A 72,089-nucleotide genomic window follows, 5' to 3' on the forward strand; every position below is an offset into this window, starting at 1 on the left:
AGAAGTCCCTAGAGTCGAGCTGAGCTTACCCCACATCAACTAAAGGAGTCTATCTGGGTCCTGAAGATCCCAGGTCATCCACATATCCCCATGAATGTAAATGGAAGGTGGTGGGCCTGCTCAGAGAATCATCAGGGCTCTTTACTGTGGCCTGGAGCCAGCTGCCAATGAATGCCTAGGAATGCACTTAGTAAGAGTGTTGCCGTTGGGGCAGATCAGACTTGTACCCTGCAGAGAAATCCCCTAGATGTGTGTGCAATTGCTTATGTGGATGTTGTAAACTTGATGTTGTGAAAGCTATAGACTTACATCATCCAGTCTCTTCTGGCCACACAGGTAGGTTCAGTCATTCCTGAATTTTCCTTAGTTCACATAGATTTATATCCTAAAAGTGGGCATTCGTGGGTGTGTCAAGTTATCATCTTAAAAACATAGAAACATGAACAAGATATATCACTCCAGACTACAATGTCTATATGCAGCATATCCACAAAAGAACCAAACTTCAACAGAGGAACCACACTTCTTTAAATGAAAATGCCTAGCAATCATTTAATATTTTACCATTTACAAAGAGTTTAACTACAACAATATTGATCTTGAGTTAGTTTCCCCTGAATAACATTTTCATTTCTTAAAATTTGCTGGATGGAAAACCAGAAAGTAGAGTCAAGCAAGTACTGTGTGTGTGAGTAGTCATTGCATGTACACAGCTTGAGCAGGATGACCACCTCCTGCACGGGGCTGTATTCTCATCATCTTTAGCTGCATAAGAACTACACTCCAAATTAGTGGCTTAAAGTAAAAACGTACTATTGTACATGATGATCCTGTTGTTCCAGGATTTGGAAAGGGCATGGCAGGAGGTCTCACCTCTGCTTCACAATGTCTGTGATTTAGCTGGGAAGACCCAAAACGCTGGAAACGCTGATGGGTGCTGATTCTCTCCAGCCTCTCCAGGTAGGTAGCTTGGGGTTTCTTACCGCATGGCAGCCTCAGTGCAGTCAGACATTTGCTTGGCAGCACAGAGCGCCCACGGTGAATGTTCCTAGAAACAGGTCGTAGAACCTGTCAGAGTTGGAAGCCTGAGTCCAGTACATGGTTCAGCCTTACTTCTGCCATATTCTGTCAGTCAAAGGAGAATCTATCCAAGGATCACTCATGTTCATGAGGAGGAGACATAGGCCCTCACCTCTCCCTGGGAGGAGGATCAGAGTTTGTATGTTTAACTCACAGAAGGCAGACACCTTTCCATTGTTATAAACCACTCCCCTCACTCCATCTGCCTGTGCTAATGGTTTGCTTACAAGAATTTGTTCAGCACTGTGTAGAACTGGGATTAATTTGTGCTTATTTTACAGTTAAAAGGGAGAGGCACTGAGTTGAAGATTTTTAAAAAGTGTAAGTTTGAGAGCCGAAAACCTGGAGTGAACTTTCCTGTCAGCCATTTATCAACTGTATGACCACGCCAGTTAGAACAAAATGCAAACCCCAATTTCCTCATCTACACAAATAAAAAAATTAATACCGATCTGGTTGAATTGTTAAGATTAAAAATATGTGACAAGTGCTAAACCAGATACATCTTATGTGCTCCATTGATGTTACTTACTCCCTCTTTTTTTGCAGGGTATAAAGGAATCTGAACATGGACTTTCTTTAGTTTTTGGATCCAGATATATATTGGGTAAAGCCTACTTCATAGGTTTTCAAAGGAAGAGTCTTCTGAGCAGATCTGAAGATTCTCTAAACTCCATTGCTATGTTACTACTTGTCTTTATATGAATTTAAATTCTAGAAGTGAGGTAAAACTGTGGTAAAGCTACATAATACTTCTGATACATTTTCAAGAGTAGACAAACTTCAATTAATTTGTAAGACACAGAAATGCAATTTTTCCAATTAAAATGTACCTCTTGGCTTCAGGAGTGTTAATAACCATTCACACCTATAGTTCAAATAATGTAACCTTGTGAAACATATAGAAGGGTTTTCAAAATTTATATAGAGTTAGAGGTCTCTTTTTATAAAGAAACAAGTAAATTATTTTCCTCAATCCCATGATCTGTTTTTGTAAAGTAGGAATTTAAGGCAATGGTTTTGCTTTCAAGTGGAAACCTGAAAAGTATACCAACTTTTAAATGTCTGTAGGCACAAACTCAAGCCAGGTCTCACACAGCCTCTCACTTAATGATCTGTTCATGTTTACTTCTTTTTTTCTTCTTTTGAAACAGAGTCTCACTTTGTTGCCCAGGCTGGAATGCAGTAGTGCCTCAGTCTCCCAAAGTGCTAGGCGTCAGCCACCGCACCCGACCCATTAATGTTTAATTCCCTAGAGGGTAATTAAAAAAAAAACAACAAATTGTAGCTTCTTCTCAGAGCTTTTCTAAACTACAACAGATAACTTAAAAGCTGACATGCCAAGATACAGCCAAGCCTTGTGTTAGTTTTCTATCACTGCCATAACAAATTAGCACAAACTTAGTGGTGAAAAAGCAAACACATTCATTATTTCATAGGTCTCACCAGGTGGACAGACACCTTACCTGGCTAAAAGCAAGGAATGGGCAGGGCTGCATGTCTTCTGGAGGTTCCAGGACAGAGTCCATTCTCTTCCCTGACCCAGCTTCTAGAGGCCACCTGCATACCTTGGTTCATGGCCTGTCCTCTGTTTTTAAAGCCAGCAATGTTGCTTCTCTGAACACTCTTCTTCCAGCACAGCCTCTCCGAGCACAGCTGGGAGACCTCTGTTGATTATAAAGATGCCTGTGATTACCTCGGACCCACCAGGATAAGCTTGGTCACTCTCCACCTCCAGGTCCTTAACATCAATCACATCTATGAAGTCCTTTTGTTACATAAGATCACATAGCCACAGATTTTCAGGATTAAGAACTGGACATCTTTGGAGACTAGAAAGAAAATTCTGCCTACCACAGCCTTTGATAATATAATTAGCACATTGATTTTCATAAGGTTTCTCTAAATTGAATTTTATTTTGCCTCAAAGGTGCAGATGGTCAATCTTTGAGTGCCAAGTTTCGATGCTCATCTTACTTTCCATTTCTGACCAAGATTGACGATTACTTGAATATGCTGGGTACCCAAGTAATTTTATTTACTTTTATTAAATAGGATAATTGTATTTCAATTAATGGATTCTCCTTAACAACAATAAAAAATTACAAATGTTAGCTGAGAGTGACAGATATGAAATAAATTTTGAAAGTCTAATCAATCCCTGGTGGAATAATTTAAGAAGCAAAATAATTAGAAACAATTTTCACTGAAAGGCATGCAGTATGTTAATTTCTTCCACTTAGGCTTCAACAAAGCTAAGGATGTTGGAATGAAAACAAGCTTATTGTCTTCTAATGATGGCCATGACTTGGAACACTATTCCCTTCAGAGATTTGTCCCTGGTTTGTGGAATCACAGTAAAATATTATCAAAATAATTGTGAATAAACAGAGAAGCCAGGCATGAAAAGGAGAGAGATCTTGGAGCACATATCTATTTGCATGATAGTCTTAATAGCAGTAAATATACCTGAACAAGAAATGTGGGAATAGAGGAATAATTTTTCCAAGTGCATTTTTTAAATCAAATCAACCCTTACTTGAAAAATTAGTGTAAAATTAAGAAGGCAGCAGTTATCGGTATGTTTCAGCATATATATATAAGTAGAAGTAGGCAAGGCGTCTACAATTTCTACAGGTTGGAGAGAGTTATCATCTCATTTAGAAAGTTAAATGCTGTACCTAGGGTTCAATCACATTAGTGCTAGGCAGAACACTGAATTTGAAGTAGCTGGAGGGCAGAATTTTCCTTACGTTCTCTTATTATCATCCACTCTTTCTTAACCACCTAGGTGTGTACCTTTATTTCCTGGATGCATTTTTTTCCTCTTCAACTTACAAATTTTTCCTGTATAAAAACTAATTCTGCTCTGTCATATTTTATTAGGGCCTTATTTTCTAGTAGTGACAATGAGTGTAAAAGAAACTCACATTATCCAGTCCTATTTCTTTCAAGTATTCATTGAATCCACAAATATGTGAGGGCCACAAGTAATGTACCAACGGTGAAAACTTTAAACGTTTCTGACACATAGATGAAGGGGATATATATTTTATGAAGTAGTGAGCTTATTATAGGGGACTGAGTTTGATACTTTCTCTGCCTTCTCATCATTGTCAGAGTTTACAGATTTTACAAACTCAAGGTTATAAATTACTTTCCAGTTATGGTTTCCCTATTCAGAAATAATCAAAGTAGATTCAAATGGTCTTTTTGGTAGCATTCCTTCTTTCTGTCATAGCACTAATAAAAGACCTAAATTTGTTAAGAAGGAAAAAAATGGAGTATCAAGCTGAATGTTGTGATGTGCAGAGTATTTTTCTGGCAATTGTCTAATTGACTTTCACACATTTCTAAACATTCCCAAGTGGTATTTAATCTTCTGACAGTTGTGTTTTCTCAGTCTCTATTGAATGCAAATGTCTTGCTTCATTCCATATTGACAGCTATTTTTAGTTTTTTATTTCTTGAATGATTTCTTATTGGCTTTTACGATAAATTCCAGCTACTGGATTTTTACTTGGTTAATCTTCCTAACCATAATTTGATCTATTTTTTTTTTTTTTTTTTTTTTTTTTTTTTTTTTTCCACAGGCTTGACATGTTTCTTTACTGGAATCATCTTGCTAATTTGGAATTAATTTTTTGCAAGAAGAGACTAGAGTTATATTCTTGTTATATGTCCAATCAGAATAAACCTATCAAGATTTTTTTTTTTTTTTTTTTTTTTGAGACGGAGTTTCGCTCTTGTTACCCAGGCTGGAGTGTAATGGCGCGATCTCAGCTCACTGCAACCTCCTCCTCCTGGGTTCAAGCAATTCTCCTGCCTCAGCCTCCTGAGTAGCTGGGATTACAGGCACGCACCACCATGCCCAGCTAATTTTTGTATTTTTAGTAGAGACGGGGTTTCACCATGTTGACCAGGATGATCTCGATCTCTTGACCTTGTGATCCAGCTGCCTCAGCCTCCCAAAGTGCTGGGATTACAGGCGTGAGCCACCGCGCCCAGCCAACCTATCAAGATTAAAAATAATTGCTTAAGGATTCACAAACATAATTTCTAATATATAGCAGGTATGTTTGTTACATGTTAAGCAGATTGTCCTCATGTAAAATGGTAGGATTTTCCAGTTTTGGGGAAACTGAAATCTCTTTGTGGAGCCATGCTGGTGACTTGTCTCGGTTTTCTATTTTTTTTATCCCAATGGCTAACAATTTTAAAATGCCTTTGATACCATCCCTTTTTATCATACTCATTTTTAAGTCAACTAACAAAATACCAAACAGCACATTCGTTAATAGTATCTACTATTTATTACATATTTATACATTATAGAAGCTAGATTGGTAAAAGCAAAATTATTTTAGAAATTCTACATATATAAATAAAACAGCTCATCAATGTACACTCGACCAAAATATTCTATATTTATTTATTTATTTATTTTAAATTATTTTGAGACAGAGTCTCACTCCGTTGCCCAGGCTGGAGTGCAGTGGTGCACTCTAGGCTCACTGCAACCTCTGCCTCCCAGGTTCAAGTGATTCTCCTGACTCAGCCTCCTAAGTAGCTGAGACTACAGAGATACACCACCACATCTGGCTAATTTTTTTGAATTCTTAGTAGGGATGGGGTTTCATCATGTTGGCCAGGCTGGTTTCCAGCTTCTGACCTCAGGTGATCTGCCTGCCTTGACCTCCCAAAGTGCTGGGATTATAGGTGTGGGTCACTGCACCCAGCCATTCAAATTTTAAAATACTGTTTGATAATTGAGTTAAAGAAATTATACAGGGGATAATATTGATCAAACCAAATGTGTGGCAAATGCACTTTATATTGATGAAATTAAGGATATAGGAATGGAATACATGGTATAGAATTTGAGCTAAGAACCAGTTCTAGGATAAATAACATATTAGCACAGATTTGATAGGAAATTTACCTAGATGACACCAAGGGACGTCTAGGAAATGTTCATATAGAATAAATCAATGGGCTCAGTATTTCAAATAAGTTTTTGTCACTTCCTTGAAAATAAGAAAGGGAGTACTATTTGTCTAGAAGGTGGGTTTTATTACATGATAAGACTTTCAAAAATGTTTCATTGTAAGTGCATCCAACTATATTGTAAACAAAAATAAAAGATTTTACTCGATTGATAAGAGAAACAGTAAGACATTAGAACCCATTCAAGGGCATATTTAAAATCATAAGTATGTGAAACTGATCTATTCACAGAGATAATCAATAGCATTTTCACTGGACACAAAAACTGCATTTTTCTGGAAGAAAGTCAATTGCATTCATATCATATTTCAAAAATTTTACAAAGTAGCAAAATAGCTCAAAGATGATGAAAGGCAGAGAAATATTGGAAGACTCTGCTAGTCAGGTGATTTAGTAATCTTTACAGCTCATTTCACAGTCTTTCACAACTTCTCCCTGCATTCACTTTCACACCCCATTCTCTTTCCACATCAAAATCTAAGGAAAATTTAACTTTATCTAAGAGCTCATAAAATACTAATATAACTTAACAGGCCCTTGAAAAATTGGCTTGTGGTCAGCATAGGAGGAAAGGCCCTTTGATAGAGAACAGGAAACTTCCCAGTACTCTCACAGGGAAGGGACAAACGAACCATTTTATCATGAGGTTTGGAGCTTTAGGAAGGCGATGCGTGTGTTATGTATCTATGGTATGGGCAATCCATTCCATGGGGAATAAAGAATGAGGCACCACAGTTGATTTTTTTCTTGCCGTCTTGATATTTTTGTCTTACTGTAATTAAATGACTCAAAGTATAGTCCGATCCAGAGAGAGAGAAGCCATCCTTCATTTGGGCTTAATTTCAAAACACAGATGTGTATATTTCAAGTAACAGAGGATATGTGAGTCTCTGAGGGAGTTTTGTTTTAACCATAAACCTGTGAAAAATTAATTAAAATGGACAAGTCCTGCAATTGCTATACAATCGTTAAACCAACGTGTATGTTAAAAGATGTGATAGAGTTAATATGTATTATATATCCATTTAAATACTGCTGCAGCGAAGCAGAGAGAAGAAGGAAGAGAGAAGATAACAAGAAAAGAAGGATGGAGAGAAGGTGGGAGGACACCTGTTTGTAAGTGGCACAAAGGCATTTACAGAGATAATTATGTCCTTGGATCCCTTACCCTTCCTCAGCCCTATGCAGAGCATGTATCTTCATTTTTAACTTTTAACCACTAGAAAGCTAAATCCTAATCTTGAAATGTATGAAAGCAACTTCTCTGGATTTTTAAAAATATTAAATTATACTTCATGTTGAACTTTTTTCTAGCTCAAATATCCTTAATTTGTCTATAACATAGTAACCATTTTAGAACTTTTTTTAAAAAAAGTATCCATTGTCTTCTTTGTATTTTCTCATTTGGTAGATTTTCTTGAATTTTGTTTTTTATAAACATTACTAGGAAAGTTTGTTAAATTTTCAGATTTCCAGGCCCCATATCATCAGTAAATCTGGATTGCCCTCAAACTACCCATCTTTTTCAAGCATCTTGGGTGACAATTCTCTCTCTCTCTCTTTAAAACTACAGGCTATTAAGAGAGTAATATGTGAAAAATAAGCCTGTCCATACACAACAATAACATGTAAATTTCACACAGCCTACCTGTGTGTGTGTAGGTGTTTTAAATATAAAACACTTAAAACTGTTTGCCAGATTATTTTCCACTGTTTGACCATCTAGTACTCAAGCTCTACCAGACTATAATATCTGATGCTGTCTGCCTTTCTTTTGCCTCTTAGGATAATAATTTATTTATGTATTCACTTAGGTAATAGGATTTTTCCCCTAATGTTTTTATTTTCTATATGTTAGGCTTTATGAGTATAAGTGAAATACAATTTTTTAGCTTTTTAGAATAGTATAAACATTAAGTTACAATCAATTGCAAATAATTTTTAATTGTTCTGAAAAACAATTTTTAACCACATGATTTAATTTTGACTTTCATGTTTTATCTGAGACTATTTAAATCGGTCATTTACAGTATTCCTAAAGCCCTTTAGTTTGTCACACAAAAAAATTATAGCCAAGCAGCCAGAAAATGGAAGTCACTCAGTGAAATTATATTTATAGGCATAGCAACAGAACTATTACAGAGTAATTCCACAGTGATTTTTAGTCATACTGATGAGCTTTAATCTGTCTATAAAGTAGTAGAGGCTATAGTTTATTGGTGTGAAGCAAAGTTAAATTTAGATGTGTTCTGTAAGAGGTTATTTCTACTCATTTTCAATCTAGAGTTCCAATCAGAGCTGCCTAATCTTTGTACTACAGGAAAGCTACTTAAAGAAGTTCTACTATCTCTATAAGGAAGCTAAATTATTCAACTTCCCTGTCAAACTTTCCTTTGGAACAAGGAATTAGTCAAGAATACACTGTACGTATGATCATGTGTGGTTTCACGTTGGAAAGTTCCTGGCCAGAGAGTTCAAGTTAGCCTGTACAATTCTACAACAGATGGTCTAATTTAAGCTATGTATATATTTTATTTATCTTTGTTGAATATTTCTATGGCATCCTATTTATTGGGTTATAAAATTTTCTATAGCTTTGTTTATTATATTTAATGAAATTATTTTATTTATACTGAATGAATCTTTGATATGTTGAGAATAATCCCAATTGTACTATGATACCCCACAAGTCCTTCAATAAATATCTAAACGATATAACTGCAGGCATCGCATAGGAAGACAAATTGTTCTGGTTTGCTAAACATCTTTCAAAAGATTTTACTCAAAACATGGTTTATTGCTAGAAGCTGTGTATGTGTGTGTGTGTGTGTGTGTGTGTGTGTGTGGTGTGTGCGGTGTGTGTGTGGTGCATGTATGTGTGTGTGGTGTGTGTGTATGGTGTGTGTTTGTGTGTGTGTGTATTTTAAGAGCATGGTCATTTGTAATGCACGGATGTTGTTTTACTAATGGCACTATTCTGCTTCTTCAAGATTCTCTCAAGGCGAAGGACAATAGAATAATCAATAAATGGCAATGTTGTATCAACTTGAATTTTAAAATGAAATTAGATAATGCTACAAATTCATAATCAATTATTTTACAGTTAAATAAATCCGTTTAAGGGTTTGGGGATTGACTGACTAAAGCCAGCAATCATGTATATCTGAAACAAAATCTGACATGCATACATTTACAATGATATGAAGCAAATTAGCTGCAAGGAAATACTCCAGAATGGAAGAAGTTAACGCTGCAGTTACTCTTTTCAAGTTGGAATTGGGAATTGGGAAAGAGGGGAATTTGGAGAAAAGCCAGAGTCAAAATTTTGGTGAGAAATAAAGAATAGTTGAAGGAGTGTTTTTCACAAGTGTCCTTACGGCTTTGAAAATGTCACTCCTCTTCTGGAAATCTCATGACTTTTAAAAAGTAAAAGATGAACTTTATGATAAATCTGAAATTAAGCAGAAGATTGTATTTCCCTTTTCGAACCCTCACCTCATTTTTTTCTAGACATTCCAAGGTGATTCTAAATGGCAATTTGCACTGTCATTTTAAAAGAATTTCTCGGCTATTTGCTGGGCACTTTATGGAAGGAGACGCTGAGGTAAAGACGTTAAGCTGCATACTTATAGTGAGATAAGAAAGCAGAAGTTAAGTCAACCTTAGAAACCAGATCTCCAGACTCCTGGGCCTTCATTCTTAAGCCACACTCTCATTTAAAATATCCACTGTGGCTTTTACCATGACAAAAAAATGTAATTGGAGCCATGAATGTAGAGCTTTGGAGGGCACTATCAGCATTACACATTATCTTTCATCTTGAAATCTCACAAAGCTTTATTAAACTGTTCAAAAAGGAAGTGTTATTGTTCCCATGTACCTCTCTCTCCCCAAAAGATAGCTCAAGTGGATTTATCAGGTGGCTAAATGGGAATACGAAAGCGGTTAAATTTAATTCAGGGGCGGATATTTCCCTATGAACACAGAAGCTTTTGTAGTGTTGGTGCTAAAATGGTCCCCTTGTCAGAGGAGTTAGGTCCTATGAGATCCTCTAAGCAAATTTAGAAAAGGAGAGGGGCTTGACCACAGAAACTTGTTTGGTACATTTGAGCACCAAAGTAAGTTTTGTGGGAAGGTAAAAATATCTCAGATTGATCAGTTACTAAATTATATTAATCAAAGTCTGCATTTATGAAGGCAAAGTAAAAAAATTAGTTTAGAAATAATCTGGGTGATTTAGGGTGAAGAATATTACATTATGAATCTTTAAGACAATTTGAAATTCAATTATTTTTCACTTAAAAAATTTAATATGTAAATACTCTCAATTATATTTAATACAGAAAGTAAGATGTTGGTAGAGTCTTTATTGGAATATCTATTTACAGAATTTAGGAGAAAAATGTGTAAAGGCTTCAATTATTTGCATTTATTTTGTATGTTTTTCATAAAGAAAAACTAAGCACTTCATACTAAATTTTTATAAATGGACACATATATACACCCACATTATTAAATGGTTATGATAGGGAAGAGGACTATTAAATTAACTCTAAATAATATTTATTGGAGGGTCTCATTCTCATACTAATTTACTAAAATCTTATGTCAATAGTTCTCCACATTCACATATATTTTTCTGGCTCTTTCAGAGACATTTTTACTCACCATTTGGAAAAACCAACAAGAGAAGAAAAAAGAAATTCTTATCTGAAACGTGAACTTATCAAAAGTCACTTGTCTAGAAATTAGCCTGGGAATATCCAGGCACTGGAATTTCTCACTTTGTTTTCTTCTCCCTCCCAACTTCAGTACTGAGAGGAGAAAGTCATTTCCAAATGTCTATGTCTTGAATTTTTACATAGACTAAATTTAGAGTTATGTAAAGATACAATAATTAGGTCTCTTATCAATTTTCACACAGAGGTATTTTTATAGAAAATGAAAAAAAAGTGTTTTCTTTATAAAACATTCACTTGTACCAAAAAACAAGAGTCTTACAAAAATTACATATGAGGTACTACAAAAAGGGAGATCCAAAGGCCTAATTCTCCCTCTAGATGATTTATGATGTGGGTGTAAAAAATGAAGTGTGTATTTTAAAAAATAATAAAAAGAATCCTTCCTTTAACTCATTCTGAATCTGATGAATGGCTATAAATAGGGTATGAAATTTTTGGCCAGCCACAGTTCAAATTATTCCAAATTCCCTTTTACCTAAGACATATTATTGAGTTAGTACCTGGTAGCCCTCAAAATGTTTGTCTCAGCAGCATTCCAGTCCCTGCCTCAGTTTCTCCAGGCTTCCCTTGATTGGTGTCAAGCACAGTTCCATCACCCCCTGCAGAGCTTTCCATGTTCTCAACCCACCACCCACCCGGGTTCCTGTCAGCACCCATGAGCATTTTAATAGCCCTCTGCTCCTTACAGTTATCTTTGTTCATTGTTCTGAGGAATCCTTAGCAACATTCTGATGAAATTTGTTAGTACCCACAAGTTAGCAGAAGAATAACATCACCCTTTTCTTACTGTCTCCTGTCTGCTTCCTCCAATTCTCCCTCTAACCTGGTATCTTACATCTTTCCAATCAGGCGCATTTTGTTATGTTAGAAGCTGAGACCTCCAACAGACAGAATTTAAAACCATACTGCTACCAGACCTGGGATCTGGAAGGACAGTCTTCGCCCCTATTATTCCCAAACTCACTCAGGCTCTTCAAGCCTGTGACACCCTACTTTTGGTGCCGTCTATCAAATAGAATTTTTACACTTTCAAAATTATATTTCCTCCAGTGCAGATTCAGTAGTCATTTACTTCTTTGTTACATACCTAAAATATATTGGTTATAAAAATAATTCTCCTCAAGTGCCAGCCATATAAAAATGAACTGAATGTAAAAATTATAAACTCAGTAGTCATGCTTTCTCATGCTTGTAATCCCACACTTTGGAAAGCCAAAGTGGGAGATTGCTTGAGCCCAGGAGTTCAAGACCAACCAGAGAAATATGGACCCCATCTCTGCAAAGAATTAAAAAATTAGCCAGGCATGTTGGTGTATGCCTGTAGTCCTAGCTACTTGGGAAGCTGAGGAGGGAGGATCCCTGAAACCCAGAAGGGAGCGTGCAGGAAGCCGAGATCACACCATTGCAATCCAGCCTGGGTGACAGAGACAGTCCGAAGTTCCTGTCTGAAACAAACAAACAAACACACAAGCAAACAAACAAAATTTTAAAACCTCATAAACTAAAACATTTACAAAATTTATTTATAATAGAAAAAGATGATTTGTGAGATAGGCATCTAGCAGGTATCTACCAGGGCAATTTCAATTCCTAAAAATAGTCACATAGTTTTAAAAATAATAGAATATCATGAGAGTCATTTCTAAAAGGCATGATTTTGTGTCTTGAACATTAATCTTTTGCTTGTAAAATTTCATTAAAAACTTATTTAACTTGTTATGTTTAAGACTTTGCCTCAAACCAAAATAGAATCTATCATTTAAAATATTTTTCAAAAGCTTTCTACTGTGCAGTATTATTTAACAGTCTGGAATGACAATTATGATATGTATTTGGTTTCTCGTTCGTTTCTGAGCATCCAGTGAGGCAATTATTTTAAGCCAGAGCAACCCATAAGAAATTTTAAGCTGAGCTTTCTTGGAACAACATCTAACAATACAGCTGCACTTTAATGTAAAGAGATTTTTTTTTACACAAATGTATCTTATACAGATGCATTTATCCAAAAAAACTTTCCTTCACTTTCACCAGGAAGATCATAGTGTGTTTCTTTAATTAGAGAATTTCTGCAGTTGTGCGGTGTACTGGTCTGTACAGAAACTTCCCTTAGGACACATTCAATAACCAGTTGGTACTGAGGAGTGCTGAAACCTGGGCTAATTTTCCAACTAGACGGAGTAGATGCATACTCACCCATTTGCACTTTTACAAACTAGGACAATAGCAGCTTTTCTTGGGGGCTCATATAAAATCCAAACGAGAAAGAACGTTGTTTTCTGTTCAATGGAATTTCAGTGGTCGAAATTTTCACTTGGTTTTGGTTTGCTGGCATCTGTATTATGGTTCTCCAGAGGGAAAGAACCAATAGGATAGATACAAATGATGGACTGAATGCACCTTTTGGGGCACAGGGATTAAAGGAATACAGGAAAAGGGAATCTCAAGTTGCCTACCTTTAGAGACTAGACCCTTCGCTACACTTTCCATAAAGAGTAGTGTGAAAGATATTTTAAACCGATTAATTTATCTTGCTTTATTTCTGAGCAACTTGACTCCAACTATATTCCAGTTAAAAATTAATTTTTAAAAATGGCAGAAACTCTGATTTTTCCTATGCTCCTGCTGCTAAACCCCAAGAGTCTGTGCTCCTTGACAATACGACTTTGCTTTTCTATTCCGTTACACCAACAACCATGCCTGGCAAAAAGCAGATGCTCACACATTTGTTGGCTCAAAAAATGGGTGATCTTCAATTGTTAGTCAAACTCACCCACTGTGTCTACTCATCTGTGTTGCTTCTTGTCTTACAGACTGATTACCTCATCAATTTACTTACTTGGTGACTCATCCATTCATTCAGCAACTACTTACTGGACACTAACCTATACTTAGGTTTGGTTCAAAGTTCTCAGAATTCAGTGTTGCACAGGACCACGGAGGGACTATCATCGCTATACATTTCTCCTCACCTTTTAGAACACTGCCCCCATCTTGCCTTTCTAAGTTGCTTCCCAAAACAAGTACATAGCTTTGTTTCTGTTGGTATTATTTCTTCATTTTTTCCCCAGTGGTTTTTTTGCTAATCACAATAAAAACAAAATAGGAAAGACCAAAAGAGCAATAAACATTACAGAAGTGTAAGAATGCTACAAGGTCCTATCAGTATTGTCTGTAATCTATAATTCCTGACACCTTTATTGAAATTCTTTAGGCCTCTGTATTAGCTTTTTAGGGCTGACATAATACACTCTTGTAAACTGAGTGGCTTAAACTAGTTTCAGGCAATTTATTGTCTCACAGTGCTGGAGGGTCGAAGTCTGAAATTAACACACCAGCAGCCTGGTTCCCACTAGAGGAAGAATCTGCTCCATGCTTCTCTCTGACCTCCTGGTGGTGGCTGGCAAGGCACCACCTTCCTTGGCTTGCAGGCACGTCACTCAGAGACATAAAGCTCTGCCTCTGTCTTCACATGTCCACCATTCCCTGTGGCTCTGCTCCTCTCTACTAGAGTAGTAGGGCCTACTCTACTCTAGTATTACCTCATCTTAATTAAGCACATCTGCAGTTTCCAAATAAGGGCACATTCTGGGGTTCTGGAAATGGACATGGCTTTTGAAAGGATACCATTTAAATCAATACAGACTACTTTCATGAATTTTAAGAAACTCATAGAAAGAGTTTACCTCGGCCGGGCACGGTGGCTCAAGCCTGTAATCCCAGCACTTTGGGAGGCCGAGGCGGGTGGATCACGAGGTCAAGAGATCGAGACCATCCTGGTCAAAATGGTGAAACCCTGTCTCTACTAAAGATACAAAAAAATTAGCTGGGCATGGTGGCGCGTGCCTGTAATCCCAGCTACTCAGGAGGCTGAGGCAGGAGAATTGCCTGAACCCAGGAGGCGGAGGTTGTGGTGAGCCGAGATCGTGCCATTGCACTCCAGCCTGGGTAACAACAGCGAAACTCTGTCTCAAAAAAAAAAAAAAGAAAGAGTTTACCTCGTCCTCTTTTTCTCTGTTGTCTTCTTTAGCAGAAACCTTTATAAACTCCTATAAGTACCCCTGAAAATAAAGTAGGCCAGAATAATAGGTCATTATGACAAAATATTTTATAACACATAGTATTTATCATTTCAGTACATAAAAATTATGAGCAAGTCACATTTTATAAATTGAAATAGTAAGTTTAGAATTGCCTGTCATTAAAATTTCTTTTTCTTCTAAATAAAAATCAATGATTTTAGTTTTTTGGAGGCAATTTTTTAAATCAGTATTTGAATAATGGCACATGTGGTAGTGAAATGAGCTATGTGAGCTAGCAGGTATAACATTTTACCTTTTCTGGCTTGACAATTACATGTAGTTTTACATGTGATTGTGGTTCCTAAGAGTCATTAAGGAAGGAGAGGAATTTCAACGGTCGAAATTTTCACTTGGTTTTGGTTTGCTGGCATCTGTATTATGGTTCTCCAGAGAGACAGAACCAATAGGATAGATACAAATGATGGATGGAGAGAGAGAGAGAGAGAGAGAGAGAGAGAAAGAGAGAGAGAGAGAGAGAGAGAGAGAGAGAGAGAGAGAGAGAGAGAGAGAGAGAGAGAGAAAGAGACATAAAGAGAGCCTTTGTTATAAGAATTGGCTCATGTGATTATAGAGCCTGAAAAGCCTCCGGACAAGCCATCTGCCAGCTGGAGATCCTGGCATGGGGTAATGTGACCCTGGAAGCCAACGGTGTAAATCTCAGACCAACATCCAAGGAGTAACTACTCGGCTGTGGGAAGCAAGGTGCTGGTACTAAGTCCTAGAGTCCAAAAAGTGGAGTTCTGTTGTTCAAGAGCAAGGAACGAAGAGTAAGTTCCAGCCTAAGAATGACAGACACACACATTCTTTCCTCTATCTTATTGTTCCATCTGGGCTATCAGCTGATGAGATGACACCTTCCCATGGTGAAGAGGGATCTTCTCAGTCCACTGACACAGATGCCAAAGTCCTCTGGAAACATCCTCACAGAAACACCAAAAATCGTGCTTTACCAGTTCTCTAGGTATTTCCTTAATCCAGTCCAGTTGATGTCTAAAATTATCACAGCATCTAAACCAGCTACCTCTTTGAACAAGATCTCTACATGTTAATGTAACGATGTAGATCTCCATTTCGAACACTACTCTTCTTAGTACGGAATTACTTGGAAACCTTTCTTTACAGGATGTAAAGGTGCATATTAATAGAGCCATTGTGTTTTTTCATTTTGCTTTATAATAGCAATAATCATGGGCACAATTTATTCAAAACCCATGTCAGGACCTGTGAAAATAGTTGAAATAAAGTATTTTTCATTTATTACCCCCGAGTCTATGGTGAACATGCCATTATCATCCCACTTCAAAGAAGATTTGGAGTCTTAGCTTGGTTCTGTTCCTTGTTCACAGTACTATAGGTGAGTGGAGGAGCTAGAATTTGAATTCAAAGCCCTAGAACTCCAGGAACCTTGGTCTAAAGCAAAACACATACTGTTTATCCCACTCTCTGAAGTGGCTATTTCATATATGTTTTTATTCACTAAAACTCTAATCCTCCTGTCCAAACCCTTAAATCTCAGCAGACATCCTTTCCTTCAAGATCAAAGCAAAAATAAAAGCCATAAAAAAGCAGACTCCCTTAATATCCCACCCTTAGCATCCAGCATTCAGCCCCATCTGCTCTTCTCTCTCCCATGAGGAAAACTCATCTCTCTACAAAACCTCTGGATCTCATCCTTTTCTGTGGTAGTGGAAACAAACTATTGATTCAAATTTTCTCTCTCCATTGTATCCTTCTCATCAGTATTTAAATGTGTTGTAGGCTCTAACATCTTAATAACAAGAATCCTTTACCCTTAGGCCAGCAATCTCCTTCCCCTCCCCTCCTCTCCCCTCCCCTCTGCTCTTTTCTTCTCTCTTCCTTTAAAAGACGAACCCTTAATACTTTCTATAACTGGTGTATTAGTCTTTTCTCACACTGCTAATAAAGACATATCTGAGACTGGGTAATTTATAAAGGAAAGGTACTTAATTGACTCATATTTCCACATAGCTGGAAAGGCCTTACAATCATGGCAGAAGATAAAGAAAGAGCCAACGGACTTCTTATATGTCAACGGACAAGAGAAAGAGCTTGTGCAGCAGGAAAATTCCCCTTTATAAAACCTTCAGATCTCATGAGACTATTCACTATCATGAGACCAGCCCCCATGACTCAATTGCCTCCCACTGGGTCCCTCCCATGATAGGTGGTAATTGTGGAAGCTACAATTCCAGGTAAGATTTGGGTAGGGACACAGCAGACCATATTACTTGCAACTTCTATTTAATTATTTCTCATTAGATCAATTTTCCTTTGTCTTGTGATTTATTTAACGAATTCTTTTTCATTAATCCATTTTGTTAGTTTTGAATCGAGTGACTTTTTTAATTCTCGTTTTTATTTTAACTTCTAAACAGCATAAGGAAGGACTGTGTGGTTCCTACTCTTAGCTTCTGTGGGAGCTCTCATTCCTTGTTCCCTATCACTTTGCTTTTTTTCTCAGTCTCTTTTGCCAGCTTCTCAGCTTTGACCTTCGTGTAAGTCTTTAAGAGTTCAATATGAAATTGTGAACTTGGAGATAGAAACTTATTTTTATCAAATTTACAGAGGTATAATTGGCATAAACTATACATATTTAAAATGTATAACTGGATAAGTTTTTACATGTGAATATATCCTAAAAAACATTACCACAGTAATATTTACCACAAACCTATCATTCTCTGAAGTTTCTTATGCTTCTTTTAATGTCTCCTCCTCCTTTTCCTTATCTCCCCCTTTCCCTCCTCTTTCCTCTCCCCAGTTCTCGAATAAGTAATTTCTTTCATTCCGTATTAGTCTGCATTTACTGGAGTAAGGTATAAACAGAACGGCACAGTGTTTGCTCTATTTTGCTTGCATTCTTTCACTCAATATAATTGTTTTTAGGCTCATCTGTGTTAAGTCACGTTTCATTGCATCACAGTTCCTTTATCCATTCCTCTGTTGATGGGCATTAAAGTTGTTTCCAGGTTTCAGTGGCTGTAAGTAAAGATGTGATAATTTGCGTAGAAGTCTTATAATGAACATATGTTTTTATTTCCATGGGTAAATACCTAGATCATTTGAATACATCCAATAGCAGTTGGATAGATTATCCTGTATTTAAGGAATCTGTGTCATTGCTTTTCAAAGTAATTGTACCATTCTGCATTCCTACCAGCAGGATATGAGTGTTCCAGTTTCTCCATATTCTCACCAACATTTGATATGGTCAGCATACTTAGCTCTAGACATTTAAAAAAGTGTGCAGTGCTCTCTTGTTATGCTTTCATTTGCATTTTCATAATGACAAATAATACTGAGCATCTTTTCATATGCATGTTCTCTACCAGTAGTTTTTTACAGTAGTCAGCTAAAGTTTTTGCTCATTTATTTATTATTTCTTATTTATTAATTAATTTATTTATTCTTATTGAGTATTGAGGTTTCTTTATACTTTCTGGATACAAATCTTCCATTACCTATATCACTTGTAAATAGTTTCTTGTAGGCCATGGAGAACTGTCTTTCAATTCTCTTAACAATGACCTTTAAAGAGGAGATGTTCTTTTTCATCTCTTATTTTTTGTTGCTGTGATTGTTTAATTTTAAAGTCCGATTTATCCAATTTATTCTTGCATGGATCATGTTTCTTTTCTGTTGTATCTAAGACATCTTTCTAAATGCGAACCCATTAAGGGTCTCATATGTTTTCTTCCATGAGTTTTATAGTTTAAGATTTAAGGTCTCTAATCCAACTTGAGTTAACTTTTAAACATAGATAAAAGATGAACTGTTTTGTAATGAGCACCTAATTGTCCCAACATCATTTGTTGAAAATATGACATTACTATGCTCCCAAAAAGTTTCTTTTGCCTTTTGCCAATTTGTCCATATATGTATAGGTCTATTTTTTTTTACTTTCTATTTCATCCTATTAATTTATTTGTCTATCTTAATGCTAATACCCATCTTAAAATTATACTTATTCAAAGTTTTGTTCTTTTAGAAAAGTGCTACAGCTATAATAAGTCCTTTGCATTTCCTTAGGATTTTAAAATTCAACTTGTCAACTTCTACAGTGTAGCTTGCTGGGATTACATGGAAAATATAGATGGATTTGGGGACAACTGACATCTTAAGAATACTGTCTTCTGACCCATTAAAAATGTATCTTTCTTCATTTATTTAGGTAATCATTAATTTTTAATTTTTTCTTAGTGTTTTTCTATTTTTAACTGTATGGAACTCTCCCATATTTTGTCAGATTTATCTGGAAGTATTTTGTATTTTTTTTTTTTGCTCTTATAAGTACCATTTTTAAAAATTCAATTTCATATTGTTCTTTACTCTTGTATAAAATAATTTTAATATTATATATTAAATTTGAATTCTGAAAAACCTCACTAAAATCATGTATTAGTTCTAATAGCTTTTTGTATGTTTCATAGTTCTTTGTATAGCTCGTGATACTGTCTACGGATAAAAACAGTTTATTTCTTACTATCCAATTTGGATGCCTTTTATTTATTCCTGCCTTACTACTATGAACGAAAACTGCAATATCAAAGAAATATTGAGAGTAGACAATCTTGTCTTTTACCTGAATACAGGTTATCTAGGGCAATCGTTGGGCTCAATGTATTTGCTCATTTTTCTCTCCTTGGTTGCCTGATATTTTTGTTTTAAAAACCATTGTTTCAAATGTTCTGTGTTTGTTGTTTGTTTGTTTTCTCTTATGGCAAGGTTAGCCTGGTCCCTTTTGTTCACATGCGTCTGAAATAGTCCACACCGTCCTTTAAAATGTTTAATGCTGATGTCAGGATTTCTTCTGCTCTCCTAAACATTATCTGGCTGAGGAAAGTCATCTACTTGCACAGCTTTGATTATAATTCAAACAGAAATGACTCCCACGCTTATCTCTCCAACTCAAATCTCTCATTTGAATTCCAAAGGCATTTTTTAACCACCAAATCTACAGCTCCACATAAAAATCTCACAGACAGATCAAACTTTGCATGTCAAAAATGAACCCGTGCTCAACCCACCACTTACTTGATCTGTTGGATTTTGTGTCTCAGTAAATGGCATCATCATCTGGAAGAAACCTGGAAGTCAACCACGACTCTGCTCCATCCCTAAACACTCACTTAATCAAGTCCTGTTGAGTCTACTACAAAAAAATATATTTTAAAACCTTTACATGGTTCCTTTCCACTACCCATCATCTCACTTCCTTTCAATAATCCCCTGTTTGGGGTTAAACTATATCCCTAAGAAAGATATATTGCAGTCCTAATCCACAATGCCTATGAATATGACCTTACTTAGATATAGAATATTTGCAGATGTAATCAGTTAAGATGAGGTCATCAGGGTGGGCTCTATTCCATTGTGACTGGGGTCTTTGTGGGAAGAGGAGAAGAGGCACTGAAGCAGACATACAGGGAGAAGGTAAGGTGAAGACATACAGGAAGAGCACCATAATGACAGAGTGATGTGTCCAACAAGCAAGGAGTTTCAAGAATTGAAATCAACATTGGAAGCTAAGAAAAGGACATTGAACAGCTTTTTTCCTAAAGCCTTTAGAGAGAGCATGACCTGCTGCAACCCCCATCTTGAAATGTGAGAGAATAGATTTCTGTTATTGTAAGCCACTCAGTTCACCGTACTCTGTTGTGGTAGCCTAGGGAACAAATGCACTCCCATCCCCATCACCTTAATTCAACAAGAGCCATTTAAGCTCCTATGTGCCACCTGGTATTGTGCTCAGACCCTTTATATGCTGCTCCAGGCAGAAGTCAGAGTGATCTTGTAAAAAAGCAAATCTGAGCATGTCAATGCCCTTCTTCAAACTTTCAGAGGCTCCTTATTATTTTAAGGAGGCTGTCCAGGATCTAAAACATGGTCTAAATGGACCTCAATAATCTGCTCTCCACCCTTCTCTTTTATATGCTCTCAGAGTGTTTTCTGACTTCATCAAAGTATTCTGGTCTCCCTTGCTCCTTAGTTGTCCTGTATGCTGTTCCCTCTCCTTGTATGCTTTTTTTTCCCCACACTCACCTGCTTCACTTGGTTAACATCTGTATATTCTTCAGATGCCACTTTCCCAGAGAAACCTCTCCTAACGAAATTGCGTGTCTATTTCTGAGCAGCTCTCTCACCCCATTGACCTATATAGTGGTATATGTGCACAATAAAGTGTGCTGATTTGCTTGATTTGTATAATGAATAAGATGTAGTACGAAATATTCTTTGGATGCAGTATTCATGAATGCTCTAAGTTTCCAGATCTTAGTATTGACTATTTTCTTTTTTGAGATGGAGTTTCACTCTTGTCACCCTGGCTGAAGTACAATGGCACGATCTTGGCTCACTGCAACCTCTGCTCCCAGGTTCAAGTGATTCTCCTGTCTCAGCCTCCTGAGTAGCTGGGATTACAGGCACCCACAACCAAGCCCGAATAATTTTTGTATTTTTGGTAAAGACAAGGTTTCACCATGCTGGCCAGGCTGGTCCCGAACTCCTGACATCCAGTGATCTGCTCTCCTTGGACTCCCATAGTGCTGGGAGATTACAGGCGTGAGCCACCACACCTGGCCTCAGTATTGACTATTTCTACACAGCTTCTATTTCTTCATTCTCTCCCCTCTCCATTACAGGTCTACATTTCTAAACAATTCCGTGGGTAACCTTAATCATCCAAACCCTAAAACCTCAGAGTGTTGGATTACAGTAATCAGGAATTAGGATAAGAGGAGAATGAAGGAAAAGGAGAGAGAGCAGAGACTCCATGAAAGCCAGCAGAGGGTAGGGAATAACACAACTTTGCCAGCTGGTTTTGAAAATACTGGGAGTCTCACATATATTCAATTATTTATCAATTATTTCACACATGAACCAAATCAGTAAAGGGACTAACTTCTGCTCCTCATACATTCCTCATGGTACACTCCCTCTCCTTCCCTCAGCTTTTGCTGTTGTTCTGCACTAGGGCTATGTTCTTTTTTAAAAAAAATGATCTAATTTATATAATAATATTCTGATGATGGAGCAGAAAATGATGTGATTTATCCTATATTTTATAAAAGCATATGAGTTTTGTGTTCTGTAAGAGACAGGACTGGCAAACACTTTTAATATTCATTGTCTTTGGAATTTACATTTTAGAAATCATTTTCTCTCCTTAATACCTTTTGCCTTTGTTCCTACAAACTATGCCTAAATGTGTTAAGGCAGAAACTCCCAAACTATTACAGGAGAAAGAAAAAAAAAAAAAAAAAACAGCTTGCAAGAAAATAATCAAATGCTAGAGGGAATAAAGTAAGCAATCATTAGTAAACCTGAAGCAAAAGCTAGAAAATTATTTAACCAATTTTGAAAATATACTATATACTATTTTTAGATAAAAGTCTTATATAAAATACTGTTTTTAGATAAAAGTCTTATATAAAAATTCCAAATACCTTCTTTTGTTTGGGCTAAACATAAAATGTTTTAGAAAATTGATCATCAAAATCCTGTTTCTATAATTGTCTGATATTTATTTCAACATTTCTGATACAGCAAATGGACTGACCAGTGTCAACAGGCAACATTTAAAAAGCCATTTCTTTGAGATTTAGAACACTTTTGCCACCCCTGGGGACATGCTTTGAATCTGGCAGGAACATTAGCTGATCATGCTACTTCAATCTGACAGCCTCAGATTTTTAACAGGGGAAAAAGGCAGAACTAATGGATGTGAATAAGCTTAAAAGCACAGAAACTTATCAATCACTGTAAACAGCTGTATTTTGGGAAGCTAATAGAGGTACTTCTAAAAACATAAAAAGTCAATAGATATATTGCTGGCAACTCATAATTTCAATCTGGTCTTCTTCATTTGTCTCTCGTCCAACCCCCAACCTGCCTACCTTCTGTTTCTTTTAATTTTAAGTATAATAGTCTTGTCAGCATTGATTAACACGAAAACATTCTCCTCACATGCACCATTCTACTTTCCAGAAGGAAATAACACAGTTTCTAATTTTATGAAAAGATAACTCAAAAGGTGAATGAAGCAAATCAAATTATTAATGTGATTATGATCTTTTTCATCCAGTTCTGATTTTATAATAGAGGACATGTACACACAATGCTATTTATAATTGGAACATTATTGGGTAATGACTATAACTATTTATCTTTTTGTTCAACCTCAGGCACATAACATCTTACATATATATTTCAAAGAGCTTGAAAACACAATTATCTGTTTTGCTTTACAATTATTTCAAAATATTCCACTATTGTGTTCCTCCACAGAGGCCTCTAACCCATTATTTTCCAGAACAAATTCACTTTTGAAGAGATTACTAGTGTGACAATGATTCAAGAAGGACAATAAAGCCCTGCTTACTCCACTGGAGAAGTGAAAAACATGTAATTTTATTCTCTAGCTTTCTAAAGGATTAGGTTAGGATCAGGCCAAGTCATTAGACCTTAGAATCCTATGAAGAAAATGTCCTCAATACAGAGCCCCAAGGATACAAGCCTGTTTTAAATACTGTGATGGTAATCTCTCAAACTGAGAAGCTACTTTTCAATCAACATGGCTTGACTGTCTGGGGTTCAACTTTAAAGGCATCACGATTAATTTCTTTCTATGCACAAGGCACTGCAACGTGCACTAAGGATAATGGGACACACAGCATAGCAGGCTCCAATGAATTAACTATTCGCAAGGAGAGACAAGCAGTGTGAACACACCTGTTGCACTACAATGTGATAGAGCCCGGGTACTGTGGGTAGTACTTACAGGATGCTGTGATTAACTCTATTGCTTAGTGTATCCAGGACATTTTTTGGTGGGTTGGAAGTAATACCTGAGCTAGGTTTTTTAGACGTGTCATTTTCCTGGTAGAGAGAGTAACATTTGCATGAAAGATGGATGTCAAGTTTACTGTCAGGTTTAAGAGCATGAGGTCTGAAGCCAGCTGCCTGGATTTGAATTCCTGCTCCAAAATCCTCTAGCTGTGTGACTCTGGAAAAGGGATTTAACTCCCATGTTTCAGTTTCCTCATCTGAAAAATCAGATTTAAAATTTACTCATTTCAAAGCAGTCTGTGTTCACATCAGGTTTGAATCAGATCTGCTGGGCTTTTCTGTTAGATAATATTCCAGAAATTGTTTTAGAGAAAGAGTATTTAATATCTGTATTTTTTATTACTTCCCCCCTCAAAGACAAGTCAGATAGCTTTTCTCAATAAGTGAAGTCATATAACCCATTTTAAAACACTTTCTCAGTAAGCTAGACTTGTCTAATGTAAGCCAAGGCATGGTGGATGAGCATCCTCAATTATCAGGCAATTCCCATAATTCTTTATGCTTCTTCATTCTTTCTTTGAAACTATATTCAAATATATGGTTGTGGCAAATAGACACAAAGATGACCCACATAATCTTAACTTCTTAGTGGTCACATCTTTGTATAACACCTTTCCCTTGAATGTGGGCAGGAACTTAGATTTCTAACCAATTGAACATTGGAACGGTGATGAGGCATCACTCCAGTGATGAGGGTACATTATAAAAGATTTGGCCAACTGAGACCAGATTTCCTTACAGGCTTGAGGAAGTAACCAGGCTTGTTGGAAAAGTTCTCAGAGTAAGGGACTATGAGTGGCCTCTAAGGACTGCAGGCAGCCTCTAGAATGAATGTGGACCTGCAACTACAAAGAGCGAAAGGACCAGTCACGCAACCACAAGGAAATAACTTCTACCAAAGCTGAATGACTTTGGAAGCAGATTCTTCCCAGCCAATCCTGATGATGACGATGTAGTCTGGCCAGCGTCTTCCCTGGACTCTGACGGACTCTATGCCTGGGACCCAGCTGATATCACGTGGTAGTACATTTTATAAAATTACATTTTATAAAGATTTGCTACACAGTGATAGAAACCAATACAATAGGTAATCCAAATCATCTTTTGCTTGGCAACATTTCATCACTAAATTATTTAGGCTGGGCGCGGTGGCTCATGCCTGTAATCCCAGCACTTTGGGAGGCCGAGGTGGGTGGATCACGAGGTCAAGAGATCAAGGCCATCCTGGTCAACATGGTGAAACCCCATCTCTACTAAAATACAAAAAATTAGCTGGGCATGGTGGCACGTGCCTGTAATCCCAGCTTCTCAGGAGGCTGAGGCAGGAGAATTGTCTGAACCCAGGAGGCGGAGGTCGCGGTGAAAATACTACTTTATGAGCGATCAGAATCAGTAAAACAAACAATGGAAATGTAAACGTCCTGTGAAGTTTTTTGAATCCTTAGTGAAATTATGTGGGAAAATATTCAAATATATTAATTTATCTCAAATAGTAATGATGTCTCCCTATGCTGTTGTTATGGATTTATGCATCTGATACATGTAACATTACATCTTCAATCAATACTATTGATTGACCCTTCCCTACTTTTCTAATTTCTAACTACAATTTTAGGGAGAATACTAATAATTGAAGTATTATTTTTATTTTTCTACAAATGACTCTGGAATTATTTGTTTTACGTCTTTTCTAAGGTTATTGAAAATAGAAAGTTATTTCTGAATTATAACCCACTTTCCTTTAACTCAGTGTCTAGTACACAAAAAAAAGTTAAAAGAACTCATGATTTTATTTTAACATACCTATTCAGAAGCAAAACTGACTTTCTACTAAAAATTTAAAAAAAAGTGTTACTATTGTTTTATTTGCCTGTTTTTAGGTGATAGGATTGTATTTGCAACTATCTGGTCAGTAACTGATAAAATGCCATTTCTATGCACCCACCTGGCCTGGGAGACTGGGAGAACCTCTCTTTTTTAAAAAAATGTGCTTCAAGTTTTAACAACTGACTTTTGTTAGTGATATGATTAATCTGCCCGTGACTGTCAAACAACACAGATATCTCACCTCAGCAAGGATACCTCATCCTGGGATAAATTTCAGTTAACTCTTCTAGAAAATACAAATAGAAAAGAATGAAATGTCATGTAGATATAAAATGAAGTTTTCTGCCCTAATGGAACTGTAGCATTATAGATAGCTTACTTAGTACTGAGAACGTAATGTTACAAATAAGGCCATTTATTTTTATTTGGATGTATCTGAGACTCAAGTTAAATAAGTTACTTGGATTTCATTTAACCTGATAGGAATAAATTCACATGCTGATAGCTGGAAATCAGCACGTTAGAGACCATGGTCAGATGTTGAGTCTTTAGAAGTGACTTCCTGTGATCAAGTTCCAGTTCTATCTCTTACTTTCTCATTGTGTGATCTTGGCCAACTGTCATGATCTCTCTAAGCTTTATAGAGTCTAGTGTGAGGTTTCAATGAAACGAAGTATTCACAGTGCTTAACACAAAGCCCTCCACATATAAACCCTCAGAACATATTCATTATGATTAGTTTACATAGAACTCTCTCCTATGTCAATTAAAGCTGACTCACTGCAATACCCATCTTCCTCGTATTCGTTATTAAAGTAATTAAACAAGAAAATACGTTTTATAAGTTTGGGCCATTAGGTTTTTTTTTTTTTTTTTTTTTGGAGTTTTTGTTTGCTTGTTTTTTCTGTTGTTGTTAAGCAGCTTAGCCAAAGCAAATATTCACTATGTTAGAGATATTCTTAGGAAATCTTTAGATTGATCTTTGATTCTGTCTAAGGTTTGAGTCAACAAATTCACCTTTAACTTACAATTATCCCCATGAAAGAAAAATATAAAATATGGATACAAGAATAATGTACTAAATGTTTTAGGGGTGAAATGGAGGACCAAACTCGAGATTTTGTATCAACACTAGGGTAATCGGAGAGCAGTTTTATGAGCTTTAGAAGAAGAGGCATTCAGATACCACACCTCTTGACACATGATTTTGAAGTAAAAGAGTAAAATTCTGAGATGGTTCTTTATGATATCTTAAGATAATTTCTATCCATTCTCTTAGCGGTTTTTGTTTTCTAAAACTGGAACAATAATGATTGATATTAGGTTTCAGAATAAACAATAATTCTATCAGAAAAATAATTATATATGTAAAAAATAAATTGGTGGTTTTTTTGTGTGCATTAGTGAAATTACAATATCATACGCACAAATATATCAGTACTTAAGAGCTATTTGACATTGCTTACATTTTAAATTATTCTATGCTGTCAGAGTCATCTATATAGCTTTTTGCAATATGGATATGCATATGCACAGTTTGAACAGTTCAGATGTATATGTTATACTCAGACATGTATATTATACTTAAACATATGTACATATGTGCTAGTATACAAGTATGTAAATCCATACAATCCAGAGATATAGAAAGAACATAACATACATATAGAGCCTCACCTGTGCTGGAAGTTTTACTGGAACATGGATTTATTCACACACAAAATAATGCCATCTTTTAGATAAGTATGCATAAAGTTGCTATTAAATGAAAATGTAATATATTATTTGTCATATTATATGGTTTTAAAGAGAAGTAATTCCTCCTATAATATAGATAAAGTAAGCTAGTAACAGAAATAATAAATTTAAGTTCAGTCTAATGTGGCAACTTTTGGATTTTTAGCAAACTTTTAACTATTGACATTGTCTAGTCTATTAGAGAACAAAACAGTATCTTGAGATACTGCTTTTTAATTGCTTTTGTAAGTTGAAAACATTTGGGAAAAGGAACTATAACCATATTTGTTCTTTTTATTTCAGAAGTTGATTTTATTGTTTTTATATCTCTCCACTCTTAAAATTAAAAAGAATATAATTAATTTAAACCAAAACTTTTGTATTTGACTAAATACATTTAGAATAAGAGGGTATGTATCACTTTGTAATTCTGTGTGACTACTCAAAAAAAAGACACCCAAAATATAAGAATAGGCCAAACCCAGTGGCTCATGCCAGTAATTCTAGAACTTTGGGAGGCTGAGGAGGGCGGATCACTTGAGGTCAGGAGTTCAAGACCAGCCTGGCCAACATGGTGAAACCCATCTCTACTAAAAATACAAAAACATTTTCTAGGCATGGTGGCACATGCCTGTAATCTCAGCTACTGAGGAGGCTGAGGCAGGAGAATCTCTTGAACCTGGGAGGCGGAAGTTTCAGTGAGCTGAGATCATGCCACTGCACTCCAGACTGGGTGACAAAGCTAGGTCCTATCTCTCTCTCTCTCTTTCTCCTCTCTCTCTCTCTCTCTCTCTCTCTCTCTCTCTATATATATATATATATATATATATATATATATATATGTGAATTCTATATATATATGTGAATAATTTAATAAGTGGAGTACTTTCAAGGTGAGAGCATAAGTATATGAAGTAAACTAATGTTGCTACATGTTATGAATTTGCATTTAGATCGAGTTTCCATATGATTAGCATTATTAGGCAATAGATGACATATCAGAGTGCTTTTCAAGATTTGCTGAAGTAGAAATTGTAACTATAAAGATGTCATCCTCAAGACAGGTATTCCCTATGTTTCTAATATTCTTTATGTAAGATTTTCACATAAGTCTTCAGTCTCAAAGATATGACACTTTTTACTTCTAATAATGTATAAATTTAGCAGTCAGAGTATATTAGGATCATTATTCTTTGTATACATGGATATAATATAATCTAAATGACAAACCAAGCACATTTTGAAACTAAGCTAATATACTCACAAATGTTATTCATAAAACCTAGATCTATCAATTGTAGACTTCACTCCAAGAATATCATTCCCTATTTCTGTTATTTCTAGAAATACACTAATATATTGCAATTTATATACATAGATAAATTATTAATGGACATAAAAATAAATGATTATATATACTCTTCCTTTTTCTCTCCACCTCTCCTTTATATATATTAGTTTCCTCTTTATGTATAATTTTATTAACGCTCACTCCCACCTTATTTAAGGAAGTACAGTGTGCTAGTCACAGATGTAAGGAGAAAGGAAAAGAAAGGATTGTTACGTAGGAAATAAACTATACAGTTATTTTCTGCTGCTGGATTTTGGTGTAACTACTAAACTTTTTTAAGCCAAAATTTACTTAGTTATTTAATCAAGATAGTAAAATTATTTATCTCATGCATCAGTTAATGAGATAAAAGCTGAAAAATCTTTTGGCCCAGCCTAGTTCATAGAGAAAGTCCATAAATGTTAGCAGCTGTGGCAGGACTGCTATATGCTATATATTATGAGTTAGGAGGCACTGCGCTTAATACATTGGATATGCTACTTTGCCTTGTGCTTAGAAGGTTGAATTGTCCTGTGCAAAAATTTATATAAATATAAACCAGGTGTCTCATACTTATTCAGCCCTCAGGGGTGGGTCATGCTTCCCTTTAAAGCCTAAACACCAATAGCCAGTGTCCCTTTGTGTATTATGGCAGAAAAATCTAGCCTTTTATGGGGCTTCTCTCCCTACACATTTCTGAGACTCCCTATAAAATGCTTATGTGTCCCACATCTTTGTCACCGTTGCTGCCTGACCTTCGGTGAGCCAACTGATTCCAGAAGCCTGTAGCACTTTTCCACACTCAAACTTTGCGGGTTATTTTGTTCAGACTTTTTTTGGGCACATGCTGTTCCTTCCCATGGCACAATACCACTATTACCCAAAACCAAGGCTGGGTCTAGCCTTGGCCCTTACTTCCCCAAATTCAGCTAAAATCAGACTTTCACTGTGATGCCTTTAATAAAGCTTGCAGGACACAGAATAGACATTCATGCAGAGCTTCGTATTTACAAAGTTTTTAGTGAATAATGCTGCTTTATACATAACCAGGAAACCCAAAGGCTTGCAACAACAGTCATTCTGTGCTCATAAATATGCTGAGAAGCTTTTGGCTCATTCTGGGTCTGCTGGGATCGGCTGGATGTGACTGTAAGCTATGGCTTAGGTCTAGGTCAGTCATATGAATCTTCTCATTTAGGGACCTGTGGTGGCATGAAGAATGTTGTTCTGACAAATGGCAGAAGCACGGGAGGCCAATCCAAATCCCATATGTTTACTTAGAGCTTCTGCTCATATTATGTCTGCAAAATTTCTGTTGACTGACAAAAGTCAATGGCCAAGACTGGAACCAATGGCCAAGGAAAATGTGCAATCAACATACATTCCTGGAGGCTCTGCAAGGTCACATGGCAAAGTGTCAGTTATCCCATCACAGGATGAAGTAAAGATGAGAATAGTAAGCTGGTCATCTGGTAGGACTGCTCCAAATAAGCTAAGCCCTCTCCAAAGGAGTTTCAGTAATGGTCGTTTCCCCATTGCCTATAGTTTTGTTGCATTTTCTAAGAGCCTGATTCCTGGTAGAAGTGCCTTTGACCGATTTCTTACCAGAAGAAGATGTGTAGAGCCCAGAGAAGGAGAGAAGGGTAAATGGTTTCCTAAAAGAAATAGTCTGCCAAGATGGAATTCTACTAACAATAAGAAAAATATTTTATAATATTTAACAGATTATAAGACATGTTTTATTCCTGATTTTCTCAAACTACCATGTTCCTGGGGGAAAAAAAGAGTTTGCTTGCTCTCTTTCTTTCCTTTTTTTTTCCATGCAACCAAATAACCCATTCCATTTTTTTCCCTCTCAACCAAAGTCACAGTAAGTTCCTTATCATGTATTCAAGCTGCCTCTATAGAAAAAGGTAGCCTTTCCATAGGTCTGAAGTATCAGTCTTTCTTTACTTCCAGTCCTCAACACATCCAAATATTGGGAGATCTAGTCTCAGCCCATGGCGCTCCAGTGCAAATAATAGAGCACAAAGTGTTTGGCTAATCTAAGTAACCTCAGAGATAAATAGATAGACAGGATCTAGCAATGGTAGGTGAAACCTAATGATACGTGTATGACAACTGCAGAGATTTTCCTCCACTAACTGGAAAGATTTTTGTTGCTTTTCTGGATTTCTTAAGAAATAAGTTCATCCTTAGTCCAGTTACTCTAATGAACAGGCTACCTGCACAAAAATCTTTAATGGCGCCATCAGTGAAAGAATGAAGAAAGACTACATTAGAATGGAGAATTCTGCAAAGATTAGGAGAGGCTATATAACGATGAGGTGGATGGGTACTTTAAGTAAAACCTTTAGACCAGTTTACATCCCAAAAACACGTTTGCAAGTCCCAGATTATGATCTTGCAGCTTGGGGTTGTGGGATATGCCAATTTGCATTACCCGAGAGTTTGTCGCTGCTTACACTCTCAGTGATACCTCACTACCTGACATAATCATCATGGGAGAGTTTGACAGTAACGCACTGAGTCTTAAGTCAAATTTGCAGTGCAACACAAATGTATACTAAAAGAAGCTCAACCCAGGCAAGTGATAAAATCATACACAAAATTGGAATAAAATAGAAACATTTCATTTACATTTTGCTAAATAGGAGTGGAAAGATTTGTGTTTATGCACATGTACACTGGGGAAAAAGTCAGGGGTGAAAATAGCAATGACACAGATTTTTTTTTTTTGAGCCACAGTCTTGCTCTGTCGCCCAGGCTAGAGTGCAGTGGTGTGATCTCAGCTCACTGCAACCTCCGACTCCCTAGTCAAATGATTCTCCTGCCTCAGCCTCCCCCAAGTTAACTGGGATTACAGGCAGGTGGCACCATGATCAGCTAATTTTTTGTATTTTTAGTAGAGATGGAATTTCACCATGTTGACCATGACGGTCTCAATCTCCTGATCTCGTGATCCACCTACATCAGCTCCTAAAGTGCTGGGATTACAGGCATGAGCCACTATACCCAGCCTAAGATTTTTAAAAATCAAGGTCTAAGAATTAAAGAGTAACTTAACAGTTAAACATTTTATACAAATATGATTATTAGAATTACTTTTAGTAAAGATTAAATTATGTTAAGAAAAAAAGTATATTGCTCATGCAGTTGTTTTTTCCCACTCATAGCAAAGAAATGAAAGAAGAGTGAGTCCTGAGATCATTCAGTATCAGTAAACTCAATAAACTCCAAACTAGTTTTGCCAGAATCTGACACACTTACGGGAAAACAAGAAAATCAATAGTTTTCGGACCCAAAGCATAGGAAGTTTTACAAGACTTCTTCTTAAAAATCTCCTCCATGTGTGGTTCAGATTCAGCTGAGACTGGGCTCTAGAGGAAGCTAGCAGGGTGGAAAAGGCAGTGGCTCAGCAGGAGGCACAGATGGTCTCTGATGGATTCTGCACGTGGCAGTTAGAAGGGGAGACAGTGAAAGAAATCGCATACAATTTATTTCACGAAGATGACACAGATCAAAGTTAGAGAAAGGTGCAGTTGAGGGAAAATAATGTTCCGAATAAGCTAGAAAAAATAGAATGGGCAGTGAGGAAAAACTAAGAGTTCCTTCATAGGGAAAACAATCCATTTTGTTCTACTGTCTCCAAAGACATCTTCTTCAAAACTAACATTCACTTATATAATAGGCCAGACGTTCTCCTTTGACTATATGGGTGGAACACTCTAATGGCTGACTAGAGAAATAGGTACCTAACAGCTGAGTCCAGGTAGAAGAAATGCATGGTTTCTTTGGGAACCTTGATCAAGGGCTGCTTGCTGGAGCCAAGGCAATGACAAGGCAAATTGATGAAAATCAACAGTTAGTTGTGCCTGACTTTGTGAAAAAATAAAATTGCATAAAACAATGAAAAGGCATAAAACAGAAACTATAAAATACAGAAGCAAAGAGGCTGTTTTCCCATTAATTCGCCAAGGGAATAAGTAAAGTGTATTTCTAGATGACAGAATCCAGACTTTTCCAGTCACCTGCAGAGAATGTGCTACATCCTTCTCCTTCCAGGGCAGTGGCAGCCCAGCTATGTGTGATCCGACAGCCGCACAGCAATGTACACGTAATTGATCCGACAGCCGCACAGCAATGTACACGTAATTTGCATCAGACGGAACGGATGCGAGCTTTCACTTAGTGTGCAAAAGCAGTCTTCTCCAAACTGCGGCGTTGCCCTTTAAAGTATTCTCCCTTGTTTGTCAACATATCCATGTTCGACAAATGGTCATTTTCACTTCTTGTTCCACACTCTTGCTTTTATACTTGTGGGCTGTCTCTAAGTTTCTTCAAGCATAACTTTAATGAGGTTGGTGCAGAAGTAATTATTTGGTGCAATAACTTTTGCACCAACCTAATCGTCCCTAAGTGGACTTGTCAAGAGGTTTTCTGTATCTTGTTTTCCCATTTCTACATAATTTCACATTAAAGTTGGTCTCAAATGATCCTCCTTTTTCTAATAATGTTTTCTTCTCTCCTACTCCAGCTAATATCCATAATAGGGAATATCAATTTTCACAACTGCTCACCCGTTGACTGTGGACCGAAGGGCCCCTGCATTGTCCATTGTGGCATTCCATGGCATATTTAAAAAGTGCCAATTTTATTCAAAACCATGAGAATAATCTTTGTTTCATTTGCATAAAACATCATAAACGTAGGTGATGCTGTACTTCAGAAAGTCCTTCTTCACGGTTTTTTCCCCCGTTTGTTTTTTCCACAGATGGAATGTGCTAGCTCATCTCTCTGCATGGTGATTCATTTCTTATCTTTAAATTCCATATGACAGAAAATATTCCTGTTATAGATCAGCTAGGACCAGGGACATTCTCAAGCGTGACATTTAGTGCCCACAGTGTGTGGGCACACTTAACAGTTCTTTTTCAAAATTTCATACCATTTTTTATCATCATATTAAGCATGCTTTCTCATATAAATGTCTAAATTAAAATGAATATACAATCAAACTCATTTACAAGGAAAAAGACTAGTATGGAGGATCACTATTTGACATTAGAAATGTGGTGGAGATATATATATATATTTGAAAACACATGCATGCTTTCTTCTCTGGACACTGACCCTCAATTTTTCTCTGGAGTAAAATATGACAATAATAATATATACATACATTATAATAATTATTTGGCTGTATACATATAGTGTGTATAAATATATATATGTTCATATGTACATATTATAAAATATGTTCATATGTACTTATTATAAATAACTTAAAAATTATGCTAGTAATTCAAAGTAAAAATTTGTTAGCCCTAAAAAGCATTAAAGATAGATAAAATTTCTTTTAAAATCCAAAAAGTGGTAATTAATACTTACATGTCTTGAATATTTGAAGACAAAAATTGTCATATAAGGGTCCTGCCTGTGCTCTAAAAATGTCTATAAAGGAGTTTAGTACCTCTTGTGTAATACTGTATGCAATGCATTTTGTTACACTTATTATACAAATTGAAATGAATAATAATTTGCAGTTTTACATCCCATGAATATTTTTTGTATTCTCCAGCAGTAGTTAATATGCTAACCAACTTTACTGAAAGGCATACAGATGTGGAAGAAATCTATCTGGGGACTTTAATTATCACCTTGTCAAATTCAAATTATTATCTCGTGAGTTCATTTCCATAAAGTATCCCCTTTGCTGTTCCATGATTTAACATGTGTCTACTTTTTAAAAAATCTTATTTGTATCTATCTGCAAGCTTTAATCCTTTCAAAGAAGACAGTTTCCTTTCAGATTGTGATGTTTACCATAAAGCATTTGGTCAAATACATTTTTGTAAACACTACATTTTGTCAGAAGAAAGGTCTGTGCAATGTATAAAGTAGACTTACCATCAATAATGCCCCATAAATCAGACTGAAAACTACCTTTTTAATAAATAATGTCCATCTAAAGGGGATAGCAAAATGAAGATATTATGATCAACTCTAAGCTCTAATTTGACAGATCATCAGGAGTTAGAAGATTACTGGCTCCAAGAGTAAGAAATAGGTGGGCCTGCTAATTTGTGCTGATATATATTCCATATATATATATATATATATGTGGGAAATGGGAGTAGAAGCAAAAGAAATCACAAAGTCGATGTTTCTCTTCTTAGGTCAAAGTTAATATATTTTTGCTCGGGGATAATTGGGGGAAAGGAAAAGTGAAGGCTAATAGAATAGAAACAATTTAAGTTCAATCCCTTCTTCATTTATAAAGTGACAGAACTCAATACAGTGATTTACTTAAAGTTTATAAAGACTTAGAAACATTTATTTTGAATTGAAATTAAATGTTAGTACATATTTGAAATCACTGGACAGCTTTTATAAAAAGCTGAATAACAAATAATGCTTTGTTTTGACTTACATGCAATTTTAAAAGCTCTCATTTAGAAGAGTTACTGTTGTTAGAGATACTCTCAATAATTATTAAAATGTGTTAACGTGTATGTTCAAATATTTTAATAAGCATTATAGCTAATAACCTCTATTATCACTGTCATGTGTCCCAACCAAAATTCACTTATGAAGGAATGAGCACATGGAATGTTTAGCTAACAAGGTGGTGGCAGAGACTTGGTAGCTGAACAAATGCTCAAACCCGCAACAGATCCTCATACAGAAATGTATCTCTTCTCCAGGGGTCCGTCACAAGGCTGATTTTTTTAGGAAAGTAAATGTTTCAGGACTAGAGTTTAATATGACTTATTAGAGGAGAGTAAGTGTCAGGTAAATGCTGTTGTACAAAGAAAAGCAAACTGTTCCTTTGAACAGTCTCTTAGAACAAATGGAAGAAAAGGCCAAAGAGACTTAAGTTAGGAAAAGGCAAATCAGTCAACAATAGCATTACTGAAAAGCAGGCATAACCAATCTGATTTCTTCCTACAACAGAACGTTGCTGTTAACACTTTCATTTCATTGATGCTTTTTAGTGACCATAACTCAATACACAATTCAGAAACATATCTCAATGTTACCCATGTCTCTCTATTACTTTGACTGAGTAATGTAGTCAAAGTAATGGAGAAAATATTTTTTTAAATAATAATTTTAAACCATGATAATTTTCAAAAATCATGATAATCAATTAAAAAACAAAGCTATATTTTAGAGCACGCTTATGCTAAAATTATATTTCTCTTTCCATAGTCTTTATTAGGCAGAAAAAAATCAATTTCTATTATTTATTTCCTGCCTATTTGTGATTTTTACATTCTATAAGCTTGTTGACTTATATTTCTTTCCTACATTCTTAGGAGTTTACCTAATTCTCTCAAATATTGGTGGGTTAGTTGCTATGCATAGTTTTCCCCAGCGTTAATGAACTTACGAAGACGTCAAGAGAAACCCAGTGTTGTCACCATGGTTGCAAAAGCCACGATTCTGACGAAAAAGTCAACTGACTCCCCTACAATATTGTATGTAAGGTCTTATTTCAAATTTAAAAATAAATTTAAAAAAAATGTGTTTTCCAATTTAAAATCAAATCAACCCCAGACCACTCTGCAACCAAATTTGTTTTTTTCCAAAAGAATTTTTTATAGAAATGTTAAAGAAAAATGTTTTTCTTATACTTTTGTGTGCAATGTATAATGTATTTGCAAATCAAGTTCCCTTTTAAAACTCCTGCCAATCTTCTTGATCCTTCTCCTCATTAGCTATATCTCTTTTCCTCTCTCCCAAATTTCCTAGACCTTTATTTATTTCCTCCATGTTTCTTCTTACATTCCTGGTGGGAAAGCCATTGTTCCTTTGTTTTGCAATGTACAAAATACAGTGAATGGACCACAGCTGAAACAACACAAATAAGCAAAACGAAGTGAAGGTCTACAATCCATAATTGACACTGAGACAGAGTTGAAATGGATTAATGCCGCAATTCTTTTGCATATAATTTTTTTCACACTTCCAGAAATCAAAAATAACTTGAAATATTTTATGCAAATATAAGAAACTTGAAATTATTTTTATATAAAAAAGCTGTATATGCATTTTTAAGGGCAAAAAGGCAATCTTTTTAGAAAGCAGAAGGCAGGTTGAATTCAGTTGTTCATATTTCAAAGGCCAAACAATGTTTTATCAGTAGCAGGAACTCAACCAATAATTGTTGTATTTTTTTATTTTAAATTCATAGTTGCCACATAGTAATTGCTTTTAGTGTGCTAAATATACAGGAGAAAATGTCAGTAACTATTAAATTGGAATAGATCAGGAACCCAGGACAACTTTGGAAATCACCTCGGTGGGAGGAGATGAAATGAGGCTCAAACTTTCATGTTGTGGCAATTTCCTGCAGCAAAGCAGGACCAAAGGGGATGAAGGTGAAAAGTCCGGTTTGCTTAATTTAATTTAGCCTGGTTAGGCATTTGAGATACGTATCTTCAGCTACATCAGAAACTAATAATTACAACAAATGGGTGTGTATACAGCTGAGATAAATAAAAACAGCTGTGGCTGCATATGAATGTGCAAAAATAATAGAGCTGTCACCTGCGGACTATTTTAAATTAAAGCTTTGCTAAATGCAGCCCTTTGTAATTCCGAGCCAAGTAGTACTTTGAGGGCACATGTCAGAGGACAACAGTGAAGTGCTGAATCCACATTCAGATCAGCCTTAACTTGCAGTTTGCCCCCCACTTCCTCTGCTCTCGCGGTGTAAAGAGAACCATTGATTTCTACCAAATGACAAGCAATCATGCATAAAGAAACTAGGAGCGGCCGCACCTTTTGAGTAATTCCTGCTAATTCTTTCCCCAGGCTTCTTTCTGTAAAGAAACCATTGATTCTGACTTGTTTGGGTAGGTTTTTCCAAACTGATTTCTTTAAAAAAGTTTATATTCTGGACTACCAAAGAGAAGGAACCCAAATAAAAGTTCGTGAAAGTCGTTGGAACTAATCAAACTTCAAGTTTTCCAGGCAAAATTTTGCCTTGGATTTTATTTTGTTTAAGGGGATTTAGGGCAAATGGAGGATGGAAAAATACAATTTTTGTACATTTAAGTTATGAACTAAGAATGATAGTAAGTGAATGATGAAAATAAGCCTAAATATAACTCATTCTATTTTTATAAGAGTTTAAGTTTATGGTGATAAAACCTCTAGGTAAATATAACTCATTGTAGTTTTACATTTGCTTTAAAGAAACAAATTAAAGCAAACATTTTGGGGCAATTCAGCATTTGTGCAATTCTGAAGTAGCATGGTAGAGGACACTTAAAAAGCAAGGGTCTTGTGCAAAAGCAAATCTAAAATATTAACTGAGAAAAACAATATGTTCGTCCATATGTGCCATGGGATATGAATACATGTTTCAATTTTCAAAATTTAAAATGAGATTTGAGTCTTGCAGTTTGTCAGAATTTCTTGAATTTTTTTCCTTGCACCTATGTTAGAAGTGCCTAGGAGTGCTATAGGTGAGGAGGGCAAACCCTTCCTCTTAAGCTTCTAAGACCACTTCCCCTTAGCCTTTTACATTACATTTCAAAAGGAGAAGTAAAAGTTGAAAATAGAAGAAACAAGGTCCGTGGAGGAGACAAAGCCGGTGCCACTAGCTGGACCTGGAGGTTGAAGATGAAATCCCCCACCCTAGTTCCTAAATCACAGGCATGGTATGGAGGAATCTTCCCGGAAGACGTTGTTCTTGCTTCATCACGATTACACCGCACCTAAATCACCTACACCTGGCTTACCTCATCGATCACGACCCTCTCACATGTACCCTCTAAGATTGTGAGCCTTTAAAAGAGGCCAGGATTTTCTAGTCAGGGAACTCGGTTCTTGAGACGCAAGTCTGCTGAGACTCCCTGCCGAATAAAAAACCACTTCCTTCGCAAACCTGGTGTCCTGAGAGGTTTTGTCTGCAGCATGTCCTGCTACACAGGCAGTAAATGTGGCTGGGTTCGCTCAGGAAAGGAAGAGCACAGGACAAACCAGTGTCAGGTGGAAACTGGTAGTGACGGGGAGAGAGCACAGGCCACTAAAATGCTATACAACTTACAATGTTTCTCTTTCATCTATCATTTATTTAGACATTTGCTTTGACAATTGACATAATTCATTGAGTGATTGCTACGTGCCAGGCACTATAAGAAATTCTTTGTTTATTAAACTCTCACAATGATCTTATTAAAAGGGGTATGATTACTTTCCTCATTTTACAAAGAATTCGAGCTACCAAGAAGTCACATAGCTTAATCATCATAATACAGCTGTTAAGTGGCAGAACTTGGAATTAAAAGCCCCAGGTAACATAAACTCCTGCTACCACATGCAAGCACTAAAACAGCAGTTTTAAAAGTGTGGTACTTGGACCAGAAGCATCAGCATCATCTTGGAAAGCATTAGAAATGGAAATCCTGGGACCTGCCCCCACAAGTCTATGGAGTTAGAAACTCTGCGGGAGAACCTAGAAAATCCTTAAAGGGCTTATGTTTAAGACTTCACCCTAGACTGCGTTGTCATCAACCGCAGTCCAAGAAAACTGTTTAATTGAAAAGTATTCACTTGACCATGTAAATGGCTCCTCATTAAATGACATGCCAAGCAGACTGGGCCATTGTGTCAATTACTGTGATTCTTATTTCACTCAACTAATTGTCATTCCTTTGTAGGGACATAGAGCATTAGAAAGAAAAGAAGGTGGCCCTTCAGAGAACACCAATAACTAATAACAAATAATTCAGAAATATACATTTGGAAATACAATTTATTTTCTGAGCTTCCATTGTAGTAGATTAGTCATATACTCGAGAATTTATGGGTTCTCTCTCTCTCTCTCTCTCTCTCTCTCTCTCTCACTCTCTCTCTCTCTCTCTCCCCCCCTCATTCCCCTTTACTTTTCTTGCAATTTCTGGGACACAATCCATCAATGAACGATGGATGCCATGATTTGCTGTAGTTTAAAGGTGATGGGCCTTGAAAGGAGCAATTGAGCAAAAGCAGGAAACCAAAAAGTTAGAATAAGTAGACAGACCTGGTTTTGAATCCAGAATTCACCTTAGCATCATAAGCCTCAATGAGCTAGCGTAGAACATAGATAACAGTGTATGGAACACTAGAGCTGCTAAGCAAATTTTAATTCTCGACCAAGTTTACACATTGTCATATTAACCCTAAAAACACCAGGAAACACATGCAAGCCTCCTTATGCACGAGTGTTGTAAATCCTGCTAATGAGGGACCATGTTAGAACTTCCTTGGGTTGGCTCAGGCTGTGTTTTCAGCCGCAGGACTTCTTCAGTTTCGGCCTCTAGCCGGCTAGGGTCCTTTGCTTCCACTTTCCCGCCTCTGGCAGGCTAGGTAGAAACTTTGTCTAAGGTTTTCCTGCCTCTGGCTCTTGGAAGCGGGGGCTCTGGGATTCAGGGTTGTAAAACAGTAGCCAATCCAGTAAAGGATTAAAAGATCAATTAATCCAGAGGAAGTTTGAAAGAACCCCTCTCATTGGATGAGAGAGCATGAATGGGAAGGGAATAACTCTGGTAAAAGGTCTACCTGCCCCAGCCTAGGGTAGCACCCTCTCCGGACCCCTTGCGTGGAAGCTGTCCTTTTGTTCTGCGTAATAAATTGCACTATCGCACACTCTTTGGATCCACAAGTTATATTTGAGTTGCAAAACTCACCGCAACATGGAGGCCTCTTTCCCATTCTTCCAGGTTAGGAAGACCAAGAGCATGAGTTCCGACTGCAGCTACTTCACTTCCTGTGGTTGCCTAGTGCTCAGGGCTCCTGGTTTTGCATCCAGTGACTGGGTTTCGACCCCTGGTGTGGGAGACAGAAAATCCAGCTGCAGCTACTCTGGTAACACCAACTACTTAATTCAGTATGTATATTATTCATTACTAAATGATGCACAAATATTCAGCAAGATTAATATTTCTAAGTTTTCCCAGTTGTCCACTGGGATGAGATTTAAGTCCATTTCTGTTTAATTCCAAACATTCTGTTCTTGTGCCTCTAAGAGATAGGATCACCATTTTGACTCCCTTTGGGCCCGTTTAGTGAGTAGCCATTCACAGACTGTCAAGCTGCCTGGTTTAATCTATGAATTATTTCAACTGCTAAGATTAGGAAGAGAGATGCATTTGAAATAATACCTAAGTTCTAATGATCATTGTGGCCAAGAGTTTGTCTTCTAATTAACCTCTCTAACATGGTTCACATGAGAAATTGGACTTCTAGAGATAAGTTTTAAAAAATGTGTTTAAAATATATAAATAATCTTTCAAAGGCAAGATTCAAAATGGAAAAATAAATTATAACCTTCACGATTGATTTTTAGATAATTTATACAGATCACTGCTGAAAAAGGCAAGAGTCAATATGACATTAAATGTATGTACATGAATGAATAGGACACATCTTTGAATATGATTAACTTAAAAGCAATGTAAGCAAGGCATATAATTATTTTGATGTTTTTAGAATAATAAAATAATTCTCTACAGCATATGAGTTTCTTTGGTATTTTTCTGGGGGCTATGACTATATCAGTTTATTAATAGATTTTCTCTTCTTTTTATTTGAAACATTGTATTAGATACTTAATAAACTCCCATATATATGTATAAAACATTGTATTAGATACCTAATAAACTCATATATATATATATATATGAGAAATTGGACTTCTAGAGATTAGTTTATATATATATAAACTGAAGAAACCTGGGCAGGAAGCATCCAGCACAAAAGAAAGGTGTAGGCTGGAAGGCTAAGCCAGTCTAATCTTTTCACTGATAAAAGAAAAACTTCAGCTGAATTAATTTAAAGGCGTTTAATTGAGCAATTAACAATTCATGAATTCAGCAGCCCCAGAATCACAGCAGATTCACAGAGACTCCAAGGGTGCCTCATGGTCAAAACAATTTTATAGACAAAAATGGTAAAGTGGCTTGGCACCGTGGCTCATGCTGGTAATCCCAGCACGTTGGGAGGCTGAGAGGGGTGGATCACGAGGTCAGGAGTTCGAGACCAGCCTGGCCAACATGATGAAACCCTGTCTCTACTAAAAATACAAAAATTAGCCAGATATGGTAGCAGGTTCCTGTAATCCCAGCTACTTGGAAGGCTCAGGCAAGAGAACTGCTTGAACCAGGAGGCAGAGTGCAGTGAGCCAATATTGTACCACTGCATCCCAGCCTGAGTGACAGAGCAAGACTCTATCTCGGGAAAAATAAAATAAAATAAAATACAAAGTAACATATAGGAGTCAGAAGTGAGGAATAGAAACAGTGAGATTGTTTTCCAGCTCAGCATTTGCCTTTCCAGCTTGTGTTTGCCAATGCAGTTTGAACATACAGCAATCTACGAGTAGTTGAATCCTGCTGGAATTGGCCACGCTCAGCCACTGTTACAGGTGCATGCTATTGAGTTAGGTTTTCCATTTTGTCTGACTATTAAGCTAGATTAAGGTGGGTTCACAATGACTCAAAAATAGAAGTACAGAGTCCTTCTCAGGCCATACTTAGTTTGCTTTACTATCAGGATTTTCTCTCTTCTTTATATCCTAATTGAGCTGGCAGCTAATATAGGTGGTACCCACCCTGATGAAGGGTGGGTCTGCCTCTTCCAGCCCACTGACTCAAGTGTCCTTCGGCAACACCCTCACACACACACCAGGATGAATACTTTGTATCCTTCAATCCAATCAAATGTCACTCAGTATTAACCATCACAGACATATTTTGAAAAATATATATTTAAATAATACTAATGTATCAAAAATAGTAATATAGGACTCACCTGTAAAATAGTAAAGAGCACAGACCACTTTTGAGAAGAAATGAGATTAGGGTCTAAGCTTGAGTTTAGCTCTCCCACTCACAAATTGGATTTCCTTATAACGTCTCAGTTCCCACATCTGTAAAATGGTGAAGAACAATTAGCTCATGGCTTAACTGAAAGCAGGTGTTCCCAAACATTGCCATTCATAAAACTCACCTGGGGCAATTTTAAAATGTTAATGCCAGATTAAACCCCAAACCAATCAAAACAGAATCTCTATGGATGGGATCCAAACATCAGTATTTATTAAATCTCCTGTTACTCAAACTTGAGTACATGATAGAATACCCTGAGAATTTACTAAAGCCTATAACCCATAACAATATTTTAATAACCCTAATTAGAACAGTTTTTCTACAGCTTTAAGGTGCGTGAGAATCACTCAGGAATTTTGGAAACAGCAGCTTCTGATTCAGCAGGTCTGGGTGGGCTCGAGAGGTGTATGTCTAACCAGCACCCAGGGGACGCTGATGCTGCCGATTCACAGATCACACAGCTAAGCATCTAGGGCGTGGACTTCCAGCACAGCCGCCCAACTGGTGGCAGGTGTGTAGAAACACGGACCCACTCATCCTTAACTGTCCCTTTCCATCACACTCTCCATGTGTGCTCTGCCAGCATTATCACCTTCTGTCTGTTTCATCATCAGAAGTCTGGAAAACCCTGGTTTGGATGTTTAAGTGTACAAAATACCTAAGAGAGGTACTAGTATAGAGTGGCTGTTCAATAAACTTCATTGACAGACATCGAAAAGTGTTTGTCTTCAAACTAGAACTGTTATAATCCCCTAATTCTTTTTAATCCTGGACCTGGTTGAGCCCCAGCTTGCCATCCCCCACTCCAATAACTTTCACACTTAGCACGCAGTTAGGATTTTTTTTTTTTTTTTTAAGTAAAAATAACACAGAACAGGAAGAGGGGAGGAGCTTTGTTTTTCTTTACTGTTCTTATAAGACGTGTGATGCTGGGAGGTCTGAGGATGAAGAAGTCGGTAATATCCCCTACTTACTTTGTTTATTAAAACCTCTCTTAACAAGAGATTTTCTGTAATAAGGGAAAACTCCCAAATAAAGCCTCAGAGTTCCAACTGCAATAGCAGTTCCTAGTGGGGAGTCTAAATTCTGACACTTCCCAGAGGATTTCAGAATTGGAAAAGGATCATTCAAATAATCATGAGATTTCCGGCGGCAGCTCTACCGTGAACCAGCCCTGTGTCCTGAGATAAATTATGTAATTTATTGAGTTCTCAATTATCCCATTTGGAAAGTGAAAGTAATAATATATTCCATGAATATTTTATAGGAATAGTATAGAGAAAAAATAGCGGTGCAGAGTCTGAAATTTAACAATAAGTTGTCATTGTTATTATTTTTACTGTTTACGTTTGAATCAGCATGCTATTTAAATTGGTTTCTTCTTGTTACTAAATATAGCACTAGGATTATTCTGCATTAAAGTGAGTTCCAACATAAATAAACATTGTATTTTAGGATATTCTCACCCATAATAGAAAGGAATATCTTTAAATCTAAGTTTTTCGGGTTAATTTCTGCTCATCCTAAATAATAACCATTATTGAGTGATTAAACAGTATGCTACTCTCTTGACATAAACTTCACTCGATTATTCCTGAGCATTTGAGTGCCTTACATTCAAACTGTAAGACAGAGGCCGCCATTCCTGATTAAAACAGACATAAACATATTAAGTCCTTCACTGACAGGATAAAAAGAATACAGATTTTCAGAAAATTCCTAAACTAATTTTAATGTAGATGGTGAAAGTTAATTTTATAATAATTAACCTAATCAATTAAATTCTTACTCTGTTGAGAAGTAGCACAGATGCAATTTCTTTATTTTTTTGTATTGAAATCCTTTTACATTAATACATCTTTCCAAGTTGAAATATCTTGGCTAAAGTATCTCACCCAAGATAAAGCATTTCTTTTAAGGTTGCAATGACTGCATTCTAGCACTGCATCTTACTCTTTTTTTTTTTTTTTTTTTTTTTTTTTGACGGGGTTTCGCTCTTGTTACCCAGGCTGGAGTGCAATGGCGCGATCTCGGCTCACCACAACCTCCGCCTCCTGGGTTCAGGCAATTCTCCTGCCTCAGCCTCCTGAGTACCTGGGACTACAGGCATGGGCCACCGTGCCCAGGTAATTTTTTGTATTTTTAGTAGAGACGGGGTTTCACCATGTTGACCAGGATGGTCTCGATCTGTTGACCTCATGATCCACCCGCCTCGGCCTCCCAAAGTGCTGGGATTACAGGCTTGAGCCACCGCGCCCGGCCGCATCTTAGTCTTCTTATTTCTAGGGTACCTATTCAACACTTGTGCACACACCACGGCTTCCATAATATGCCACATTGGGGAGTTTCCAGGGGCTTATAATTTTGATCAACTAGAGCAAATCTCAATTTTTTGAAAAAGAGCGAATATTTTTACCAGTAAAAATCCCACTGTCTATTTCTACGAGCATTATTATTTTAGATACGTTACATAAGTGGAATCATGCAATATGCGTCCTTCTGTAACTGGCTTATTTCATTTAGCATAATGTTCTCCAGGTTTATCATTCTGTTGCAGAGGTGAGGGGAGGGAGAAATGGAAAGCGGCTGTTCAACAGTAATGGTACAGGTTTTACTATGGAAGACAAGAAGCTCTCCAAGTCTGCTGTGCAACATTGCGCCTGCAGTTAACAGCACAACAGTGTGCATGTAAAAATGTGCTAACAGGATAGAGCTCACATTAAGGGGTCTTACCACAATAGTATTAACAATGATCATCTTTCTTTTGAAACTTTTCTCTTTCAATAATGCCTCTCTGAATGTTGACTCAACTGGAAAATAAACACAACTGACAATTCTCAGGAGACCTGCCTCTGGAGACTCCATTAACATGGCTGGAAAATATTTGAATGATGTATCAGATACACATCATAAAATACAGTATAGAATCCAGCTCTGAAGCAGGACACGTCAGAGATAAGTGATGGTTCAAATTCCCTGGAATATGGAAGAGACAGGAGAATACATCTAATGTGTTTACCAAACTCACTTCTTTTCCTAAGAAATCATCTCCTTTGGGCTGGGTGATCACAGCGCTTCTTCAGCTTTCAGCAATGGCTCTTTTTACTTTCATCTCAACCTGTACATACATTTGTTATATAAATTGAGAAAACCCCAGACTCTCCCCTCAATATACCATGTACAATATAGTAGTTTCCTGCATCAGAATCCACTATCTCCTACTGTGGAATCCCCCACAGTGACAGCCCCGGATGCTCCCCGGGCTGTGTCAATTATCTGCCTCTGCAGCTGCCAATGCCAGGCTATAGGGCCAATAAAACACCTGGTACCGGCAACTTCCAGGTAGGTGCGCCCCCCGTTGTTCCCCAGAAGCTGTTCTGGTACCCTTATTCTTATGAAGCTTGAATTGTGCCCGGTTCATGCTCTTGGTTTTCTAGTCTCTCTGCCCATCTACAGAATTCCTGAAGATTAACGAACTCCCAACATCCTTTCAATGAAATCCTCTCTCACTAGCGGGTGACAGTTCTTTATGTTTGTAACTAAGAATCCACTTTCACAGAACTAAAGTCATTTCTTAACAAACTAAACCAGGGAGGGGGCAGGTGGTGCTATCTGCTTTCATCTCGGTGTCCTTAAGCAGTGGTACAATTCAAATCAAAGTATTACACTTCAAAGAATGTGAGAAACAAAATTTCTGCACCCCAGCAAGGTCCCACACAGGCGGCAATTCCGTCTCTGATTCCACCTCTTCCCATGCTGTTTCAGACAGAATACCTAGCACATAGTAATAGATCATTAAATGTGAGCTAGGATTATTTGCAAAGCATCTGCAATTTTGCAGAGTTATACCTGATAGAGTACCTTCCATTGAAGGGTGGAAATCCTGACACTCTAATTATACACCTTTTTATTGTTTCTCAACCTAATCTCCCACAATTACAATTCTTGGGTGTTAGATAAAGATGTGAATTTACATCTCAAATATCAATTTATTATTTTTTTCTTAATACAGGATATGTTGATTGAAGGCTAAAGTTGCTCTTCTTGGCCCTATTTTCTATTGACAATTGGTACCTGGAAGAGATAACAGAGCACAGTCTTTCCATCCCTATGGAAATAAATGTTTGTCATTACAGCAAAGCAAGAATGCTGTTCATAAAGCTAAATAGTAACTAAAACAATAAAAATGTTTGCCTTCCAGTTAGATGAGGGATGGATAACATAAGAAGTTATTGTAAAGCACTTTCTAAATATAAAGAGAAAGAAAATATTTAAATAATTTCACTTGCATTACTTAGATTCCAGGGGGAAATATTTTATTTTTGTTTCAAGAATTTCAGGAACTTCCTGCAGCTTCTTTTAACGACGTCAGGTTAACATAGGTAGCAAGTGGTTAATTCCTAACCCCATGATGCCATTTCTTTTTTTAGAATTCCATATTTCCATTACCAATAATAGAACTATTAGCATGTGATGTTTGAATGTGCAAACTTTCTTTTATTTTCAGCTTCTTAATATATTGGACTTCTCTTAAAAGGTAACCTGGAAGGTAGCAACTTTCAAAGAGATTTGCACAGAAAGGTCCAATCCTTTTCAAGTTTCTCTTTTAATAGCTTCCCAGTGGTCAGAGAGATAAGTACTCTGTCAGAAGCAAAGTTGTGGGAACACGAGGCTGGGGCAAAGGGCAACCAGGTATTTTATCTTATGCTCCGAGCTCTGCTTATGTGGGAGGAGAGGATGCTGACCCGCTAAGCTGGCAGTATTTGACTTCCTGTATCCAGTTCTTTCTCATAGAAGCTGCTAGAAAATAAAGACTAGTGCAATCGGTTAATGCATGTTAAAGAATTATCCATTTATGTTACAGTGCTAAGTTTTCCCCCCTCATTTTATAGTTCATTTATTTAGCTTAATGTCCTCATTTGCAGAAAAATGTAGAGATGTGTATTTAATCATGGAGAAGATTAAAGTCAAAACTTAAATTAAAAATGTAATTTTTTGATAATCTGTTTTATTGTTAAAAGTACCCTCAGTGTTCCTTTATGTGTAGGGATAATTATGCATGGTACTAAGCTGTGTGTAGACACCCTGTAGTCTCAATTAAATATTTTAACTACTTAATGAAAGGCAACAGGATTTTTGCAGTGAGTAATTATAACCATAACCTGGAATCAAAACTCTCTGTTGACCCCCAGACTGTTAGTAAGTCAGAAGATAAAATGGTCGTGGCTATGATGCCTTTAAAAGAATTTTTCATGGCCAAAGAGTAATTGTAGCATGACAAAAATTTCCTACAATTGTTTCAGTAAAAGCATGGAAAGCCATTTTTCTTATTCCTTTATCCACTTCCCTAGTACTGCAGCAAGATATTAGTAGAGAGTTTGGAATGAGCAATAGAATAAATTATTTTCTTACTTTATATAAAATTAAAAGCACTTTTTTGCAGTTATCCACTGGTTCTTAACATTTTTAAAGTAACATATTAATAGAGAGGTTGAATTATTTTCTTCAAAGAAAATAAAACAATAAAATAATGTTTAAGTTTGAGCTTAAATGCAACATTAAGGTTCTTGGAAATTAAGGAGAAATAAGTGAACAGTAAATTTCTTTTATCTTTTGTTTTCATAGGTAATGATATCATAAATCCATAGTATATCATCCTTATATTTGAGAAAACACAAAGTAACTTCTTTAAAATAGGGTTTAAACAGCAATTCTTTTTATTAGTAAGATGCAGTTGCTCCCAAAATCTCATAGAATTTTGTGGTTTGAAGCACACTTCAAGTACACATGGTCCATTCCCATAACCGATGCCTGAAACTCTTTGAAGCTAATCACAAATAAAATGTTGTTTCCCAAATCTTCCACAAACAGAAAAGAAACTCAAAATTAGTAGAAATTTGGAGAAACAAATCTTCTAATATCCAATTTGCTGTTAAATTAGTATAGCCTTTAAACTGTTCCTTGATTTACGGCTATCTTTTTCAGCATAGGCGGAAGTCTCTGAACTCATCCAAATGGCTCTACCGTTGTGATGACTGAGTAAAGAATGGCTCTGGCCAAACAGCTGACTTGATCATAATCATGATGTGAATTTTTTATGCTGGCACTTCATCATTTCTCTGTTGGTTGGTCAGTTCATACTTGAACTTCATATTTCTTACTTAGAAAAAAAGTTTTCTTTTAATTTTTTCAAGGACCCTAGCTTTCTTTGTGTATTTCTAATCAACTCAGAATATTTGCATATGTATTTATTCTACCACTCTTGAACTTGCGGCCACGCACAACCTTTTGTTTTGTGTGTGTTATTTTCTCAGTTATTAATCTACTGGATTCTCTTGGCAAGATTTTCCAAACAACAATGTTTATTATACATTTTCTGGAAGCGCTTGAATACACAACAAAAATTTAACTGATTATATTGTAATCCAGAAGATTAAGAAAAAAAAATAGAACCAAAAAGCAAAGAAACAAATTAAAATAGGAGACCTGGTGGTATAGGAGAAAAACCCTAAACTAGATGTTGGAGCATGACTCCTCTTCAGGAATCAAGCACCTAGAGCCAAAAGGAGGGGAGAAGGGGCCCCGGCCATCCAGAAGAAATGTGGTCTGGAGTGACCTGTGTTCCTTAGGATGATGTGAAATGACCTCTCCTTGCCCCATGCACCTTTTGAATATGCTTTTTTGTTTTCGTTTTGAGCCAGAGTCTCATTCTGTTACCTAGGCGGAAGTGCAGTGATGCATGTCGGCTCACCACAACCTCCGCCTCCCGGGTTCAAGCCATTCTCCTGCCTCAGCCTCCTGAGTAGCTGGGGTTACAGGAGCCTGCCACAACTCCAAGCTAATGTTTTTGTATTTTTAATAGAGATGGGGTTTCACCATGTTGGCCAGGCTGGTCTTGTATTCCTGACCTCAGGTGATCTGCAAGCCTTGGCCTCCCAAAGTGCTGGGATTAAAGGCGTGAGCCACCATGCCTGGTACCTTTGGAATATTCTTAAGGGTAATAGTATAAAGCTGGTAATATTATAAAGCTGGCTTTACCGGGGGCTGATTAATTTGGGGCAAATCCCTTAAATAAGACAGAAGAATCTCTCTCCAATTCTGATGCCAGAATGCTAATGCTACCTCTTAGGATTATTACAAAAAATATATAAGATGATGTTGGTGAAATTTTTTGGTGAGCTATCCATGCACTCTATGTGCAAAATATCATTAATAATAAGTGTTCAATAATTGAGCTTTAGAGATCACCTTCCACTAATTTAATAGAAATATGGGATGTTAAAACATAAGTGAAAGATGACTTATTTCCTTCAAGTTTCAGATGAATGTGATGCATTCCAGATTGAATGGTTTATTTCACAAAGAGAAGAAGTCTCATGTCAAGCTTTGTGTGCAATCAAATTTCAATGGACCCTACTTCTCTATAGCGGAGGAATACATCTCAAAAGCTTGGTGAGATGCCATTAACAATAACTACAACTCTTCATTATAGAAACAGCTAAGACACAGTAATAAATATTTATTTATTTAGTATGAACATCGTGGTAACTTAAAAATAAATTCAGGGAAAAGACTGATCCAGCATGGCAAATGTAGAAACAGGAATAGAATTACCTGCAAATGAAACAAGTGTGGAGGATAAATAAAAGATTTCGGCCAAAGGAGACAGGACAATAAGAGCCCTGTCCGGTTTCCAGCTGAGGAAACGGCCTGCTCTAACAGGATTTCACGTACCTCATGAGACGCCCTTGCCTCTAATTTCTTCATTTCCTGTCCTCTCCCCATCCCCAAGTTACAGAGTGTGTTTAGTCAGTTAAAGTGGCTGGAGCTGGCTTAGTTTTAATTTAGCTTTCATTATTTGCAAAGCATTACTTTTATAGTAAGGCTAGAAAGCATTTAGTAAAATTAATGTATTTCCAAAAGTATCACTGAATCAACTTTTAATATTGGACTATTTATAAACTTCTTTATTAAAGTAAATTAACAATTTTGATGATATTTATGGAACCTGGAAAATGAGCAAAGATAGAATCAGAAACAACTTTCTTACCTTCTCCCCACCCCAGCTGCCTACTTAAGTCTACCCCGCTGTGAGGGGCAAACCCCTGTTACTTAATGAAATATACAGCAGTTCTCATAATGTATCTATTTACTCCTAGGAACAAATATCCTCCAATCACCTTTCTTCTCAAGAATTGTCTTGTGTATTAGTTACAATTCTGCTTACTCTGTAAGAATCAAGATGCCAACCTTTGATCCAAGTTATCTTCATAGGTATGGGCTCACTTTAATGAACAGACCACTTGTAGTGAACTTTCTTCCTATTTCCAGGCCTGAGGCTTCCATCACATCATCACACATCCTTGAAATACTATGGCTCATGGAGGATGGAAGTGAGAGGTGTTACAAGGACAGGAAGAGCTGGGCACTAATAAGGTTACTGATATGCCCCCTTGTAAATTATTATTTGATTCCTTTGAAAGTAATAGGAGGTTGGGTGTTGAATTCTTCAGGGCATACTTGGGGGTTCTTTGAGATCCCTGTCCATGCCTAGTTATCCCTCATGTGAAGTTTTTCCAGGTAGAATGAATCCTTCAACCTCAGCTGTTCCCCAGAGACTGGTCTCTCAACCTGGGATCTGGGATGATGCCCTTCCACTTGTTTCCTGCAGAGATCACCTCATTGGCCAGGGCCTTCTTGGACAAGATCTAAGACAATCCCAGGCTAAGCTCTGTCTCACAATGCCCACCAGAAAGTGATAAGAAAGATGCAATCTGGCCTGCTATTAGGGGAATACGATTGTTTCCAAGCTATAGCCTTCTTTGATTTTGCATGGGCCTCTTTAGAAGCCTCTCATCCTTTAAAGGTTTTCTGGAATAAATTGGACAGGATGCACATTGAGTTGTCTGACAGGGAAGGCGGGGAGGAAGAGCACTCAGCCTCCATCCAATCTCTCCAAGGGGAGACCACAGCTCTTCCTTCAGAACTTTCAGGGGGATGCTGAGCTTAAGGCCAGAAAATCATTTTGAACACCTCTTTGCAAGTCCTGCCAAGCAAATCTGTGCCTCCCTTTGGAATGTAGAGAGATTGGCACCTGATGTATGTCCCCATAAAGTTACTCAGAAAGAGCTCTGTTGTAGACACTTAATCTAGTTATAAAGAATATAAGCAAGTCTTGGGATTCACTTTTTATTTTTGTTTTTTTGGAGAATGGAGTCTTGTTTTGTTGTCCAGGCTGGAGTGCAGTGGCGTGATCTTGGCTCACTGCAACCTCCACCTCCCAGGTTCAAGTGATTCTCCTGCCTCAGCCTCCCAAATAGCTAGAATTACAGGTGCCCATTACCACCCTTGACTGATTTTTGTATTTTTAGTAGAGACAGAGTTTCACCATGTTGGCCAGGCTGGTCTTGAACTCCTGACCTCAGGTGATCTGCCCACCTCAGCCTTCCAAAGTGCTGGGATTACAGGTGTGAGCCACTATGCCCAGCCTTCACTTTAAAACTTTTAATGTTTTACTCTTTCATAGTCATTATCTAAAGTTATCAAATTTTCTGATAAGATGAGCAAAAAACACAATAGAAAAAATTGAGACTACCTTTTAAAAATCTACCTGATCAAGCTGATCTTACCACAGTGGTGCTTATATTTCGCTGGTGTTATGAATTAAATTGTGCCCACTTCCCTCCTTCCTCCCTCCACCAAAAAAAAAAAAAAAAGGTTGAAGTCCTATCCCTAGGAATGTGACCTTATTTGAATAGGGTGTTTGCAGATACAATCAAGTTATGGTGAGCTCAGTATTTGAATAGGGTGAGTCCATATGACTAGAGTCTTTATTAGAAGAGAAAGCAGGCACTAGATGAAGACAAAGATACAGCAAACAATAGCCTGTGGGGCAGGCAGAGATGGAAGTGATGCATCTACAAGTCGAGTTGTGAGCAATGCCCAAAAGCTAAGGCAGGAGCACAGAGCAGAAGGAAACAACCCCACCAACACATTGATTTCAGACTTCTAGTTTCCAAAACTGTGAGAAAACACATTTCTGTAATATTTTACCAAATTCATGCACTTAAGAAGGAGGGATAGGCTGGGCACAGTGGTTCACGCCTGTAATCCCAGCACTTTGGGAGGCCAAGGCAGGTGGATCACAAGGTCAGGAGTTCAAGACCAGCCTGGCCAAGATGGTGAAACCCCGTCTCTACTAAAAATACAAAAATTAGCCGGGCGTGATGGCTGGGGGCCTGTAATTCCAGCTACTCGGAAGGCTGAGACAGGGAATTGCTTGAACCTGGGAGGCAGAGTTTTGGTGAGATGAGATTGTGCCACTCTACTTCAGCCCATGTAACAGAGCAAGAATTGTCTCAAGAAAAAAAAAAGAGGGAGATATAATGGGGAAATGTTTTGCTTGAGATCAAAATGCAGGGGTTTACACATATTCCTGCATTGTATCATTCTGGTAAAAATATATTATAGAGACACAATTCATTATTTAAGAAAAATCTTTATCTACTTATTTATACAATATATTCCCTCCACCCCATCCCAATATCTCGCTGAAATATTAGGAAGCCAACAAGCCTGTCTACCTGAAGATCTATAGAGAGGCCTTTTATGCTTCTCCCATCTTTCACTGGCTGGTTCAGAAATTAAGGGTTGCACCATCCAAAAGTGTGAGCAATCATACATAAACTGCAAGTAACTTGTTGGAACTTCTTAGCAATACTTTTCTAATCCTATATTGCTGCCCTTTTTTCTATAACCAGCAAGTCACTGTTTCTACCAAAATCACTGATAAAACTATAAAAGGAACTGACCATGGTACACTGCATGCAGAAGGTGAAGGTGCAAATCCCACAAATAAAGCCCCACAGCTGAGGCAAAAAAAAAAAAAAAAAAAAGCTGTGTTCACTGGAAATTACAGGTGTTTCTATACACCATTGACTTAGAGTGTTGGACAGCTAAGAAGTATGTGTGTGTAAATATTTGCTGCTCAATTTTGCAGAGCAACAGTTTACAGCCTAGTAATGACTTTGTCTTAAACCAGTTCAGGCAGCAGAGTGGAAAGAATGTAGTATCAATAACCATCTCACACCCGACAGCTGACAATAACACTCATAGAAGAAAAGCTTGTGAAAATATAGATATAAAAATATCATCTTGAAAATTCAGCTTTAAAAACACATCATAGAAAATATTTGGGGGGCAACTAGGAGAAATCGTTAGAATAAAGTTTGACATCCTAAAAATGTACTCAGGAAGAGGTGATTTCTGTGCGTCAGGAAAACAAGTTAACATGAAGAAGATGGTGGGGGGTGGGGAGGGTGAAAATGGGGGTGACAAAGATGTCTGGGAATTCCACGGCAGAACTGACATCTGCATTGTCGTAGTCAAGAGAAAAAATGACCTTGAGGAAAAGTAAGATAATGATGTGAAATAAATCTAGAAGACATGGGAAACTGCAACAGAAGAAAAATATGAAAGTTATTTGCATTTATCTGATAAAAACAGGGGGACAAAAACTGAGAACTTGTGAAATAATTTTTGTTTTATATTATTTTTCCAGAAAAAAAGCATGAGAATAGCCTTTGAGTACATACAGAAATCTCCCAAATATTTATATTTTAATTTGGACATCACGAATACATATTTTTATTATATTTGTCTTCTCCTTTCACTTTCATGTTTCTAGGAAATTTCACATGTGAACCACTACACCCTAGCATGTTTATCTATCTTTTGAAGGCTCTGGTCTCAGTGAATGGCAGTAGCCTCACCCTGTCACTTAAACCTTCTGAAACACGGCCTCACCAATGACTCCATTCCTTTTTCTTATCCCAACACTAATCTGTCCACTTGTCTTTTTGATCTAACTCCCAACAGCCTCTTCAGTCTTTACACATTTCTCCATCTCTGCCTTTATTCAAGCCTGGGTTATTTTGATATTCCTAAAATTGTTTCCTCTCCATCATTACCCACTGTATCAAATTCCTTCTCTATTACATTTAAGCAGAAAGAACTTTATAAACAAATTCAATCACATCACCTCCCTAATTAAAATGTTCCACACTTTTCTTATAGCCAGGAAGACAAAATTCAACAGGACCTTCAAGGTATCCCTTATTTTAGAAAGTACCCCTAGTTTTCATTTTCAGCCTCATCTCAAATGCTGGTGCCACTCCTTGTCTCTTCCATCTTACACACAGAGGCTCCGTTCTGAGGTAATTTTATGTCAAAGCATGGTGTTCTTTCTTAAGTCCAGGGCCTAGCAGGCCAACATAAGAACAATGACTTTCATTCCCAGTGGGAGGAGAAGCTAAGGCTGGTTTCTAGCTAAGTGGCACATTTTCATTTCGTAGGGTCACTCTTGTGACTATACTAGAACAAAGGGTAATTTTTAAACCAAAAGTATCTGAGACGGGTTTCAATCAATTTAGAAAGTTTATTTTGTGAAGGTTAATGATGTACCTGTGACACAGCCTCAGGAGGTGCTGATGACATGTACCCAAGGTGGTCAGGGAATGGCCTGGTTTTATACATTTTAGGGAGATATGAGACATATTAGTCCATTCTCATGCTGCTAATAAAGGCATACCTGAGACTGAGATTATTGACTCACAGTTCAGCATGACTGGGGAGGCCGTAGGAAACTTACGATCATGGAGGAAGGGGAAACAAATATGTCCTTCTTCACATGGCAGAAGCAAGGAGACGTACAGAGCAAAGGTGGGGGGAAATCCCCTTATAAAACCATCCGATCTCATAAGATCTCACTATCATGAGATCAGCATGGAGGTAACCACCCCCATGATTTGATTACCTCCCACTGGGTCCCTCCCACTACATGTGGGGATTATGGGAACTACAGCTCAAGATAAGATTTACTTCTGTCTTTGGGTTTTCTTCATTGTCTAGTTATAACTTCTTCAATACATAGCAAGCTTATTTATTTTAGTTATTTTCTTTTCTAATATCTGCATTAAATCCATTTCTGTCTGACTGTAAGTTACTAGGCTTGATATGTATTTTCATTATCTATTTTAAAAGATATTTTCTAATATCTATTTGGAGTTCTTCTTTGACCAAAGAGATTTTTAAGGGCACATTTATTGATATGTAAACTAGTTGTCCTTTCGTTATTTATTTGCAAATTGATGTTTTTGCTTTCTGAGATAGTTGTCTGCTTAACGTAAGTCTTTTAAGTTCCATGAAAACACATTTTATATCTGTCAATTTTATAGGTATCCTATGGTTTTGTAAAAGGAATCTGTATTCTGCAACTGTGGAGTACATTAACATATATTATGTACATATATAATATATACATATATGCAGGATTATATATATAAATATACATATAAAATAATGAGTGCCTTGAAAAACATACTGAACCTTATTATATGTATATAATCCTGATGCTATAGTTTGGATATTTGTCTCCTCCAAATCTCATGTTGAAATGTAACCCCCAATGTTGGAAGTGGAGCCTGGGGGAGGTATTTGGATCATGGGATGGATTCCTCATTGATGGCTTGTTGGCCTTCCTGTGGTAATGGCTGTGATGAGTGGGTTTCCCTTCTCCTAGTTCATGTGAGAGCTGGCTGTTTCATAAAGCATCTTACCTCCCCCTTCTTTCTCTTTTGCTTCCTTTCACACCATACGACATGCTGGCTTCTTTGTCCTGCACCATGAGTGGAAGACAGATGAATGGAAGACCAGAATCAGATGTTGGCACCATGCTTATTTTACAGCCTGCAGAGTCATGAGTCAAATAAACCTCTTTTCATGATAAATTACCAGACCTCAGGTATTCATTTATGGCAACCCAAAATGGATGAATACACCTGCTAATACAGTCTGCTAGTTGTTATGCTGTAACTTTAATCATTATAGTCTTGATGTTTAAATTACCAAAAAAAAGTTAAAATTATTTCAATATAGTCATTAATTCTGTCAACTTCTGTATTCTACATTTTGAAGCTATATAATAAGGTAGACATAGGCTTAGAATTTATGTTTTGTATCTTGGTTTATCTCCTTTATGAAGTCTATTATGTAATATATGTCTTTATTAATATTAAATTTTGCCTCATGTTTGATTTGGTCTAATTTAAATATAATACAATTAAAGAAATATATTAAATATAACAATAATTTGCCTTCATTCGAGTTTATGCAATTTATCTCTTTATTCTTTTTAATTTTAACTTAGTATCTTTATATTTCATCTCTGTCCCTCATAAGTGGCTTAGAGATTATTAAATCTAATGGGGTGACTTGTGGGTCACATCTCCTATTTGGTGTCCAGAGCCCTAATTTTCCCTGTTCTGACCTCATGAAGCTAACTATATGGCCACGTGAACAGTTTTCACTCCCATGATAAGAGCAGATGTTGAGATGAGGTACTTATTCCTATACTTTCCTGCACTAAGAGCTCTCCTTTCAGTGTCAGATAAAGTCAAAGAAAGGTAAAGAGGCATGCTCAAGGGTGTCTCATTTCCCTTGTTGGTTTTCCTGTTTTTCTTCAATCAACCCGTACTTAATCAGCCCATATTTTTTTCTCTTTAACATCAGACATCTTGAGATTAAACAAGATCATCCAAACTTGTGACAGCATGTAAACAATTTTGCTTCCTGTTTTCTCACCTGTAACCCAAAACAACGTCTGGGACATATCTCAATCAATTTAGAGGTTTATTTTGTCAAGGTTAAGGACCATGGCCCATGATGAAGCCTCAGGAAGTCCTGAGAACCTGTGTCCAAGGTGGCTGTGTTACAGCTTAGTTTCATATATTTTAGGGAGACAGAAGTGACAGGCAAACACACAAATAAATACATGGAAGGTAAACATTGGTTCAACCTGGAAAGGTGAGACATCCCAAACACCTTCTGGAGGGGAAAGGAAAGAGTTCCAGGTCATGGGTGGATCCAAGGATTTCCTGATTGGCAATTCATTGAAAGAGTCAAACTTTACCATAAGATGTGTTAAGGTATGAATGTATTCTTAAAATTTAACTATCCTGCTTAGTATTCATATGTTTTCAAGGATTTATTGATTGTTATCATTCATCAGTTCTCAATAATCCTCAGTTATAATCTTTACACTTTGCTACCGCTTCTGTTCTCAGAGCTCCAGTGAGAGCTATGTTTGCCCTTCACAGTCTTTCCTCTACCTGTGCTAGGTTGTCCTTCCTTGCTCTTACTTCCTTGCTTGTCTGCACTGCCTTCTGGGTAATTTCTTACAGTCCCTCAGTTCATTAAGGCACTCAGCTGTGTCTTCCCTGGGGTCACACCCAAGGCCATTGGTTCTTTTATATCTGCAAGTTTTACTCACTCGGTTCTTCTTTTAAAAATCAGCTTACCTATTCTTATGTTTTATTTTTCCATGATGATATTTTAGAACTAGTCTTTCATTTCTTTAAAGTTTTTAAATATAGATTTTATATCCCATGTATGATTACATTTGAATCAGATCCTTATTAAACAGCATTCTTTTTGACACCTCTGTTTTTTGCAGGTTCTCCCTCGTGGTTCTTTCTTTCTTGATTCTTTAATGAAATCTGCTGGTGAGTGCTCATTTTTCTAGTAACATTCTCTAGAAATATTATTTGAGTTTAGTAATGAAGCTGAAATTTTCCAAAAAGATTTGTATTCTTTTGCCATATGTAAATTGCCTATAAAATCAACTATGGGTTTGTTGTAATATATATTCATGTCTATGTATCTATCATGCCAAAGTGTAAATTTGAGGGAGGCCTAGCTTTTTCCTTTCTTCTTAAAAGGTTGATAGTAGGTTTGTGTGTGTATTTGTATCTCTGTGTGTTTATGTGTTTACCTTCCATTTAGGGTCAAGTTTATCAACAATTTACTTTGTATCAGGTAGAGAAATGAATTGTCTTTAGTTTTGGCTCACAGATCTACTAAGAGTGTAGCCTTCTCATCATTCCAGCTCATCAAGAGAACATATGATTGTTTCCCACCTTTTTAGGGATCTGGATGTCCTCCTGCTTCCTGCACTCTTGAGAGTCTGTGCAAACCAATTTGAAAGTCAACATTTTTGGGTAATATCCTCAAAGTCAAACCTGTTTCAGAGTTCTCTTTTCTTCTCTCAGTTTATTTCTCTATTTAGTTTTCAAATGAGAATGCTTACTTTGTTTCTGGTGCATTGATTCATTTATAAAACACATTTTCTACGACTTTTAGGTGCTTTTAATTAGTAGAAAGACCAATTAGAATATCTAGTCTCCCATATTGCTAGAAGAGAAAAATTGTGTTGAGAAAATTGAACAAAAGCTTGCCAATGTGCAAATGCTTCACAAAATTTAGCCTTTGTCTGCTCAATGCTTTTCACCTGCTCTAAGTTTGTTATTTTTGTTATTAAAATAAATCACTTGTTTCTATTCCCTAATCTACTTAACTAAATTGTGACTTGCAATTTAATTCATGTTTGGAAATAATTCATGTATTTACGTGCTGCTTTAAAAATGTTCTGTAAGTATCCTGTATGAGTGACACATGCAGCTTTTAACAGAAATGGTACCATAGTGAGAAGAATCTGTGTATAAAAATGAAGCACACTGCATAATTCCTAACAAATAAGTACCAGATTTCCATTAATTTAAGTGTTTTTTTTAAGTGATGAGCTGCTTGTGGTTTTCTTTTATTGAGTTTATGTGGTAGACTCTAAATTAGAATATACTAATTGCATTCAACTTAAGTATTTTGAACAGATTTGGTATGGACCCTACTGTGCAGAATCTATCCTTTACAGGTTCCTGTATTTATAGCTTTATGAAATATTGCCTATCCATAGGAATGGTAGTACTCTGCTATTGCACTTGGTAAACTCCCTTAACATGGTCATTCATACCATCGATGGTAGCTAAATGTTTACAGACCAAGTAATCTATGTAATTAATCTTAATTTGTGGTTGATGAGTGTAATTGGAGAAACAAAAAAAATCCCTTATCTGGATCAGGTAATTTATTATGAGCTTATGCCTGTCTAACAAAGCTTGCCTTGAGATGATAAGTATCAGTGTGAAATTATGGATGGCTGTACATATATTCATGATAACTATTAAGAAAGTAACTCAGGATGAAGGCTAGGAACCCTTGGGATATCTTTGCAATAGAAAGAAGTAAACAAGGTCGTCTACTGAAGTTATTTACTAATGCCTTAATCGAAAATCTTTACAAAAATGCATTTATTCTAGCCTCCTACATTCAAAGCATGTGTTCACTATACAGACAAAACTGAGACACGGAGTCACTGCAAACGCCCAGTGTTCAAGTCCAGCTGAACCCTCACCATTGACCTGGAAATTTGAGCTCTATTTTGCAATCCTACCCCTAGCATGCTTTCTCTTCCAGTACTCACAGTTACTGTTCTCCATGAGCTCCTCTGCTTTTGGCATATCCCATTCTCCACCTCCCTCCTACACACTCAGGAAGTCAGCAGACCCATTTCCACCTACCTTATTGAGGAAATTGAAAGTTTTTTTTGTTTTTGTTTTTTGGAATAGACTCTTACTCTGTCTCCCAAGCTTGAATGCAGTGGCACAATCATGGCTCATTGCAACCTGTGTTTCCCAGGTCCAAATGATTCTCCTGCCTAGCCTCCCAAGAGCTTGGGATTACAGGTGTCCACCACCACGCTTGGCTAATTTGTGCATTTTTGGTTGAGATGGGGTTTCACCATGTCAGACAAGGCTGGTCTTGAACTGCTGACCTCAGGTGATCTACCCACCTCGGCCTCCCGAGGGGAGTGCTGGGATTACAGGCATGATCTACTGTGCATGGCCAAGGAAATTGAATTCTCTCTTATCTTCATGGTCCCCACTAACAAACGTGGTTATTTGTAGCTTTCCTCATTTTCTTTCTTCTACACCTACCTTCTTCTCACATGTATGATGGTTGCAGTGGTCCAGCTGTGAAAATGAACAGTCTAAAATATCAAGAAAGGGCACAACACAGTGGGACTGTGTGTGTGTGTGTGTGTGTGTGTGTGTGTGTGTGTGTGTGTGTGTGTGTTTTCAAATACCACTGCAGGGATGCTGCTGGTTGTTCCATATTCATTATCAGCTTTTGGAGGCCACCTGTACTCCCTTCCTTGTGTTCCTCATCATCTTCCGAAGTATCAATACCATGTCTAGTCCTCGTCATGCTTGAAATATCTGTCCTGCCTCTTTCCCTTATCTGTCTGCCTTCTGCTTCTGCTATTACAGACTCCTGTGATTACCCTGGGGCCACCTGGACCACCCAGGATCACCTCCCTATCTTAAAGTCAAATGAACAGCAACATTAATTACAACTGCAAGTCTGTTCTGCCATGCACATAACATAGTCACAAACATGACACCAGGGGTAAAAGTCATAGTGAACAAAATCCTGCCTAGCACACTGCATAGGTCTAAACATTGTAGCGTGGCGTGTGAGAGCAGCATTGCAATTCATTTCCTACTTTATTAACCTTCTGGTTTTACCATTAACTTTGTGCCTATGCAGACCATATGTCTCAATTTGCCTGGGACAGCTCTGGTTTATGTGGATTTCAAGATTAGAATTCCCAGCATCCCCTTTGACACTAGCTTGAATTTACATTAGATGGTCACTTAACTCTATTCCATGCCCTACCCCATTGTGCCCTGTTTTCTAGTTCCCAGAAATTGTCTATTTCATGACTCTTTGTCTTTTCTAATAGTGTTTATTCCTTCTTCCTCTAAGATTATCCTTCTCTTTGATGTCTTTCTGGGTATTTTCTTATTTATCAGACACAGTTTATCTTCTCTATGAAGCCATCTTTGTACCCATTTCTGATAATTTTCCAGTTTTTTCCTTTGTCCTATCACTGTACTTTTATATACCAGTCTCATAGCAAATAAACTTTTCTTTTTTTATTCCTGTCTTCTCTTACTAGGCTGTAAGTTCTCAAGCCCAGAAAAGGTACCTTATCCTTTTTGATATTGACACATCCCAAACGAATCAGAGAGAATCTGATCCTTTCCATGACTTTGTCTGAAAAGGAAACAGGTGAAGCAGCAACAGGAGGCTCCAGGGAGTATATTTCAAAAGGAAACCCCACCCCCAAATAAACTCTTGACTTAGAGATTGGTTTGAAACGCACTAACTCTAGGTATCAATAACTGAAATGAAGACAGAACATCCAGGATCTAGGAGCCCATTCACCTGGGTCATGGGTTACCTGAGATGTAGCTCTCCCATGCAAGGATGGCTTTAAAGGGAGATGCATACTTTTTGAAGCTGTTGGCGCTTTGGTTCTTAAACGAAATCAAAGATTACCATCTGCTGAAATAAGATCGAAATTGGTTAACAGAGTGACTGGTTTCGTCTTTACTTTCTTTGAAAGATCTATGGGGCAGTTTGCATTAGATGGTGATCAACAAACACTGCAGTGGGAGTTCACGAGAGTAAACCTGGGCCACCGTCCTCCACTGCTCCCCTTGCGTTTCAGGCGAATCCGAGGAACAGGCTTTCTTAAAGCCTATTAGGAAGCAGATTGACTGATACACAGACTGTGTGACATCCGCTGCATGCTTGTGAATGGCCAGCCTGCTCTACGCACTGTGCATTGACAACATGGGTGTGATTGGAGGGATACAGTAAATGTGAATTGTAGGTAGCGGTATCAAAATGGTTACACACGGCGGACTCTGCTAAATTCATGTATTCTATAGTTTGGTGTTTCTGTGCAAGGTAACTAAGCTTCATTTCCTGAAACTCAGCAAAATAAATAAAAAACCTGCCTGCATAGGAAAGCATTTCCACACTCCATATTATTTTTAGAGAAAAAGGTGATGACTTGCAAATATAGTCAAATAAATGTGCATTTCTAAATGAAACTGATTAGACAAGATTCTCTGTAGCAAAATGTATATTCGGTGTTTGGCTTTGTCCTCCCCAGTCCTGCCTGCCTGATCAATGGACTGCACAACTTTTAAAAACATAATAGCATTTTCTGTACTATACTGTCTATGGTTTATACTGTAGTAAGATTATTGCTTTTTTCAAATTTGGAAAAAAATAAGGTGATGCTAAATTCTTTGTAGTTGAGAGGATTATGGGTCTTTTTGTGACAGAATTTAAAATGTCTACAAGTAAAATTATTTAGTAAATAATTATTATCTCAATAATTTTTACATTTTGTAAAACAACTGCAACTCAAGCCATAATTAGGCTCATTTGTATAAGCAACTAGTGAATCATGAGCTTCTTAAGGCTGTGCAGTAACTAGTTTTCCATGTTTTCAAAGAGCCCTAAAAGGAAAAGAATGAAGGAAGTTGGAATTTTTTTGACCCTTTTATGTGATACATGCTTTTAGCTTTTTTCATCAAGTCCTCATGTGAATAATACTAATATTTATTAAGTGAATCCTCTGTGCCTAACACTGATATTTTTACATGGATGGTCACACTAAATTTTCACAATGCATCCAGAGGAAGGTGATACTATCCCTATTTTATAGATAGTACATAGCACAGGGAAGCCACATAACAATATATTTAGGCAGCAGAGATTGGATGACCACGGGCGGGTGTTTTCCTGCCTAGAGAAATGATGAAACTGAAGGGCAGAAACATTGGAACAGGATTAAATGCTATACAGATTGTAAATGGAAATTTGTGAATTTGAACCCTGACCGGCATGACCTCGAAGTCAGTGTTCTTTGGAGTACGCTGAGCACCTCTGCTTGGAGCAATAGAGACACATTTTAAGCCCCTAAGAGGTTATTATTCTAACTTCCACTAGAATCCAACACACGAGAACCATTTCCCCCTGACAGCTGCTAACAGCAGTTCTGATATCCCACTTATTAGCAGAGGCATATTTATGTATGGAGTTTTCCTTTCAACATGGCATTTCTAGAAGTCTCACTAACACTTGGCTGGCAGATGAACTGGTCTGCAGGATCCAAGAGGGCTATTCTCACTTTCCTAGCAGCTTGGCAGGAGAGCTGGAATTCTGGAATAGATGGGAGCTGTCCATCAGAATGCCTCTATGTATCTTCCCCAGTACGGCAGTGGCATAGTTGCTAGACTTACATGGCGTCTTGGGTCTCACTGAGAGAGTGTTCCAAGAGAGCTGGAAGGAAGCTTCAAGGATTCCTATGACCTAGTCTTGGAAGTCCAAGAATATATATATTTTGTGCCACATTCTGTTGAGCAAGGAGTCAATAAAATGAGGCTACATTCAAGATGATGTGAATTTGTTTTCCTATTTCAATGGGAGAAATAGTAAGAAATTTCTGGCAATCTTCAATTTACTAAAGGAAGAAAAATATCAAATTGTAAGTAAACAGAAAGTCACACTATTAGTTACGGCAAAATGGCTGCTACAGGACTAGCCTACCTGCTGTAACCAACCATTAGTAATTATTATTATACTTATAATAGTAATTATAATAAGTAATGGATTGAAACCCATCAAATATTTCCACTAGAGTACTTAATTTCAACATTCAACACTCACGATGGTGTGGTATTGGCATAAAGAAAGAACATTATAGAGAGTCCCAAACTGGAAATACACAAATATTATTATGTGATTTTTGAGAAATATCAGAATTCAGTGGAAGAAAGGACAAATATAATTCAATAAGAAAAGAACAGGAATAGAACAATCTTTTTTTTTTTTTTTTTGAGATGGAATTTCGCTCGTTACCCAGGCTGGAGTGCAATGGCGCGATCTTGGCTCACCGCAACCTCTGCCTCCTGAGTTCAAGCAATTCTCCTGCCTCAGCCTCTTGAGTAGCTGGGATTACAGGCACGCGCCACCATGCCCAGCTAATTTTTTTGTATTTTTAGTAGAGACGGGGTTTCACCATGTTGACCAGGATGGTCTTGATCTCTTAACCTCGTGATCCACCCGCCTCGGCCTCCCAAAGTGCTGGGATTACAGGCTTGAGCCACCGTGCCTGGCCCCAGAACAATCTTAAATAAAAGTTGGTAGAACAAGTGGATTCCATCTGGAAAAAGTAAACCTCAATACTACCTCACACCATATACAAAAATAAAGTTAAACATAGATGAAAAGCAAAAATAACATTATAAAACTTATAAAAGAAAGCATAGGAGAAAAATTTGGGGATAGGCAAACATGTCTTAAACAGAATACAAAAGCATTAAGTGTAAGAAAATAAAAATTACATTTCACCAAGATAAAATTTTGTTCCTCTAAGAGCATGAAAATATAAGCCACAGACTGAGAGAAAAATATTCGCAGTGCACATATCTGACAAAAAAATGTATATGAATAAGATGGAAAGAACCCTTAACCTGAAAAATAAGAAGAAGACATAACCCCAATTTAAAAAACTCTTGAACATACAAATTTCAAAAAAGACATAGGAATGTGTTAAAATCAAGTAAAGATCCTTATCAAAATAAAGAACGTAATCAAGTTCAGCATCATTATTCTTCAAGGAAATTCAAGTTAATATGCATCTACTAGAGTTGCTGAAATTAAATAATTCTCCTACATTGCTAATGGGAATACAGACTTACTCAGCTGTTGTGAAATAGTCCTCCATGGGTGTCCCCTACCACCACACATTTTCTAGATACTTCAAAATATCTAGAAAACTATCTAGTATCAAAGCCTCCCACTTTTTAATTATTACTTTTTAACCTAGGCCATATCGCAGGGTTATGATTGCAGTGAGCCAATTTGAGGGATGAGGAAGTGTTTTCATTCAAGACAAAGTTTAGAGTTGCTTACCAGTTGCCCTACAATGAAGAGTTTCCTAAGGTCACTGTTCCTCTCCTGTAATGTTCAGCCATCCATCTGCAACCTCTGTGGCATCCCTGTGGGAGGTGGACAATAAGGAAAGCCAAGTCAAATATGATTCTCATGCTGATTGCTCTACTGTGGATAATAAAATCTTGTTTCTCTGACCCAGGAGTTTTGTGTCTTCTGCTTGCATCCATAAGGCATTAATAAACTAACATATTAATTAGCTTATAAGTAGGTTAAAATCTCAGACTCTAACAATAGTTGCTTAGAAAAAGTTCTTCATTTTGTAGTTAAATTTATGCATACCACATGACCCAAAATCCCCACTGATAAACGTTTCCCTCAGAAAAATTAAAACATACATCTACAAAATAATTATAGATGAATTTTATATAACTTTATCCAGTTTATGTATCCATATAAAAAATATGACTCGGCAATAAAAAAGGGTAAATCTGATACAACATGGACAAATCTTAAAAATATTACATTAAAACACAAAACATTGTGTCTTTCAAAGCCTGACATAGAAGAATGCATATTCTAAAATTCAATTTCTTATGATATTCTAAGACTGAAAAGTAACTTGTGACAGATCTTCATTTGTAAAGGCAAAAATTATAATATTTTGTTTTGGGGATGTTAAATTTGAAATGTATCTTGAGACCACCAAGAGAAAATGTTGCATATTCAGTCAGTTAAATATTAATTTGTGAAGGAGCAACATTTTAGGGTAGAGATCAATCTGAAGCAGAGGCAAACAACAAGAGCAAAATGACGCAATCATGGTTACTGAAGTCAAGGACGATCATATTTTATAAAAATCTGGAATGGTCTAGAAAGTTAAATGTCAGTGAGTATGCTGATAAATTGAGGACTGAAAGGGTATCTGTTGCCTTTAGAGACACGCTTACCACTAATACTACTAATGTGTTTGCACGCATTGCAAGGTTGAAGCACAAAATGAAAAATTTTGAGGAGCTGGAGGGAGCTCACAAAATGGGAATGGAGAGAACAAAACTATTTTTTAAACATTGATTATAAATGGTTGTTTAGCAGTATTAGCATTTAGGAAGGACTTTTAGCTATTTTATTTATTTTATGTTTTGAAGACACCTATGCATGCATTGAAGCTGATAAAATTTATTCAGGAAAGAAATCTAAACTCAAAATTTACATCTGAGGAGAAGGTAGGGTATTTCTTCTTCTCTTCTTGCTGTGGGAAGAAGCGAGGATTCTCTGCTAGCATGCATTGATAGAAGGCTAAGAGACCAGATAGGAGGTTGAATTCAAATCTGGAAATATGAGCACATGTTTTTGTCAGTTTTCCCGAGGTTGGAGTGTGCTATGGAATAGTCCCCAGACCTCAGGGGTTCACACTAGCTTTTCACTCACTGACATTGCATTTCAGCTCCGGGTTAGATATGGTTTCTCTCCTCATGCCATTTTACCAGATTGAAAGAGCAGCTTCTATTTGAAATGTGGTTTTCAGGCAGAAGGAAAAAGGGAGACAGCCAAACCAGACAATGCCTCTTGAAGCTCTTTCTCAGACACGCAGAAGTGTCCTGTTTTGAAAGGTGACCATCCTCTAAGCAGTCTACTAAAAGAAGAGGCTTGCACACAGAGAGAACACAAAGTGCAAAGGCCTCAAATCCCAAAGCGACTCTGCCATTTAGGGAAGAGAAAATGCTAGTGAGGAAAGAGCAGTGATGGGGGATGGGATGAGACCCATGAGCAAAGGCGACATCCCCACGAGTCACCCATGCATGGAAGGGCACAGACTGACTTGTACCCTTTGCCAACACAGAGCCACGCATGGGAAGAACATCATGGTTTACATTAGAAGGCCCATAATGTGATGGAAGAGTGGAGGACTCAGACATGTAATCTGCCAATTACAGTTACAGTGAGAACCATGGTGATGGTAACAGGGGAGGCCATGGCAGTGCCCAGCATCCTTGGTGTAGTAAGTACCAAGAGGAAGGTAAGTACCTAGATATGAGCTGCCTGCAGCATTATCTGTGATAGATGTGGCCAGCTCTGGGAAAGCTTTCTAAACTACAGTAAGAAGTTTAGATTTCATTTTGAAGGTAATGGTAAGGCACTGGACTATTTGAACAAGTGAATGATATCGTTTTAGTTCCATTGTAGAAAAGAAAACCTGTAGAATGAATTTTTTTAATGAACAGATGGAAAAGATCTAGAGTAAAGGATCTAGAAGTCTTCAGCAAGACCGTGGGATAAATAAGATCATTTAGAGTCTGTAAAAGTTACCTGCTGTTAATTTTGACAAGCCGTGGAAGGGCTTTAACCTAGAACATGATTTCTGTTTTAGAGAGATGATTCTGAGAGTAGTCTTAATGGGAAGCAGGATAAACAGGTGAGAATGTAATCTTTAATAGACAGAGTGAGAAATAACAAAGGTTTCAACCAAGAAACTAGTCATGAAAATGACAGTGGGTAAGAAAATACATTGATAGCCTCAAGGGATGTTAAGAAACATAATGCCCATGGCAGTTGATTGGGCATTATAGGAGTTGAAGGAGAGAGAGGGGAAGCTGAGTTTTTTGATTATTGCTTTTACAGTTACAATCAAGGTAGAGATGTATGGGGAATAGCCGGTTAAAGAAACAGCATTACTTTCATATTATCTTTTATTTGAAATACACGTGGGAAAACCAGAAGGGGAAACCTCTTAGGAGATGGGTATAGGATACTAAAATCTGAGCCACAAAAATGTCAGCATCATACCTACGTGTCATACTGAGATAGCGAATGAGACTGCACAGAAATTGCATGCAGTTTAAGAGAGAGAGAGGTCAGAAGATAAATACCTGCACCACTAACACAGAGTTATCCGAGGAAAAATATCCTGCAGAGGTCACCATGGGAGACATGTTAATTGTTTAGCCAATATCCATTTAACTCACCTTTCCTCCTAATGAAAACCAAATTTGGAGAAGTGGGCAGTGCAGCTGGCTAGAAATACGAATCTTCCCAGCTTCTTTCATGCACTGAACTGACAGAGTTCAGGTCTGGCGTAATTCAGCCAAGGATACCTAAGAAGACGTAGCTGCCAAGGTCTTAGGGACACTTTTCCTTTCTGATGCATTGAGAAACAAACTTTTAAAAAATCTAATTTTATCCTTTTTGGCTTAGACACATGAGGATTGTCCAACTCATTTTAAGCCTGCAGTTTCCACAAGGCAACAAACAGAACAAAAGCCAAAATGATCTGGAAGATGGCTTAGAAAGAGGGAAATGCCTAGACCTCTGATGACATTGCCAAATGGCTGCACGAGTCTTGAACTCCTTGACTCCAGATGTGAGGTTCGAAATCTGAAAAAAAATTCTTGTTTATTTTGGTTAGTGTTGGGTTTTTGAGTCTTCTACAGTTCAAGGCATTCTTAAAGATAAAGACACTGAGAAGAAACATCACATACTGGAGGAGAACCAAGGGTGCATAGTTTCACAGAAAAGAGGAGAGTGTCCATAAGGTAAGAACTCTAAAGTGAGGAGAGCCAAATAAACCTCCTTTCATTTCACCGTCCTCCCAAGAAGACTCAGTCAGAAAGCCACTCTTGCCCCAAGCTATCAGAAAACTTCAGGCATAAAGGTCAAATTGCAGAGTTTTCAAGCATGAAACAGAGGTAAGAACCTGGAAACCATGAGAAATAGAAACTTTGTCTAAGAAGATTGTCCGAAGGAAAGAGAAAGGGGTGGGTTAACAGAAAAACTATAGGGGAAAAGTCAGCAATCTAGGGGCTGCCCCTGGGCCACCTGTTTCTGTGAATAAGGTTTTATCATAAAAAGTCATGGCCACTCATTTTTATATTGTCATGGCTGTTTTCACTGCAATCACATAGTTGAGTATTGTGACAGAGATCATATGGTTCACAGAGCCGAAAACATTTATTGGTGTGGAGCATCACGGGAAGGTTTTATTCTTGCTTTTGGGGTGAGAACGACATTGACCTATGATATGGTTTGGCTCTGTGTCCCTACCCAAATCTCATGTTGAATTGTAATCCCCAATGTTGGAAGTGGGGCCTGGTGGGAGGTGATTTGATCATGGGGGTGGTTTCTAATGATTAGCACCATCCCCCTAGTGCTGTCTAATGATAGAGTTCTCATGAGATCTGATTGTTTTAAGTGTGTGGCACCTCCTCCACCCTTCCTGCTCCCACTATGTAAGATGGGTCTGCCTTCCCTTCACCTTCTGCCATGACTGTAAGTTTCCTGAGGCTGCTCCAACCATGCTTCCTGTACAGCCTACAGAAAGAAAAGCCAATTAAATCTCCTTTCATTATGAATTACCCAGTCTCAGGTACTTCTTACAGGAACAGGGAAAAACTGCAGAAAAATGAGAGGTGGTTACACCATTAACACAATAACCTGAGAAGACAGGGTAGCTGTGTGGCTACAGCAAAGACGAAGGACGATTTGTGATGGGCACACGGGGAGCCAGGAGCTCCTTGTTTTCTTTCTGGAAAGGGGGTTGAAATATCTTAGTAACAGTGATTAGCAAGAATACGATGATCTCAGCTTACCATCTCCAAAAATCCTGTCTGGAAAGTTCTAACAAATGAATCTGTAATGAAGTAAAAACAGGTATAATATATTTCTGTGCTCTAAAACTCTTAAAACACCAACATCAATAAAAGCATTACATGTTAAGAATAACATGTTTAGACTTATCCCCAAATTCATTTATTTTTATATAAAATCACATTTTATTTTATTCTATTTTTTCCTCCATGACTTTAAAACTCTGAAAGTTGTAGATCAGAAATAGAAACCATTATTATTGTTCAAGAACCCCCCCCCCCAAAAAGCAAAGATCATTAGAAAACTACTGGCATTTTGATAGTAGAGAAAAGACAACAGGTTAAATTTCATCATGGGAATGAGAGACACTGTCCTTTTTGTTTTTAGATATTAACATTACAAACAATGCCCAAACTGAGTCATGTGCATTTAAGAAACAGATTTAACAAATATCTTCGTATTTCATTCAGGTTTTATATTGGATTCAAAGTGTTTGGTGCCTTGTCCTAGAAGAAGATCATACCTCCCACCCTGATGACATCAGGCGTGACCATGTTATCTGCTTTGGCCAAGGACATGTGAGCAGAAAGTCTGTCTATTACTTTAAGAACCATCATGTGACTCTTACTTTTTTATCTAGGGAAATGTCATTGTCACAAAGAGGGAACTCCTTCCACTGGGATCCAAAAGGGAAAAAGACACAAAGATCACAGTCAGTGGACCCCTGGAGAACTTACCACAGGAGTGAGAAATACCCATCCGTTGAGATGAGTCACTGACAGATGAAGATACTTTGTGTAAACCAATGGAAATATATTTTACTTGAAGATTATTTCATTAATCCTGATATTTCTTAAACTTTTCCCTTCTTTTAAATTTCACACCATAGAGAAACACAGAAACATATACCAAGTAATGCAATGGGCTGTCCTTATGGAGTTGATATAAAAGAACAGAGATATCAGAGAATTCTAAACTCCGCAAACACACCTGACCGCTTGACATAAATGAGAAATGTTTTATTATGTTAATTCTTGGAGAACATGGGTTTAATTTATAAAAGAAGTTGTTGGGATTTCCTTAATTAATACTTACTTCCCAGGAGGAGATTTTAAATCTGTGCTTTTAGAGGCTTTACATGACAAGATGGCTAAAATTATTCAGTTTGCAGACTTACTGTTGCATGCTGACCCTCCGTGTGTGTAAATATTTTATATATTTTATGTATTATATAACAAATATATAAAATATATATTTATGTAGTAATGCATTTAAATATATATAATATATATGTATTTTATTTACATATTTATTTACAGAGGGGGTGTGTGTAATATATATGTGTATATATTTATATACATATGTATTTAAGATGAAGTCTTGCTCTGTCGCCCAGGCTGGAATGCAGTGGCATGATGTCTGCTCACTGCAACTTCTGCCTCCTGGGTTCAAGTGATTCTTCTGCCTCAGCCTTCTGAGTAGTTGAGATTACAGGCACCCACCGCCACACCCAGCTAATTTTTGCATTTTTAGTAGAGATGGGTTTTACCATGTTGGGCAGGCTGGTCTCAAGCTCCTGGCCTCAAGTGATCCACCTTCCTCAGATGCCGAAAATGCTGGGACTACAGCCATGAGCCACCGTGCTTTGTAGTGGTGCATACATCCATCATCATATTTATTTTTTTCTTTGTATTACAAACAATCCAATTATACTCTTTCAGTTGTATTAAAATTTACAGTATATTGTTCTTAACTATAGTCACCTGTTGTGCTATCAAGTACTCGATCTTATTCACTCTATATTGTATGTGTATATATATTGTATTTTATTTTTCCAGATTATTTTTGGTAATGATAATATGTTAGATCTCAGTCTCATATTAGAAACATGTATTAAAAAAACATCAAGATACAGTTACTCAAAACTAAGTTATTTCACACTAAAGAGGCACACAGAAACCTACACCAAGTAATGCCAGGGGATATCCTTATGGAGTTGATATAAAAAATAAGAGACGGGAGGCCGAGGTGGGTGGATCACGAGGTCAACAGATCGAGACCATCCTGGTCAACATGGTGAAACCCCGTCTCTACTAAAAATACAAAAAATTACTGTGCATGGTGGCGCGTGCCTGTAATCCCAGCTACTCAGGAGGCTGAGGCAGGAGAATTGCCTGAACCCAGGAGGCGGAGGTTGCAGTGAGCCGAGATCGCTCCATTGCACTCCAGCCTGGGTAACAAG

At 37.2% G+C, this 72,089-nt stretch overlaps 1 protein-coding gene and 1 long non-coding RNA gene across 2 annotated transcripts; one reads left to right on the forward strand and one right to left on the reverse strand.

The window, feature by feature from the left end:
- Positions 1-1,962: 1,962 nt before the first annotated feature.
- On the reverse strand, positions 1,963-20,239 carry LOC144578946 (uncharacterized). The gene is made up of 4 exons (XR_013525556.1): positions 19,964-20,239; positions 14,825-14,887; positions 2,547-2,747; positions 1,963-2,332 (listed from the first exon to the last, which is right to left on the reverse strand). It is a non-coding gene; the product is annotated as an uncharacterized LOC144578946 (long non-coding RNA).
- Positions 9,618-25,385, forward strand: DAOA (D-amino acid oxidase activator). Its single transcript, XM_054248535.2, is given in 3 exon segments — positions 9,618-9,691; positions 24,518-24,570; positions 24,573-25,385. Coding segments are annotated over 3 exon segments (240 nt in total). The 3' UTR covers positions 24,686-25,385.
- Positions 25,386-72,089: the final 46,704 nt, after the last annotated feature.

Source organism: Callithrix jacchus, chromosome 1 (genome assembly GCF_049354715.1).
Source record: "Callithrix jacchus isolate 240 chromosome 1, calJac240_pri, whole genome shotgun sequence".
NCBI lineage: Eukaryota > Metazoa > Chordata > Mammalia > Primates > Cebidae > Callithrix > Callithrix jacchus.